This window comes from Pituophis catenifer, unplaced genomic scaffold (genome assembly GCF_029215685.1).
Source record: "Pituophis catenifer annectens isolate HBS135680 unplaced genomic scaffold, rPitCat1.0.hap2 SCAF_2, whole genome shotgun sequence".
Classification (NCBI taxonomy): domain Eukaryota; kingdom Metazoa; phylum Chordata; class Lepidosauria; order Squamata; family Colubridae; genus Pituophis; species Pituophis catenifer.
Window position 1 is genome coordinate 198,587,622 of NW_027256882.1, and position 72,089 is coordinate 198,659,710.

The window sequence follows — 72,089 nt, forward strand, 5'->3', positions numbered from 1 at the left end:
CAATAAAATAAAAAGCAGAAAGGAGCCTAGAAATTAACCCAAGAACTATAGAAAAATTAGGAATGTTACAACAAAATACATAATTAAATGAAAATGATTAAGTACAGGTATTTTTTAAAAAATGTTTATTACCAAAAAACAAGAAACATTTTAAACATTAAAATATTTAATGTTAATGTTAAACATTGTAAATATTCAGTCATGCTCACATTTTAAATATTTTACATGGATAGAGGAAACTATTCCTATATGGCTGTTTTGAACCAAGATGCCGAATGTTCAAATATCACAAAGGACAATAGCACTTCAGTAAAAGTGCAGATCTCTGCTAAACAACTCAAGAGAGAAACAAAAATGTATAACTACAAGTACAAATCTCTCCAGTCCTTTCAGGACAATGAAATGGTAGCTCTGTTCAGATTATCCATAAATTTGTCCAGCTTGTTGTAAGTCCTAGAGGAAAAAACATTCTTAATTTAGTTTGCGTTTCCTGCTGCGCTGGGGCATCTTCTGTACAGGTAAAGGCAAGCATAAGGTCCCTAATTTGTGCTCTTCAAATCCAGAGAGGATTTTGCTTTTGCTGATCTTCAGTCTCATCGCCTTGGCAATGTCAAGTATTCTGCATTAAAAGAGAAAATGTCAGTTATAAAGACTGTTCTGCTCAAAGAGTTTCTTTTTTCTTCTAGCAGTTTTCTCTTCGCAGTTTGTGACTTTGGCTTTTCCTATTCCTTTCCCTCCTTTAACTGTCAGATTACAGCCATAACTTATATTCTAAACTCCTTGGGCTAAAGAATTGGGGGTTTTGCTGATGCCAGCAAACTTCTTTTCACAAAGCAAGGCAATATGCTGATTGAATCAAGAGCCTATCATGTTTGAGGAAAAGCCAAGCCTCAAGCCAGCCTTTCTAACCAGAGGCTTCCTAATGAATTGGACTGTAAGCCTCATCTGATGGGAGTTGTAGTTCAATACAGCTGGAGATTGGAAAAGACTGCCAGAAGCAACAACATTCTACCCAAAACATTTCTGAAAAATGGAGAACAGATGTCTTGCATTCTTTTAATGCAGTAAAAAAAATTATCACCAGCATCTTTTTGCTTTTTGTATTTGTACTGGACAGAATTACCATACATCATTTCCCCCACTGACCTCTTGTATGAAATACAGGTAGTCCTCGAGTTATGACCATAAAGGAGCATAACTTGGGTTGGTCATAAAATGGGTTGACTGATCCGATTTTACAATTTATTTATTTTTTGCAGTGGTCACTCAGTGGTTTCCTGTGAGCTGGTAAAACCAGAAGCAAATGCTGTCTTGGGGCAAAACTCAAAATGTGATCATGTGGCCACTGGACACCACAAATGACTGCAAATTGCTAAGCACCTGAAGTGCAGTCATGTGAATACGGGGTGGGCCTAACTTTTGGAACTTCAAATCCAGGTTGTAACTAACCCCAGACATGGGAATTTTGAATGGTCAAGGACTACCTGTATGGATAGGTCAAGCAACATGGCATTTTTTTCATCACTTGAGAGATTGGAGAGGTTGACTAAGCCTGGCTGAACTGAAATGGTAGAGGGTAAATATGTCACAAGTGCAGTCAGTCACTGGCCACACTTTTCAGACCTCAAATCAGGACTTCCAAGTGGACACTTTAGCCTATTCAACTACATCTAGGATTTATATTGTTTACCATCTCACTCACTCTCTCTTGAACATCATTTTCAGTCAGATTTCAGCATACCGTATTTTTCGGAATATAAGACACACTTTTTTCCACTCTAAAAGAGGCTGAAAATTTGGGTGTGTTTTATACTCGGAATGTAGCTTTTTCAAAGCTTTTTTCCAGATCTAACGAGGCGCTAACGAGTGAAGCGATCTATTACCCTGCTTTTCTCATTGCTTCTCTCTCCTAAGATCAGCTGTGCTTTAGAAGCTGATTTTCATCCCCAACACTCAAAACCTGCAAACTAATGTGCTGAAGCTGACCAGACTAAGGACTCTAGCCAGATGAATATCTGGTAGGCAGAATTCCCCCCCCCCATTTTCCTCCCCAAAAACTAAGGTGCGTCTTATACTCCGAAAAATACAGTATTTTATAGAAACACTTAGCCTCAAGAGTACTTTCTCTTTGCACTCTGCCAAGGAGCTTATTGGAATCATTTACTTTATGACAGTCTAATCAATAACCAAGTAGCAGGTCATAAAGGCCATTTCACTAGATTACAAACACTAAAAGGGTTGAGTATAAAATAGGATGCAGTCAAATGTGAGGGGAAATTGTTGGCAAGGGAGTTCTATCTGTCAGATGTGAAGGGGGAAGGTATAGGTAGACTTTGTTTAATGACCATAATTGGAACCAGCAATTCAGTCATTAGGCAAAGTGGTTGCCAAGGGAAACAGCAACTAATGATGTTGCATCAGCTTTCTTTTGCTTAACAACCATTCAAAGATTGTAAATGCTAGGATTGGCTGTATTGTAACTGCGAATGGTTCTTAAACAAGGCAGTCGCTAAACGAGATCTACCTGCATGGCAATATGGTGATAGGAATGTAATCTGCATGCATACAGCACTTGTATGGGGGGATGGAGTCAAGAGAATGATCAGCCTGGAGTCATTACACTCCCATAAAGGTCTTAAGTCCAGCCTCTTTCGATTTCCCTTGACTCTTAATTTAGCGCTAATTTAGCGTTGATTGTTAATTGACTAGATTCTTGTGTATACTGTAGGCATGAGCAATAAGTCATCTTAACTGGAACTTAATGTGTGATACCAATAGCAGCTCTTTTTAATTATCTCTGTAGGCACATATTACCAATTAGCATTCTTGATTATCTTTCCTAGCAATTTATGTGCTTTCTTGGTGTTAAAGACATGATCTGGGATTTGACTGGCATGGCTTCAAAGGGAAGTTTCAATGGATACTTCATTGCTGAGACTTTGGGTGCTGATGCTGGATAACCAGCTGAGACAGGTTGGTTATCCAGCATCAGAACTAAGGGGCCCCTTTTCCTACCATGCAATATTGGCTCATAGGAAAAACGTACCACACTGATCTTGCTAAAGTTAAATGTGTTTCAGTGAGAACTTCCAAAGACTAATTTCTAAGAGTTATATGACCTAAAGATGGGATATCCACAACATCAGAGTACTATTTTATTTTTCTTCTAGGAATGAATGTTACCTCCTTATGTAGGAGAAAACAAAATTTGTACTAAAGGACAACTTACAGTTAGGGTTCATATTTGCCATCTGTCCTGTATAGCCCATGTTTGGCTCCTCTAGTTCAAGTTATAATCATACTTAATCTGCCCCATAGAAGATACTGAAATGAACCAGCTGTTTTTGCCTCTCCTATTCTTTGCCTTGTTATCTGTCTACTCTGGTGTTCCAGAAACAATATATACAAGACTAAGGAACTATTTTAGATGTTCATTTGTTGAATTTAATCATAAGGGTGTTCTTGAAAAAAAGTCCATTAATTTTCTCACTGTTCCTAAGGATTAGGGAAAAAATGTTTTCCCTTTTAAGGGAGAAATGTCAGCCTGATTCCTAGGAATGTTAATTACAACCCCTATAATTCCCAGCCATATGACTGCAGAACCTATTGAATAGAAGATATGGGCGTTGTAGTCTAAAACATTTGGAAGGCCCAGGAAGGCTAGTCCCAAAATAATCGGGGAGCATATGGTTTTTTAAGCACACCTCAAAAGCCAATGAGTGGAGCCCCTGAAGTTCTTAGCCCATTAGTAAGAGAATAATTAAAAAAATACAATTGCGCTGTTAAACCTACTTGTTCTCACGTAGTTTCAGATCTCGCTGCAAGACTGTCAGATTTGTTTGAAAATGGTTAATATGCAAAGCCAGGGCTATAGCATATGCTGTTATCTTAACTTTCATTGAAGCTGAAATTAGATTTTGTATCCTGAAATACAAAATGAGAGAAAAAAAAGGATAAGAAACAAAATGATACAAAAACTATGCAGCCTTGCTGCTACATATTCTTTCTACAACCTCCTAGAAAACAGCAAAATAAAAAAGGTTGACAAGTTTCCTATATTCCGCACAGTATTTTGTGCCAGCAGTATACAAATTCAACAGTCTATATAATGTAAGCATCTCTGTTTTAGATGCTTCATTTCGTATTCTTCTTTAATTGCAACCTATGAGTGGATTGCCTATAGATGTAGAATTTGCACAGACAAGTAAAATGAAATATGGGACTCATGCAAAATACAGCATGTTCCTTCAAATCACTGCTGACTCTTAGAAAATGGCTGGACCAGTCAGTCCCTGCAGTTTCCTTGGCTACATCTGGGAAGTGGTTTGCTATTGCTTCCTTCTTAGGGCTGAAAGAGTGACTGGCCCAAAGTCACTCAGCTACTTTTATGTCCAAGGCAGGACCAGAACCACATGATCTCCTCGTTTCTAGCCTGGTGCTTTTAACCACTTCACCAAACTGGGCCCCAGGAAGCTCTTAAGATTTTCAATAGTTACAGAACAGAGCTTTAAAGTTCTGCCCAAAATCTTCATGCCTAACAATCATTTTTTGCCTAACAATTATCATTTACACAGTCCACAGCTTTTTAACAATACACTCAGAAAAGCCCAATTTAAAACAGCACAAAACTATTTTTATCAACAAAAATAAGGCAGTTTAAAATGGAATAAGATATTTATTGCTTACCATTTTATACAATCTTTTTTTTCTTCTTAAAATGGGAGAGGAAGTTGCTTAGTAAAAACAGACATAATCTTAATCCTGAACCTTGACAGGGCACAGAGCTGGGAGATGGTACTCCTGAACAATGTTCCCTAATATAGTGCTTTAATGTTAAAAGGTCTGCCTTCCACAGGATTATTAAAAGCATATTAGACACAAAAAGAAAAATAGCAAAAAAGTATATCAATTGTGTTTTATTCCCATTGTTTCCTTATATTCTCTTTTTTAAGAACAAACATCTGTATGTTTCAGTTAACTGCAACTACAAAGGATTTCTGAGCAGTTTCTTGGCATGATCCTCCTGTATGAAATATATTTAAAATAAAGAAACACATCTGTTTTCTATTGATTTCAAAAAAAAATTGCATGCTACTTCTGATCCCTTTTTAGGCAATGTTGTATGATTTAGTAAGTCTCCAAAGAACAATAAACCAATTTATTCCTATTTATAAATTTTACTAGACTAGAAATCAAAGGGCTGGGTTTTTTTTACCTGCCATTGCCATAAGACAGTGCTGTGAAAGTTTTCACAAGCTTTTTGCTGATGATGTCTGGACAAGTGGGGCCCATGGCATCTACAATTGAAAATAAAAAAGTTAAGCATTCTAAAATCCTCCAAATCTCCAATCTAAATACGAATCAGAATGACCAGAGGAGTCTGCATTCTACAAAGTGGAGACATTGTAAACAAAGTGAATACTGGACACAGAAAACTTACAGAATATAAAAACTTAATATCAATTTTCATTTTAAAAACAACAAATTGCCAAACATAGCTGAAAGTACAGCATGTTAGTATGGCTGCAGAAGAGCAGAATGGAGTTCAGTGGAATCAAGAGGGGGAAGAGAACAGAATCCATTGCCCTCTTCAGAATTAACGGATGCAGTCCCTATACATTTTATAGAAATCTAGAACAGGGCTCTCCAACCTTCGCAACTTTAAGCCTGAAGGACTTCAACTCCCAGAATTCAAAGCTGGCTGGGGAATTCTGGGAGTTGAAGTCCGCCAAGCTTAAAGTTGCCAAGGTTGGAGACTCCTCATCTAGAAGATGTATTAAACTGCCTGAAAATTATACAAATCAAATTACATTAGCCTTTCTCCATTTGGAGTGCCTAAGGTGATCTGGTCTCCATTTCCAGCTAACTGAAATTTCTAGGAATCAGACTTCAGTACATATGAAAGGGAAAAATAACCACCTGAGCACTTACCTTTTCTGGTTTAATTTAAGGATTAGGCACTCTTCTGTAATGAGAGCCAATGTGGTGCAGTAGTTAAGGTTTTGGACTAGGACTGGGAAATCCTGGTTCAAATCCTCTTCAGCTAGGGAAGACTAATGGCTGATTTTGGGCAATTCCTCTTTCTCTATCCACTCTACCTGACAAATTTGTTGTGGAGAGAAACAGGAGGAGGAACATTATGTACAACTCAGCTCCTGGAGGACATGCAGTATATAACCCAAATAAATAATCAAAAATATACTTGGTATCAGAGAAAGAAAAGATCCTTACGTTTCTTTTTAACGATCTTTTGTGAGTTCAGCTTGACAAGACAGTCAAAAAACCAGAGGCAACGTGCTTTGTGATCATAACTCTTCTCATCCGAAGGCATGGATTTAAGTCCATCCAAGACAAAGGAACAATAGCTAAGCAAGACATAAAAGATTTATCTTACACTTTGAAAAGCAGTTAGGAAGTAGCTAGCAAGAGCTGCAATTTCAGCTGCTGTAAGTTGACAAAATTCTGTGTGGATTCAAAGCAATAAAGTTTATAACAGAAACCATCTCCCTTTAAATGGAAAGCAGCACAATCTACTATATATTATCTGCTTCAGTGTATATTTTGCTCAGATTTAAACAAGTGAACCCTCAACCTGTATTTCTGGGCTAGAAGTATTGTAACAGTAGATGTATGTTCTTCCTCTTTTTCATTTTCTTCTCTTTACAGCTCAAGACATAACCAGTGCTAATAATTCCTTCTTTTATACACTTACAAGTGTACATCCTACCCACATACCCACCTAAAGGCATGTTCTCCACCCCCAAAAAATTAAAAGATGGGGAGCAATAGCTGAGAAGTGGTTGATTTGTTTTGTATACAATAGGACCCGTGTCTAGTCTCTGGCACCTACAGGTAGTCCTTGATTTACAACCAAAATTAAGCCCAAAATTTATGTTGCTAAGTGAGAAATTTGTTAAGTGAGTTCCGCCCCATTTTATGACTTTTCTTGTCACATTTATTAACTGATTCACTGCAGTTGTTAAATTAATAACCTGGTTGTTAAGTGAATCTGGTTCCCCCTGTTGATTTTGCTTGTCAGGTTGCAAAAAGTGATCACATGACCCCAGGACACCACAACCATCATAAAGATGAGTCAGTTGTCTGAACATAAATCATGTGACCATGGGGATGCTGCAATGGCCCTAAGCATGAAAAATGGTCATAAGTCACTTTTTTCAGCGTCATTGTAACTTCAAACAGTCACTAAGAAAGCTGTTCTAAGTCGAGGACTATCTGTACAGGAAAGACTGGCTAGAAAGAGGTCCATCTGAAATTGTTGAGAATTCTTTCCATTCAGAGAGTGGATAATACTGAGCTTAAGTGAACAAATGCTCTTATTTTGGATACAGGCAACCTCTTACTTTCTTAAAAATAACCCTCCTAGAAAGGATGACTGCGCATATATTGAATTTCAGATGATACACAATACCACAATAATAAAATCATAAAAACCTTGTTTTCCTGTACATTTTCTTTTAACTTGGGCATACCCATTGTCAAAGTGGAAGACCTTAGAAACATTTCTTACGTTAATTCCACAAAATAATATCATTAATGATAAACCATATATGCCATTTGACAGCCTTCATTAGAATGTGCAAAGCACCTCAAGGCAAAAAGCAACAGAGGATTTGCATTAAATTTGAATGGCTTTTCACACACGAAGATTCACCCATCACTTGATATTTCAGTCTTCAGTTCCTTCTTTACAAAATTAACTGCTAATTACATTTCTATTTTAAATAATATACTTAAATAATAATACTTTGCCCTGAATTGTATTTGAAAGATCTTTACCTTTTCTCTTCAGTCATCTTGAGAATGTCAGCTGCAGTTATGTTCATGAAAACTGCAGCTGGAGCCTGAAGTGCCTCATATTCAGCAGGTGAAATGACTGGAGATAAGTTTAGGATGTTTTAGAGTAAATGATGTGAACTGCATAAATGTTTTCCTAACCGTCTCCAGCTGGAATCCTCCAAATTTGTTGGGCATACAACTTCCAAAGTTCCCCTCAAGTTGTAATAACAAACATATCACAGTGCCATCACTCTGCTGAACACTTAATTCCCACGGCACTGTCTCATTTCTTATCTTCTCCTCTTCCCTACTGTCTTCTCCTATTGGTTTCTTATGATTTATCAATTGTTGCTTGTTTGTAACTTATGATTAATGATTGTAACTATGACCTATTACTTGCTGTTTATATATACATTGTGAGCTTATCAGAGACAAATTCCTTGTGTGTCCAATCACGCTTGGCCAATAAAGAATTCTATTCTATTCTATTCTATTCTATTCTATTCTATTCTATTCTATTCTATTCTATTCTATTCTATTCTATTCTATTCTATTCTATTCTCTCCTCTCCTCTCTCCCCTCCCCTCTCTCCTATCTCTTTTCTATATCAGAAGTTATAGGGTTAAGGAAGACTGCTCAACTTGTTTTAGTATCTCAGCAAGATTTAAGATGATAACATATATTTAGGAGAGTAGGGTTTAGAATGAATGTATCAGTGATGCAGCAAATAAAGGAGAATACTATCAGGTCAGATTTTTTTGGAAATGAAGAAAAACATCACCTTTGTTGTCCAACTCTACTCTGTGACTATGATAAAGTTCTCTCCCCCTTTCTTGTGTAGGATAAGATTTTCCAAAGGCATTTATGAGTAAGGTAACAATTCTTGGCAACTGTTTCCTTTCCCTAACTCCCTGCACCAATGGTTTTTAGATACTCTGGTTGTATGTACAACATATTCACAACAGAACTCATGGTCTCTCTCCTCCATGTGCTCTTCAATAATGAGGGGCATACTTTTTCTTTAATATTCTCCATTCTCTCATACTTCATTCTGCTTATAAAGGATACTGTCTTCAAACTTGTAGACATCCTCTGGATTTTTAGCATCTTCATGGCAGGGAGGAAGAACCAAGGAGACATCAGTTTTCTCATCTTCTGCTGCATCATGAACCAATGCTTTGAAAACAAATAAAAAGGGAGATACTTTATTTATTTAACATGATGTTTATTTGAAAAAAGTTAATGCCACAATCATTAAAGAGACTTTCTCAACTTTCTCTGTATGTGTTGGAATATATATATAGTTCCCATCATTTTTAGACATTCAGAAAACAGCTTAGACTGAACTATTCCAATTAAAACACTGAAACAAAAATAAAGTAAAATAATATGAAATAATATGAATGTACAAGATGCTTATTAAACAACACCTAAGAATATTGTCAACATATTAGTTGGAAGAAAGGATTTAAATAAAAATTATGAATAAATAAAACTGTGCAAATGCTTTTCAGAAAGGGGAGAGGAAATAATTTAGGGTTCTCCTAAAGAGTGAAAGAGAGAAAGCCAGACATTTTTCTTGGGATGAATATTTGAAAATTCCAAAATGACAGTAAGGGATACAAAATCTGTATATTATCAATTTCTATGCTTTGTAGCTAATCACAATGCTGGTTGGAGGACTCTAAAATGAGAGCTACAATCTAACTGATGGAGAAACACCCCAGTTTGGAAAGGCACAGAAGAAAGTTAAATAAATAAAGATATGCAATTCAGCCACTTACAGTAGTGGCAAAATTGTGGAAACCTTTTGGGAAAAATGTATTTTCTAAAACTAGCTAATAACACCACTTTTTTTAAGTAGTATCATAAAATTATATATCACTAGAAAGATAATTTAATCAAGAATGTAATGCAATAACTTTTATGAAGGATTTGCTATTAGAATAGCAGTTACAGTATAAAGAAAAAAGTGAAATGTAGAAAAAACGAGATATACAAAAATTATCATGTCAGTTAATACTTAGTAGGTAACCTTTAGCATGAATTACGGCCTTAGAATGTTTTCCCATGGAGTGAATCAAGTCTTTTAGTTCTGCAGCTGTTATGATGTGAAAACAAGATCTAATGATTGCTTCTATTAACTGGGTTTTATTGCTGGATCAGTTCTTTAGTCGGCTCTATAGATTTTCAATTGGGTTAAGGTTTGGGCTATTCCCAGGCAGCACTGGAATATGATTATCTTGAAACTCCAAAAAAAAAAAAAAAAAAAAGTGGTGTTATTATCCATCAAACCTCAAAAATACACTTTTCCCAAAAGGTTTCTACAATTTTGGCCACTACTGTCTAAACTGAAGATACAAATGATTTTATTGTAAGTATTTATCTTTGAAAAGATGTGGTAGTTGCAGGGGTGTTATAGGATACCAGAATTTGAGGCATAAGGAGGGAAAATCTAACCTGTAATTTTAAAAGAACCAACAAGAAAATAGGAAATTGAAAAATATTAAAATATTTTACATTGAATTACATTGGAATATATATGTATGTATGTATGTATGTATGTATGTATGTATGTATGTGTGTATGTATGTAAGCAGCAATACTGAGCCATTTAACAAAAAATTAAAACAATAGTAGCAAATATCTGAAATGGTCAAGCAATATAAAGAATCTTTTAAACATTTAGAAAGGAGTCACATTGGTTCAAATAATGGAAATAAAATTATTAGTAGGCTGCACAGATGAGAATCATATGAAGGTAAATGGCAGGACAGAGACAATTTCAGCATTTAATAATTATTTTTAGATAGATGAGACTCATTAGCATGCTATGTTGTCCCTTTATGATTATGCTTAAAATAAATTACATAACCAGCAATACACTTCTCCATTACATTAAAAAGAGAGTTCTTAGATTGGCTTACAGCTCCAATTCTTTATTTCATGGCTCTTATACCTACCAGCAACACCTTTTGTCTCTATGACATCTTCCGCAGCTTTAATCACTGCTTTATTTAATACTTCCTTTCTGACCTCATTCATTCTCCGAGAATTCAAGGCTTTTCTCTGCTTGTTGGTTCCAAAGGCTTCAATACAGAGATCTACCTGTAAAATTATCAAGAGACTGCTATATAAGCCACAAAGTGCTACTCCTACTGGGCACTCTTGCAGAGGAAATTCAGTTTTGAAGCAGCTAGGAAGAACACAAAGTACTAAAAATGTCAAGCCCCTTTCTGCCCAGACAACCTAGAACAGGGGGGTCAAACTGGCAGCCCACGGGCCGAATGCATCATGCGTAGGCCATGCCTGCTCCAGCTCTGCGAATGGGAAAAACGTCGCAAAACGTCACGTGATGGCAACATGACGCCACAAGTTTGACACCCATGACTTAGAAGAATATTACTCCAAACCCACCTCCAAACTTCATTTTGCGGGAAAGAAAATAGAACACATCAGTTGTCTTCTAAGTAATCGATTATCTTTTTAGATTCAATAGCTTTTTTAAAAGCTCTTTTTAATAGTCATTTTTAGAAAGGTAGCTGAAATAGCAAACTCAATCAGGTTTGCTAGAAAGCTGCTCATTCTAATCAACCTGGATTTTAAATGGGAGCCAACTTTATACTGCACACGTATCTGCTGCTATAAGCAGAACCAGGATAAAGTTGTGGATGAAGCAATGATAAAAATTGTATTTACATTATCTTTAAATGCAATAAAAGTTACGTTAAGAGATAGTAAATGACACAGAAGTATTTAATATTTCTTCCCTTTGTAAAGTTAATATTTTCATGTGATGAATCACATCAATATGTCCATAAAATTCAGTGGCAGCTTTGTGATACACTTCACTGAAATTATAGAATATATTATTATTTAATACAGCCCAATATCCTAGAAAGGTTTCATTTGGGGGAAAAGATCCTATTTTTCAGTGGGGTGATCTCGTTTTTTTTTCCTTTTACCATTACCATTTTATCATTTGCATTGCTATTATTAACAATTTGGTTACCAAAAAACAAGAGAAAAATACAGTGTTGATAATTCACAAAGTGCCAACATGAAAACAATATATACTGTATAGGGAGTTGCATGAATTAATTTTTAAACTCCTATTCCAGAGGTTTGGGGTCACAATGTTTTCAAGTAGACACCTGAAGCTATCAAGGATTAATGAGATGAACCCTAAAGTTAATTCTGAATAAGAAGTTCCTCCGATGGGATTCTTTCTTATCAATAGCTGACATTGCTGCTGCAACAGATATTTTCCAAGCCACTTTCATCAGTGTTATCCAAAAACACATCTCATCTGGAGAAGCTGGAAAGTGACCAAGTACACTACAGGTAGTTCTCACTTAACAATGCTAATTGGAGTCAGAAGCGCCATTGTTAAGAGAGAAGGTTGTAAGCTGAAAAATCATGCGACTGCACTGCTTAGTGGCAACAGTTCCAGCTGTTCCAACGGCTATTGTTAAATGAGGCCTTCATGTGACCATCACTTCTGACTTCCTGCTGGCTTCCCATTGACTTTGTCGTGGTAATCTGGCAGGAAAGGTCACAAATCCTAATCACATGAGAATGCTGTGCCAGCTACAAGTATGATGACCAGTTGCAGCTACCACTATTGTCATAAGTTTGAACGGTCACTGAACAAGTGGCGGTTAAATGAGTAGCACCTGTATAAAAAGGATATGCTCCAAGATTGAGCAATGGTCTCCCATCAAACTAGATTCCTTATTTAAGGGAATGAATCATATGGAATGACCTCAGCATGGATTTAGACATTCAAACTAGAAATGACTGATGAGAGGAAATGAAATATCAATAGAATTTAAAGACTGTGTTCAAGTTTCCATTTTTGAATTACGCTGGACTGAAACCTGACACACTGAAACACTGACACACTGAAATTACTGGTATTTAAGAATGGCAAATGTGCCAAAATTGTAGCAAAGAGAAATGACAAAGAGAAATAGTCCAGAATAAGGACATTTTTAAAAATAGGGCTGAAATGTACCCCAACACTATTACAATTTACATGGCAAATCTAAATAAATAAACAAACAAACCAAAAAGCCTTTTAATACAGCAAGGTATCAAAATACCTTTTCCAATCATAGCAACCTAGTTGTTTGACATACCTTCTCTCTATAGGATTTAGCCAAATATTCTGACAGGTCATTATCTACTACATCATCTGTTAAGAAAAACAACAGAAGAAAATAAAGTAAAATCAAAATCAACAAGACTCCTGATTAAGCACTCTTGGAAAGAAGAAATATTAGCTATCTATTATCAACATATTCTTTTAAATTCTTCTGATCAAGGATTATTATATATGCTGGGTAGTAGGAGCTGTGATAGTGCATTGCAGATAAATCTAATAGCATCTTTTCAGTCACAAATGTTATTAAAAGCACGACTTTTCTTTCATCAAGCAAGATAATTCTCAAATCCTGACCAAGAGATGGGAACAAATTCAGAAAAAAAAACCCACATGCAGTACATCCTTCCAGGAATTTACTACCCTGTTTCCCCCCAAATAAGATATCCCCTGATAAGCCCAATTGGGCTTTTGAGCGCATGGCAATAAGGCCAAGTGCTTATTTTAGGGTTCAAAAAAATATAAGGCAGGGTCTTATTTTCAGGGAAACACGGTATTTCTGAACACAATTTGGGGATTAAAGTTTTAAAATGTTAAATATTCCTTTCAATAAAAAACTAGCACATTAGGAAAACTTGAACTGAACCTACTCTGTGGGTTACTTTCTACAGTCTGGGAGTATTTGGTACAGTAGACCACTTAATTCCATTTGTATTCTGAAAATCTACAACAGAATGAGCACTGTGTCTAATGTTCTTGTTAAACGTTCAGTGAGTTCTGTGTGAATCAATAAAGGAAAATATCTCCCAGGTCCTGCATAGGAAAAAACCAATATGAAGCAGTAAATAACTTTTATTGATTGATTGATGGCTGTGAATAAAAAAAGGGTGCCCTCAAGAAGTGCACTGGCTTCTGAACTGTCTTAAGTTATTTACACAAAAATTAAAGAGGGAAAAATAAGTAAATAAAGGAAAAAAAAATGTTTTCTGACTCCCCAGTAACCATGTCAACAATTAAAATTAGAAGAAAAAAAAAACACCACGTGCTTTACCTACCTGAAATTAATGGCTGCAAGTTGAACAATTCTGCATTGTAGACCTCCATTTCCCCAGAGGGTTCATCTAAAACACCGACAAAATATCTAATGGAAAAGATGGTGTTGAGTAGTTTTTCTTTCATTTTAGAAGCATTTAGAATGGCTAGTCTGTGGCTTCAGAAGTGTCAGAAATAGCATTTTCCAATAGAATGGTTTTTTAAAACCCCTTTACAACTCTCTTTATACCTCTTAAAAGTGTAATAGAGGATTTCCCAAGTAGATGTGGGGGGTAGACGAAGAAGTAGAAGGGACAAAGACAGAAAATTACAAATTAGGCTCAGTTTGCAAAATATTGGATGTAGCACATCAGATTTTGCCACTTTCGCAATAAGAAGTAAATTCATTTGCATTTAGTGTCTTCCTTCCGTCCTTCCTTCCCTCCCTTCTCTTTCCTTTATGTTACTTTAAAAAAAATGTAAAATAGTACTTTAAAATTGTTATGAAGTCTCTAAGATTACTTGAAGACTGAACTGGATAGCAATTTAGCTCTCCTTTCCCCCAGTTTACTAAATCAATTCCACTACTGTAGCTCCATTAGAATCAAATATTATTCAACTCTTCCTAGATTTATCATTTGCACTACAAACTCTACGTGAATTCAAGAGGGTGGGAGAGATGCCTTTGAGTCAGTTTTGACCCCTGGCAACTGCCTGGACAAGTCCATTCAATTTTCTTGGCAAGATTTTGGAAGTAGTTTTCTTCACTGCTTTCTTCTTAGGGCTGAGAGAGTGTGATCCAGCCTGGTCATTTGGTCCAGGGGTGAAATCCAGCAGATTCTAACAGGTTCTGGAGAACCGGTAGCAGAAATTTTGAGTAATTCGGAGAACCAGCAAATACCACCTCTGGCTGGCCTCAGAGTGGAGTGGGAATGGACATTTTGCAATATCCTTCCGCTGGAGTGGATGGGAATGGACATTTTACAATATCCTTCCCCTGCCACACCCACCAAGCCACGCCCACAGAACCGGTAGGGGAAAATTTTGGATTTCACCCCTGATTTGGACCTAAGGTGGGGTTAAGAGTTCAAGGTCTCTAGCCAGATGCCTTAACCACTAAGGAACGTCAAAGTAGCTCTTTATGTGACTTATACTTATTTTTTCCCTTCTTTTATGTCCCCAACTTTCAGATTGTGTCAACCATAGTACAAACTACTACAGGTAGCCCTCGGCTTATGACCACAATTGAGCCCAAAATTTATGTTGCTAAACGGAACATTTGTTAATGCTTTGCCCCATTTTACAACCTTTCTTGTCACAGTTGCTTAGTGAACCACTGCAGTTGTTAAATTAGTAACATGGTTATTAAGTGAATCTGGCTTCCCCATTGACTTTGCTTCTCAAAGGTGACCACATGACCCCAAGACACTGCAACCGTCATAAATATGAACTAGTGGCCAAGCATTTGAATTTTGATCACGTGACCATGGAAATGCTGCAGTGGTCATAAGTGTGAAAACGGTCATAAGCCACTTTTTTCTGTTGCAACTTTGAATGATTGCTAAATGAATGGTTGTAAGTTGAGGACTACCTGTACTTTAAACTGTTAACTTGACATTATTGATTGAGACAGCATATACTGTACATCTTACAAATAAAATTTCAAAACTTAAAAAAATGGAGTAGACAATTACCATAAAAGAAAACAAAAATATTTGTTCTATTCTGAACAAACAGAAGCCTCACTGTAATATATTTTCAGACATGCATTATGATTTGCTTTCAAGTCCCATCAATCTTCAAAAGAGACTGTGTTATTTATCATTTTGAATCACAAATATCATAACACTGAGAGGAACTCAATACTGTTATTCTGCAGCTATTAATGCTTGGCTAATTCTGACTTGTTAATGAAAGCAAATATATTTGTATATATTTATATATAAATAAAATAAATATTATTTGATAAATTTGTGGGTTTAAGAGATATAGACATATTCATTATACCTGCAAAGAGTATTGCATTTCAGGGCTCCTGCACCAAAGTTACTTCCTACATAAGACAAGCGATCTGTTTCTGCATTCTGAATGGGGGGAAAAAAAAGCAATAAGCTATGGATGATGGTTTTCTAGGTGAAGGCATTTTCCAGAAGGTTTTTCCACTTTATCGTAAGACATCCCAGGTATGAATTTATTACAACAATGTATAAATAAATGCCAAGTAAGCAGATCTATAGTCTCCTCTAATATTTCCCACTTTTCCCAGTTAAATGTTTACTAAGCCCAGCTATATAAATTGAGTTTACTGATTATACTCATTAGAAACTGTCCATTATTTTTAATTAAAATGATATCCTGAAAGCAATGCAATATAAACATAAGTTCAAGCAGATAAACAAGGAACAGAGAACTCTTTTCCTTGCCTATGATATTTTATTAATTGCTTTTGACCCTAGGCAACTATACATCTCTAAGCTTTTTATTTTTAAATATAGCAAATTTTTTGGAATTGTATATTATATACTAAAATTTTATATATCAACTGACTTTTGACTGTATGTTTTAAGCAGACATTATTGTATTTTAATTCTGTAAATTACATTGCATGTATTAATGATATATTATTTTAAAACAAATGCAACTCCACAAAAAGCTACCAGAGATATTCAATTCAAAAGTGAATTGAAAGTGAAGTGAATTTGAAACAGCAATTATATTCATTTCTGCATGATGGTAAAATGGGGTTAATGGTTAAATGGTTTCTTCTATTATTTAATATGCACGGACATACTAAGAACAACTTTCAGACTTACTACTCACATATGCAACTAACATATGCCCAATAAATTATACCAAAACTATTAGGCAGTGAAAATACATGATCATGAGCAATTTTTATTTAATATATCTCAAACATGTATGCACTTTTCATGGTTCCAGTTGTATAGTTTCTTAAAGTTATGTGCTGAAGCAGCTAAAATTCTCAGACCCTAGACTTGGCTTTATACAGTAGTAGAATGAGAAGAAGCAATTTGAAAAGATCTTCCATTCCTTGGAGTTATAAAAAATAAACCTTCATCTTTGTGACATCAATTCCCCACAAAGCAGACATCTTAAAGGGAAATTGGATTTATGGAAATTGGAAATATGAACTTCAATAGACATGAATCATTGCACTGCCTGATGATGAAGCCTTAAGTTTCATAAAGGGGGCACACTTCTATTCAGCATGCATGCCATACATGTAATCAACATATTTAATATTTAAATATATTACATATTTAACATAAATATATTACATATTAAACATACTTAAATGAACACAAAAGCATGGAACAAGTTTGTAATTACCACAATTGCATAATTCTTCTTTCTGGGATTATTGATGTCTTTGCTTCTGTACAAAGTGAAATTCATATTTTCAGGATTCTTCAGTTTCCCATTTGTAAACTGAACTGAAATTGAACAGCAAGAAAATGAAAAAGTCGAGGACTACCTGTACATCCATGGCACTTGATCAAGGGCACACCCGCCTCCCGTTCCTCCTTACTGCCTCTGGCCACCCAGTTCGAGGAATCGGAACCTTTTTTCCTATCCTCGCGTACCATCAACCCCCATCACGCTGCCCACGCCGGCTCTCCTGCAGGACTCCCGGCTTGCAAAGCCAAAATACAGTAAAGCTGAACGGAACAAGAGCCCTGAAGGAGTCACAACCACAACGCGACAGATTCCTCTTCTCCACCGGGAGTCTCACCTAGCGGAGCGCTCTGCCCCTCCTGGGGATCTCCCCGGTAGATCCACCGAACTTCCCCAGCCATGGCAGAAACACGCCACCGCTGCCGCCGCCGCCGCCGCCAGATCCCCGGAAGAGGCGGGGTCAGCTCCAAGTCCTGCCCACACCTCCCTTCCTGGCCACACCTCCTTTCCTAGGCATTCGCTCCCTTCAATTAAGCCTCGCTCGCCACCTACAGGCGAGGAAGAGGATCTGAGCAGGCGGGGGAGGCGTGTTCCAGTTGCTCCTGGGAAGGAGAAAAACCAAATTGAGTTTGCCTGCTAGTGATTTCAGCAGCACGTCCGTGGAGTTTTCCTGGCCATCACATGACTTGTCCCATTGCCCACTTTTAGCATGTTTATTTCTCTATTACGATTATTATTAATCTTCTCATCGTTCCTATCATCTCCTTCCACTTACGACTGTACGACTATAACTTGTTGCTATATCCCTACGATTTATATTGATTGTTTCCTAGTATGATTCGATTGCTTATTTGTACTCCATGACTATCCTTAAGGGTTGTACCTTATGATTCTTAACGAATGTATCTTTTCTTATTATGTACACTGAGAGCATATGCACCAAAGACAAATTCCTTGTGTGTCAAATCACACTTGGCCAATAAAGAATTGTATTGTTTTGCATTGTATTGTATTGCATTTCTCTAATTAGAATCTCATTTCTAGAAACGCGGCTTGATTTTTTTTTTTCATACACAATCCAAGGAAGAATTCTAGGAAACTCCTGCGAATTCAATTTCCACTCTTTCTAGTTTTGCAGAGTAAGCTGTAACAGTCATTCTTTCTTCGGCTATTTCCTTAACTCAAAGGATATGATATTTTATTTCCTGGGACTGTTCGATTTTTTTTTTTCATGACCAGTGTTTTGGATTCAAGGACTTGCTTAAAACTGTATGGGCAGTGCTCAAATATTGAGAAGTCAGTTACCTACCTGAAAGAAGTTTTATTCCTCACTTAAGGTCTCATTTTACACAATCCAAGCGTGCCTCTTGTTTTTATCCCTTGCTTTTAATAAGGTGAAGAACAAATTATGCAACATAAATAATGTAATAGGTGTAATTTCCTCTAAGTATAGAAAAAGACTTCGATCATTTTTTAATTCCCAAAAAAATCCCAGTGGACTCAACTGGAGCGATATGAAAAGTTATTTTTAGCAGACTGATGGGAAGAGAAAACCATTTGATTTTCAGGAATGGTTTATTATTTTCCATCGCATGGAAAACGTACGATAAATAGAATTTACAATAAGTATTTCTTGCCTTAAGGCACGCTTAAGCTATCTGCGTGAATCCTATTGCAGTTTCCAGAAATGAGGGCTATTAGCAGGGCGATGGCAAGGATCATAAACAAGCACAAACTAAAGAGATAATCAAAAATTGATTATAATGATTGAAGTGAATTGCATGGTGTGATTTTTTTTTTGGCAAATTTATTGGGATGTCCAGAAAGATCCGATGCATGCCTATTAGAATTATGAATCATATATACAGGCAACAATTATCTTTAATATCTTTGCTTTAATGCCTAATATGTACTGGGTTTTATAAAATATATATGCGAAAGCACTTGGGAGAATTCGTTATTCTTCCTTTTTCTCCTTCCAGTATATTTCCAAATTTAGAAAAACACACGGAATGGTGCAGGTCTCTGAAATTTCTGGTTTAGTGCTAAGTCAATTATAGACTTTCCATCTGCAACTATCAAGAAGCTTTTGTTAGCAGCAATCCCGGCTTCTGCATTGGCCAAGGACCGAGCGCGCGCCGAACGTCCCACTCCGATTGTTGAAATTCCAGCGTCTCCAGATCGGATTTTGCGAGCCGCGAGTGGGCGATCACTTGAGTGACGTCACTTCCGTCTGGAGTACCGCCACAGTTTGGGGAAAGGCGGAGACTGGCAGCGAGTGAGTCCGCCCCCTAAGGAACGGAAGGAAGGACAAACGGACGCCACCGGAGTAGAGAACAACGGGTGCCCCTCCCTCCCGGAGATACGGAGTTCGGGACGGGAGGGGACGATCGTTGCCTTATTTTTTTCCAGCGCAGGTGAGGCCGTGAGCACGACAGTTAAAGGGACGACCAAATATTGGGCGCGCGCTGAACTGTGATTGGGCAATGACATGCGAGTCTATGTAGGGCGCGCGCGAGGAAGGGGCGTGGCAGACGGCAGCGGGCGCGCTGCGCTGCGATTGGCTGTGAGGGGCGCGTTAGGGGCAGTGGAAGGCGAGACGATGCTTGTGGCGGTTGGAGGGGTGGGGGTCGGAGTGGGGATGGGAGGGAGGTGGGCTTCGCTGAGCTCTCGAGAGCGCGCGCTTCTCCGCCTTGGGCTTGAGCGAAGGAGCCGGTCGTGATCCGCGCGCGGAGGCATTCCTCCGGGTGATTGGTGAAGGCGGAGGGTGGGGGGGTCGGCCGCCTGATTCTTCCCAGTGCGGCCGGGTCTCCCTACTTGTCCGGGGGGGGCTTCAAGAGTGAGGTACGCATGCTCCTTGGTGGTCCGAGGGGGCGGCGTGAATCTCTCGTAGACGTTGACGAGGCTGTCAACGAAAAGAGAGCGCGAGGTTGCTGCTGCCGCCGCCGCCACGCCCCCTTCCCCCCTTCCTGGGTTCCCGGCGAGGGCGGGGCATGGACTGGTGAGTGGCCTGAGGAGGAACATCGCCGGGCTTGGAGAGGTGGCGGCAGTGGGGGGGGGGGGGGGAGGCGTGTTCACTTGCCGTCCAAAGACTTTATTATGGGCCTGTTGCTTTGGGGAAGCCAGAGAGGGGCCTCCCCTGTTGACTCTGGTGCTCTGAAAGGGGTCATTCAGCTCTCGCGCCCCCCTGAAGAAGCGGGTTTCCAACGGGCGCTGCTTTGCTCGGCCGGTTGGAAACTTCTGTTGGGGCCTGAAGAGCCCCGCTTTGGTGTTTTTGTGTATGTGTGAATTTTTGCTCTTGACTCCTCCCTTCCAAATACCTATTTCGGTTGCTAAGTTTAATTTGGTTTGGGCCTTTTCTCTTTTCTGAGGTAGGAAAAAGTCCAGATACTTGAGTATCTTTTTTTTTTAATCTCGTCTGTCCCTAAAACTTTAAAGCTGTTCTTCCTATAGGAACCTATCCAACAGTAGAGATTAATTTCCTTGGTATCCTGGATTGAAAGACAGATATATTTGACAGGATTTTTTTTTTAATTGGAACTTCCACACTTCCAGAATAAATATATAGGTTAACATTTTTAGTTATTTTAAATGTTGCGGGTTATTTTCTGAGGAGGTTTGGCTCTTTACCTTCCCGCCCCCCCAGCTTCCTTGCCTTCAAATCTGCTCTGAATCGCCCCTTAGCCTTCCGAGGCAAATGGCATTCTTTAGATAGTATTTATTAAATGTTTATTTTGAGATTTGATTTGGTTCTATGTAAAAATACCAACAAGTCAGTCTAGTTCAGGTTAATTATCAGTTACAGTTTTGGATATTCAAATTAATTTTCTTGTTTAGATAACTTCTCACTCAGATCTTATATTTGGGAAAGATGGGAAACAACTGGGTGTAAATGATGCTACTGTTCCAATGGCCACAGTTTTTGTCTAATAAAATTCTAAAACATAGTTTAGAAGTTTCCATGTCTGCCTCTTTTCAGTGGGTAACCTGCATGGCGCTAAACTTGTGATATTCCCAGTACCAGAGATAACTGAAAGGAATGTTAAATCTGCTAGTTAATACTTGTGTTTTAATTTTTTGGGAAAAAAACACCAACTGCTATTAAGGTTGGTCATACAAAAATCCCTCTGAATTATTCTTATGTAGTGCATTTTTTCTCTGCTATATTCATATTATAATTAGATAGAAATAACAGTAGAAAGTAAAGTGACAGGGAGATAAAGAACCTTCTGTTAGATTAGCCTATTGGTCTGTATAATTGTATTAGACCAATGTTGTCTATACCAATGGACAACAATTGTTTAGAGTTTCAGACAAATCATCTTTCTATCTGCATGTGCTTGGATTATACCTGGGATTTTTCTACATACTGCAGAGTGTTTTACCATAACATTTCTGCTCTTCCTTAATTATGTATCTTTTTTTATTTAAAGCGCTAGAAGTCCACAAAACACCCATGCTTTTATAGAAGCTCAAGATACAACTTTATCTTGAATTCTATTCCCTCAGAATAATCACATATACTAAAAAGCAATAGTTTACATTAATTTTGAAAAATATGCTTCAGGAGGATTGCTATGTGCTAATAAATTGTATATTTTTGTGGGATAAAAGTATGTTTTGGGAGGTAGATTTCACTATATTTAGACAAATGCAATTAAATATTTTCCACTGTTAGTACATACTTGTTAGTACTTACTTTTCTGAGATCAAAATAGAGTAATAATTATTTATTTGTTGTTGTTAGTTGCGAAGTTGTGTCCGACTTATAGTGACCCGATGGACAACGTTCCTCCAGGCCTTCCTGTCCTCTACCATCTTCTGGAGTCCATTTAAGCTCACGCCTACTGCTTCAGTGACTCCATCCAGCCACCTCATTCTCTGTCCCCTTCTTCTTTTGCCCTCAATCTTTCCCAGCATTAGGCTCTTCTCCAGTGAGACCTTCCTTCTCATTAGGTGGCCAAAGTAATAATTATATATAGCACATTATAAGAACCACTTGTCCATGAAGAGATAGTTTTGTAAACCTTTGAAACTGTTGAATTGTTAATGAAATAAATTAAAACATACGCTTGGAAGGAATATTAAAAAGCATCCCTTTCTGAAAGTTAGAGGTGACTAAATAGGACCATGAAACAATAATTACTTGCTCTTTATCCTGCTTTGTGTTAGAGCTGTAACGTCAAACTCAGATTGAAAACAATATTAACCTATTCAAGAATAGTGTGGGCACCACAGTCATATAACCATCCTAAATTATTCTATCTCAAATAGACATTAAGACAGTATATAAGAAAAAGGAATGGTGCTATATTTGTGGCAGGTCGCTTATTAAATATTTAAAGCATTTAGATAACGTATTAGATAAATACGCAGTGGAAGCCAAAGGTGAGAAAATGCAACCAGCTTCCTAGTCCTGAATATTGAATCTTTTTGCACAACCTCCCCCCAAAATAAAGCATCACAACAGCACAAGAACTTATGGATGGATCAATTTTGCATCTTTTGCCATCACTGCCAATAGCACATGAGAAATAAGGAATGACACACCGTAGCAGAGTATTTTGAAGTGCCTCTTGAAGATATCTGGCTGGCTATTGTTGGAAATAGGATTTTCACATCTGCAAAAGAATTCTATAATTAATTAAATATGGATTTAGCATGTTTATGATGGAAATCTATTTTATTTAAAATAATTTCATCAATGATATAATGCATTTAAAACTAATACCTTTTTAAGAAGCCCATCCTGATATGTGCAAGCCTACACATATAAGAGTAGGTTTCTTACCTAGGCTACCTTTATGCATCTTATTAATTTGCCATAGATCAAACTACTGATTTAAAAAATCCTCTTCTCTTCTCTTCTCTTCTCGGAAGTAATAATTCTATTTTTTTCCAAATGCAGTACAAAACCTTATAGCAAGCTACTTAGAATGGGACGCCTCTTCAAGTTTTTGATCTATCTGCTCTATCCCTTTGTATTTAACATTTTTTTGCGAATATAGCCTACCATAGGCAAGAAACATATTGCCATACTCACCAAAATTCCCCATTCAAGTTAACAATTAAACAAGTGAGTTTGGTTCTCCATTATATTTGTCATATTCCAGAAATGATGGAGCTTCTTATATTAGCCAGCTCAAACATAGCTTATTAAGTATTTCATGCAGTTCCAACTGCCCTGTAAAGTAGAAGAATTAACCCTGTGATCCTCAGTGTGTTGGAAAGTTGGAAATGAGTCATTCCAATCTCTTGGTATTCATTTATTTAAAAGTATGGAGCAGAAAATTATTCAATAATTTTTTAGTAGTAGTATTTGATTTGTAAGTGAGTCAATCAAATATTGTAAATAAAAATCCCTTACATTTTATATATGTATATAAAATAAGAGACTAAAATTTTCTTTTCTGGTCTTTTTTAATGAGCTTTTGAGATGTAGAATTACTAATTTTATTTATTGCATTTTTGAAAGTCATGAACAAATCTGTTATCTGTCTTAGCTATTTAACTGTATTCACAGAATATGTTTAATCACTTGGATTTCTAGCTTATTACACCAGGAGCCATCTATGGCCCTTTGTCTGATTTTATACAGGGGTATATAGTCCAATAACACGGAAAAGGAGGGAGAAGAGAAAAACAAATGAAAAAGCTCAAACTAAGAGAGCAATGGGAATAATCCTCTGCAAATAATCAGTTCAAAGCTGCTAAAACGGATAAAAGAGGGAGAAGCCAAAATGAATATAGCAATGGAAATTGCACAAAACTTCTGTACAGATTATAAAATACTTGCTGGGCCAGGAAGAACATTGAAATGAATAGGATATATCCAGTTCTTTAATATACTAAAAGGAATATTTTTTTAAAAAAACAAAACAAAACAACCACTAGATTTCTGTTCCTGGTTTCAACCATCCAACACACAATAGTTTGTGGCAACTGCAGAAGCCTTATGGACTTGCTCTATTTTTATACCTTGGCATAAAATGACTTTAGGGAAGAACAACAATATTTTAAGAACTTGACTTTAATGCTCATTAATCAAGAGATACGCCTGTGTATCATCACGAACACGGAAGTAGATGCTGATTATATATACCAGAACTTGATTGTGAAGTGTAAATAACTACAAAAACAACTGCCTTAAAAGGGGCCAGAACTTTAGTCTAGCTTGCTGAATACAGTATTTGAAAAAGCAGGGATTCTCCAAAGCTTCAAGCTAAAATTGTTTTAGTCTGGTTGATGGTTTTAAATGGACATGTTTGAGACTAAACCAGAGCTTTATTTATAAAAACTGTGCTGCATAATTAAATTATTTTTTCATATTGTTCTATTTAGGGCATTTTTATAGAAAGTCTCAGAAAACATGTATAGACTCTTATCATAGTTTACTTGACCCTAATTCCAAAATGTGACTATTGCATTTAGATTCAAACAAGACTATAGATCGAATTCTAGCTCTGCCATTTTTCTTGCTGTAGGACTTTTCTAAGATAACAAATTATGTGCCATATTTCTAGATAAGAAAGTTCTATGGTCAGATCGCTGGCCGGGAAAAATGGCAAAATTGCACTAAATTATTGTTTCTCTCTTTCCATAAAAGAATCTCATATTTGTCTTGGAAGTTTTTTTTTTTTATTAATAATAAGTAATGAGAGTCTAGACCAAGAACTAGATTGTATTTTCACTAACCAGGGTTTTGATGGACTTGTGCTACTAGGGATATTTTTCAGGAATAGGCAAGTTTTCCTATTTAAAATAGATTAATTTGCATGAAAGAAGTTTCAGCTGGCATTAAAAGATGTTCTGATAACTTTCTTTAGGTAAAGATGTTTTCTTGTAAACCAAGTTTTAAAAATGGCTCTATTCATTTTTAGCCCAAAATACCAAAGTCCCAAATACCAAAGTATCTGAATTACTGTGTTTCCCTGTTTCCTTATTTTGGGGTCCAAAATAAGCACTAGGACTTATTTTGGGGGGCTGACATATTTTTTTACCTGTCTTGTCAAAGAGACTTTCATAATTGAAAGTGCAATATATTAAATAAATGAGAAGATACTGTCCTGTAAGATAACAATATCATCCATAATTTGTATTTCCAAAAATGGTTGTAGGTTTCATATAGAACTTGAGATCTTAAAATCAAAAACAATTGATGACTGTAATATAGAGCTTTCTTCGAGTCCATATACTAAAAAACAATTTATGTTAGGAGAGGATAGACAACATTTGTAGATGCTGATAGTGCTGATGAATAAACTTGCCAGCTTGTCTTCTGGTAAGTGAGTGCCTTTTATTCAGCACACCATTGTAGCAAGTATTTTGTGAGAGCAATTCCAAAGGTATTCCCAGTTAAAGGTTTTGGAAACTACTATAATAGGACCCCTTTTGTTTTTAAAACTTTATTTCTTTAGTGGGGCGGATAAAATACCAAGATGTTTATATTCTTACCTTTTTAAAGCATGTTTTATTTTCTTTTGTAGGATCATGGATTTTCCAGGGCACTTCGAGCAAATCTTCCAGCAGTTGAACTATCAACGGCTTCATGGTCAACTTTGTGATTGTGTCATTGTGGTTGGAAATAGGCACTTCAAAGCACATCGTTCTGTTTTGGCAGCATGCAGCACACACTTCCGAGCTCTCTTCACTGTAGCAGAAGGAGATCAGACTATGAATATGATCCAGTTAGACAGTGAAGTAGTGACAGCTGAAGCTTTTGCTGCTCTCATTGATATGATGTACACTTCTACGCTCATGCTTGGAGAGAGCAATGTTATGGATGTGTTGCTAGCAGCTTCTCACCTCCATTTGAACTCTGTGGTAAAAGCATGCAAACACTATCTCACTACAAGGACATTACCCATGTCTCCACCAAGTGATAGAGTTCAAGAGCAGAATGCACGCATGCAGCGGTCTTTCATGCTTCAGCAGCTTGGGTTAAGTATAGTGAGCTCTGCATTAAATTCTACCCAAAGCACAGAAGAGCAGGCAAATTCTATGAGCTCGTCAGTCAGAAGTAACATTGAACAACGAAGTGCTTTTCCGATACGGCGTCTCCACAAACGTAAACAGTCTTCTGAAGAAAGGGCTAGACAACGCATTAGGCCTTCCATGGATGATTCTATCATGTCAGATGTTACTCCTGAAAGCGCACAGACTGTGGTTCATTCACGAGATGAATTTTTTTCCCCAGACTCCTTAAAAATTGTGGACAATTCTAAGACTGATGGTGTGAGTGATCACCAGGAAGATAATACCGTTATGTTTGATCAATCCTTTGGTGCCCAGGAAGATGCTCAAGTGCCCAGCCAGTCTGACAACAGTGGGGGAACTATTTCTCAAATGTCTATGGCATCACAGGCGACTCAAGTTGAAACTAGTTTTGATCAAGACACCACTTCCCAAAAAAACAATTTTCAATGTGAGAATCCTGAGGTTGGACTAAGTGAAAAAGAACACATGAGAGTAGTGGTGAAATCTGAACCTTTGAGTTCTCCAGAACCCCAGGATGAAGTGAGTGATGTCACTTCTCAAGCAGAGGGAAGTGAATCAGTTGAAGTAGAGGGTGGAGGAGTAAATGCTGAAAAAATAGAACTGAGCCCTGAAAGCAGCGATCGTAGTTTTTCTGACCCACAGTCTAGTACTGATAGAGTGGGGGACATTCATATTATGGAGGTAGGAAATAACATAGAACACAAGTCCACTTTTAGTATTTCAAACTTTCTGAATAAGAGTCGAGCCAGTAGTTTTGGTGCCAGCCAGAATCATGAGGACAACATTCCAAATACAACTAGTGACTGCAGAATGGATGGTGATGCCTCTTATTTAATTAGCCCAGAATCTGGGCCTGCTAATAATCATTCTTCAGCTTCTGTTTCTCATGTGGAGAATCCTTTTAATGACAGCACAGACTCGCATTTTGTCAGGCCTATGCAGGATGTCATGGGCCTTCCTTGTGTACAAACCTCTGGCTACCGCACAGCAGAGCAATTTGGGATGGACTTTCCAAGATCTGGCCTTGGATTGCATTCTTTGTCAAGGGCGGTAATGAGCTCAAGGGGTGGTGCCAACAGCTTTCCTGGGTATCGTCGCATAGCTCCCAAAATGCCTGTTGTGACTTCTGTTCGGAGCTCTCAAATGTCAGACAATGCTCCAAATTCTCAGTTGCTAATGAACGGGGCTACTTCCTCTTTTGAAAACGGGCACTCTTCCCAACCTGGCCCACCACAGCTGACCAGGGCCTCTGCTGATGTTCTTTCAAAGTGTAAAAAGGCCTTATCTGAACACAATGTCCTGGTAGTAGAAGGCGCTCGCAAATATGCCTGCAAAATTTGCTGCAAGACTTTTCTGACCCTAACAGACTGCAAAAAGCACATTCGCGTGCATACTGGGGAGAAACCATATGCTTGTTTAAAGTGTGGCAAGAGGTTCAGTCAGTCGAGCCATCTGTATAAACATTCCAAAACTACTTGTCTTCGTTGGCAGAGCAGCAATTTACCCAGCACTTTGCTTTAATTCTTTTCCTCTGTCCCATGTTGCCAATAATTTTAGGAACGCATGGAGTATAAGAGGCAAACACTTACAGTGTGATTCTGCCACACACCTTAAAAAAAAGGCTTGATTATTTTTAATACTTGTACCATACCTACCTCACAGGGGTGTTGTGAGGCTTAAACAACTTTTAAAAAGCGCTTTGAAATTATCCAGCTCTGTCACAAAATAAAAAGATTGCAATCTTGGGAGAAAGCCCCATTGAATATTCTGGGGTTTATTTCCAAGTAAGCATGTTTAGGATTGGGCTATACATATTACATAAGGATACAATACTTGGTATTGTACTTTGATTGGATGGTCTGAAAGCTTACTTGTATAGCTAATGTATAATTAGCTAGTATTGTTATGAAGGGCAAACTTTTTAACGGCTTTTTTAATGATGTGAAAGCATTTATCTGTATAATAGGTCGCTTAGAGTGTGTGAACAACATATCAAAGAGCTCTTTATTGTGAAAGGTTACATATCTTGAAGATGAAACCATCTTTGCACCTCAAAGTGCTTTTAAAGTGTGTGATAGTTTAACATAGTTTTAGGGGTCTGAATGTATTTTTGGTTGTTTTGCAGTAACACACTGTGTAACGAAGGTGCTTACCTTGAATACAATGCAAGTACGTTTTAGACTGTCTGATATATGTGTGTGTGTGTGTGTGTATATATACACTTTTGAATACTGCAAAATCTAGGTGTTTCATAGTTTTCCTTTTGTAAAATCTTGTACTAGAAAGTGAAGTGTTTATGTATTATCCTTGATAGTGTTTCTAATCAATTTGTATTCAATGTGTTAAAATTCAACATAAGTCTTTTAAGTCTACTGTTGTTATTTCAAATTATTTTCATTTCTTGGAAGTTAAAAATAATCTGTTAAATCACATTCTTTGTGATTATGGACTCCTTTAAACATTCCTCAATGCTTCTAAAATATTCTTTATTACTCTATACAGTATTTAAAGCTGAGTGGGTCTCTAAGAATATTGTACTTGTATCTGTGATAATGGGACTTACTTTGCATTGGCAGCTGTTCAAGAAAAAACTACCTTAGCGAACTAAGGTTGGCATTTTATCGTGGCTGTTAGATTAAGCCCCCATTTAAGCAGCAGTTTCTGTGTGTATCAAGGTTATGGACATTTTAGAATATTCCAGAGTCCAGCATATTTTCATTTTTTAAATCTCATTTCTATAAATAACTCGAAGTGGTAAACATACCTGTTACTTCTTCCTATTTTCCCCACAGCAACTACCCTATAAAGTGGGCTGGGCCGAGGAAGAGTGGCTGGACTAAAAGATACCCAGCCTGCTTTCACGCCTAAGGTAAGACTAGAACTCAGGCTCTCTGTTTCTAGCCTGGTGTTTTCAATCACAAGACCAAGGTATTGGGTTTTTTACTTTTATTATTCTACCATCAAATTGTAATAATCTCTGTTCACCAAGTTCTGTTACTAAATGTAGTGTTACTGGTAGCTGTAACTATACAGTCTCTGGGTTTTAGGCTAGCTCTGCAATCCATAATGTACCTCATAAATTTTAATGTGGCTGAGATGGTGGATATAGCTGTGAGGAAAAACAAGTGACTATAGAATGTTCAAGTTAATTATAATCTTTACCCAGATCACATGAAAAAGAAATTGAAACACTTTTTTTTTTTTTTTTTGCAAAATTCTAAATTAGTGTTTTCTTTATAGGATTTTACAGTGACATCTGACAGCAATTTGCTAAACTCATACGTCAGTATTAGAAACAAAAATAGTGCAGGATAGTGGAACTACATAATTTTACCACAGTTTGATATTTGTTTATGTATTTACTATATTGAAGAGTTAGTTGCTGAGGGGAAGAATAAGGCTGATGCCATCTAACCTTTTATGCAGAATGTATTGTCTGCTAAAGTTATGGATATGTTGAGTTTATTAAAAAAATGTCTCTGCTTAAATGCACTTGTAATTGACAAAAGGAATCTCGTAATTCGTAAGCTTGCAAAATTTCTTACCTGTGCCCTGTTAATTGGACCACTGTAGAGGCATATGCAAACCATAGTACATATCTATTCATCTGTTCTTGCAAGTTTTAGCATATTGCTTTTAAAAAATTACGACACAAAAACATGATTATGTGTTCTATTTTATTTGAAAGGCAACAAGTTCAATCAGAATTGACGGGACAAAAAGTTAAATCCACCATGTTTAAAAACAATTTATATTAGCTTGAATAGGTTAGCTTTTCATAGTCTAAGTTCACTTGGCATATTTTCTCCTTTCAAGCCAGCCAAAAGATTGTTAGCAGCCAACACTGACATTGTATTCCTTGTTGAGTAAGTGGCACTTCCAATATGAGGCAAAATTACTGTTTAAGGCATGAAAGAGAAAAAAGTATCAATACATGCTACATGTAAAGTGTAAAAACAACCCTTTGTTAAATTAGTGTATGAAAGTGCCTTTTAATTGCAATGTCAGTTTAGCCATAGCCTAAGTGTGCCAAACTATCTGAATGGAATTACAGTGATTCATTGTGAGAAAAGCAGAGTGAGTGGAATGTCTGTTTTTATTTCCTCTAGCAGCTCTGATATCTTGGGAAATGCTAGGCTTATGCTGTAACTGTACAGAAGCATAGAAAATAGCACAGATTATGGATGTGGAATTATTTAACAGATCTTTTATGAGGGTGAAGGTTCATTCTCCAAGCTTCTGGGTTGGTTTCCGAACATTTCGTTACCAGGCTAAAAACATCTTCAGCAGAGATGTAACGTTTCATTACAGGCTAGGCAGTGGTGGGTTGCCCCCAGTTTGGACCAGTTCGCAAGAACCAGTAGTAAAACCGGCGGGAGGCTCTGCCCACTGACCCGGACACCATCAGAAGTGATCTGTGCATGCACAGAAGCTTCTTGCGCACACGGGCACAATGTGAACCGGTAGTAAAGGTAAGTAGAACCCACCCGAGGCTAGGTAACATCTTCAGTGGAGTTTAGGGGGTAGGGTTTACCTAGCCTGGTAATGAAACATTTGGAGAATGAACCTTCACTCTCATTGTACACCCAAGCCACACATATTCACCACTATTGAAGATCTATGTTTAATTCAAAACATTTCTAGCCCTTAAAATTGCAAAAATCTGCTCAACTATGTATCTTCTCAAAACACAGGTCTCTTATCTGCAAACTGATCAAAGTGAATGATCCATTATTGGTTGATGCCTACCAGCCACCATCTCCATGTCAAAAAACAGTGCCAAAATAGCAATGCAAATTAAATCATCTTACCACAATTTTTGAGAGAAAGAAGTGGATTGTCTGTTGGCAGAGGTTCTGGGGTTGTGACATCTAAGCCAGCTGCGGCAATTTGCCCATTCACTAAAGCTTCATAAAGATCATCCTGATTGACTACTGCCCCTCTGGATAAAACAAAATAAGAGAGATGGGATTTATGTATAGTTCTTTTTTATTCAATTGTCCGATTCCTGGAGACCTGACAAATTCCTGTGTTTTTTTTGGCAAGCTTTTTCAGTAGTTTGACATTGCCTCTGTCATAGGATTGCGAGAAAGTGACTGGCCCAAAGGCATCCAACTGACTTTGTGTCCAAAATGGAACTAGAACTGTCTTCTAGTTTCTAGTCCGATGCCTTAACCACTACATCAAACTGGCTATCATGTTTTTATGTCCCATGGAAATATAAGAAAATACCAATGTTCACACCGAGAACAGCAAGTGACAGAAATGATGCTAAGGATCAAACAGAAGGTGTAATCCAAGGCATAATCATTTCCTTTAAGGTGTTTTAACCTTAAATACACAGAGTCGAGGAAAGTAGATTGATTTCTCTGAAGTAGCTGAGGGGTTGAACCAAATTATCATCATTTGATTATTTTCAACATGGTGCTGAAATATAATGGCTGCATGAAGAAAACTTTAGATCTGAATTATTTAAGCGACACAGCATTCTAATAACACAGGAAGAAGTAAAACTATGTGAAAATATATCACAGCGGTGGTATAACCTCCACAAAGATGGAACTCTAACCCAGGAAACAGTTACATTTCCCTCCCCTCTTCTATACAATGTCATGTCCCTGAAACAGAGAAGCAGCAGCAGCAGCAGCTAATACAAGGATGAAGAAATACTGAATGTTTGAACATTGGTTGAAATATAATCAATCTTCATCGATGGAAATTTTAACTATGAAGTTGTTTAAGCATTAGTTAGAGATAGTTTGAGATGTAATACATACAAGTTACTACTAAACAAATATATAGATACCAGGGGATATTGCTAGTGATCTCTTTGGGCAGTTTCTGCATTCTCCCTTTATTTGTGATGATTATATTTGTTACATATAATTATAAAAAAAATTTTTTTGATAATGTACCTAGTTTGGTTTGATCGCCAACATACAAAGTTTCCTATCTTTCTTGATAGGAAATCTTTTCTTTTAAAAGTAATCTTATGATAACTATACACAAAATAATTTAATAATCAGCAAGACCTGATGCAGAATATCCCATGTAGCAATCATAGCACTAGATTTGCTCTTTTAGGAATAACATTATAGTTTAAATAGTGGCATTAATAGATAGTGATGGATATTCAAGAGCTACAGTATTTATCTAACTAGCTGCAGAATATCCTGTTGGGATGTTTACATACACAGGTATTTTTCTTTCATTTGCCCATTTAATGACTCGTCCACCAGTCACATTTGATTTCAACCAATTGAGGAAGGCTGATCTGTTTCCATATAGTTCAACTTTCCTCAACTAGTTGAAAGAGGATTATTGGCTAGAGGCAATTTTCTCATGGCAGATGCAAAATTGAGGAACAATGGGGAGCTGTGTGCTATGAAGAATACAGGTGAATCTGGGTGAATTCAGCAATATAGAATAGGAAAGAATAAATAATGGGACAATATTTTTCTTCACCTGCTTGTATTGATGAATACTGATGTTTTCTTCATCTTACGAAAGAAGTCCTGATTGCACAACCCTTGGGTTTCAGACACCAAAGAACAAGTTACAATGACAAAGTCCGACTCCTCTGCTAGCTTGTCAAGGGGTACTTGTAAAAAAAGAAAGAGAGATTGCTATAAATTATTAAGAGACTAGCTTTCTTTTGCTGGCTTTCAGTCACCCATTTTTCCAATTGGTCAGTTAGCAAGGAAACTTCCCAATGAGTCATTTGTGTGGGTGTGGGGTGATATCATATTTAAGCCTAAAAATTTTAGTACTTTTTTTCTTTTTTTTACACTTCAGTGGTAAAACCAAAATAGACAATGTTTCTTCTACTAGTTTTTAGTCAGTGATGTGAAGAAATAATTGCAGCTCTATCTTTTACATTTGCCAACAATCATAGGAATAAAAAAGGAAAAATAATGACCCTGATATTTAAAAGGAATCTAATTAATGTTTACTTTTGAATGATTTAGCAGATCAGTTTTAAGTTGCTGTAAATCAAAAATCTAAGCGACATCCAATTTATGCTACATTTTGATAATTTATCAATCCCCTAATCTGCTATCATCCAATGTAATACTTTTTCAACAATGATCCTGGTTTATTCTGCCAACCTAGGGCCACGTATGATGTTCTTTAGAGAAGCCTGACAAAGATCAAAGTAAATTAATGAATTCTTATTTTCCTCCCATTTATATATCAAATTATTTAAGGGTGGCATCTATATTCCTCTTTAAGGAAAGGCAAGTATACCTCTTACTATTAACATTTTACAATTCCCATCATAAATACAAAGATTAAAACTTAGTTATACCTCTCCACAAGCATAATCAAGTATCCCAATAATTACTTCATGTAAATCTTGTTTAATCTCATGTTTCATTAAAGTTGTTTTCTATTTAAATTGTTTAGAACAATCAATGGATGAAAAACAAATATAAAGAAATTCATACAAATAAAACACAACTCTCACCAAACTCCGCTTTTAATTCCACAGCAGCTTCAGGTTTGGGATGACGACCTGTATACAAAAACCTTTTGACTCCAAAAGGTTTCAGACGATATGCTACGGACTGCCCTAGAAGCAGAAGGAAAATACAAAAACACTTCACTCTTGACGTGGTAGTTGTAAGAAATATATAGTCATTTCTGAAAAATTCATATATATCAAAGGTTTTTTTTCTTCCCCAATTTGGTGTTGTTTCCAGAATGCCTTCCAACTAAGCAAAGGATTGCACTATTAGCCAAACAATTAAGGAAAACAATTCCAGAATTATAGATATGAACCACAGCCATGTCTGATGGATGCAACCCCTACACCACCCCAACTTGATCAAGTAGAAAAGAAAGAAAGACTCCTGGCCCATGATTAGCCAAAAGTATACTTTATTAAAGCCAAAGTGGTTACAGAAGAGGCAAAGCTGGATCTCAGAATTTCGTGTACAAAAGATAGAGTTAACTTTCCCTTGATTGGCAGGGGGCCAGCCAATCTCTGGTCCATCAAATGGAAAAGTACTTTTCTATGGATATCCTGCTAAATGATAAAGCAAACCACAACTAGCCATGTTCAACACTTGTCTTAAGTTGGTCAGTGCCTTTGTGAGAGCTAGCTGGCCAATTTTATATACTTAATTGTTAGTCTCAATTCATTATAATCAGCTCTACTCTGACAAAGGTACTATCGGTTGTATCAAGTATACTTATTTGAAAGTATATTTCAAATTATTTGGGTGGCACTGCCCCAAACAGATCCTGTGCGTAATCTGGGGGTTCTCGACTCGCGACTCCTGCTTGAAGAGCAGGTGGAGGTCGTGGCCAAACGGGTCTTTGCCCAACTACAGGTTGTGGACCAGTTAGACCCTTTCCTGGACCAACAATCCCTACTCACGGACAGTCATGCCCTAGTCACTTCCCGTCTTGACTATTGCAACATGCTCTACATGGGGCTGCTCCTGAGGAGCATCAGGAAGCTCCAGTGCAAAATGCAGCAGCCTGCATGGTTTTGTGCAGACCATGGTGTGCACATATATCACGTCTCCTGCGGGAACTGCATTGGTTGCTGATTTGCTTCCAGGTGCAATTCAAGGTGCTGGTTGTCATCTCTAAAGCCCTTCCTAGCTTGGGACCAGGTTATCTGAGGGACCGTCTCTTGCCAGTTACATTTACCCGACCCACTATAGCGGAGAGGCAAGGAATGTTGCGGGTCCCATCCCCTAGGGAGATTCATCTGGGGGGACCCAGAAGAAGTGCCTTCTCCGTGGTGGCTCCCTCTCTGGAACATCATTCACCAACATTAGACTGGCCCCCCATTCTAACACTCTTTGGGAAGGCGCTGAAGACTTTCTGTCAGCAGGCCTGGGGAACCCAGAGTGGGATGGAGCCCATTAAATACAGAATGTGTGTTGTTGCCGGGGGGTGGGGGATGGGGGTATTTTACTAATTTATTATTTTATTATTCCTCATTTTATTATTTGTATTTCTTTTATATGGCTTTTATATTTATATATTAGGAGCTGTAGTGGTACAGTGATTAGAATGCAGTACTGCAGGCTACTTCTGCTGTCTGCCAGTTGTCAGCAGTTCGGCAGTTCGATTCTCACCAGGCTCAAGATTGACTCAGCCTTCCATCTTTCCGAGGTCGGTAAAATGAGGACCCAGATTGTTGGGGGTGGCAATATGCTGACTCTGTAAAACCACTTGGAGAGGGCTGGAAAGCACTGTGAAGCTGTATATATGTCTAAGTGCTATTGCTAAGTGCTATAATCGTGTAAGCCACCTCGAGTCACCATGTGCGAGTAGGCGGCAATATAAATTTTCTAAAATAAATAAAAGTGTCTACTCTTATTCTTATACGGAGCAGCATTTGAAAGTCTGAGATCTGAGTGACAGCAATGACAAAATCAAAAAACAAAGGCAAATAGGTGTCTTCTGGGGTAACAGTTATTCGTTTAAAGAGTAATCCACAGGAGAAAGTCCACTTTGCACTAGACTTGCTGATAACCTGAATCAGCCAGTTTTGAAGTTCAAGTCTCCAGTTTTTAAAAAAATGGCACAACTGCACCTCTCCATTGTATTGTTAACAATAACAATTAACAATAATTGGCAGTGATTTGAAGTTTGAATTGAACTGCCATTTACTTCTCCCAACCTACCTAATGGAAATCATTTTATATATATTTTTTAAAAATTGAATTTCCAGATAGATATTTAATAAAACAAGGATTACCTATTCTTCCCAGTCCTATAATCCCAACTGTGCTGCCTGAAAGTCCGTAGCCACACATCCAAAGAGGCTTCCATGTCGTCCAGCCTCCACTGCAAGGAAAAAAAATCAAAATGCAAAAAGGCATTAATGAAGTACTTGCAAGAGGCCTGTACTATGGTTATAGAATTCTCCCTGTGCAGTCCAGCAAGAGACTTACAACTGATTAATGTTGCAACCTCAACCTTTGTCCTAAAGGCTGTTGCTCTACCAACACTGCCCCCTGAAATTTGCTAACATGCAACATTGTATGAACAACATCTCGGAATGACTACTGCCACCTCCAAATATTCAAGCCAGTACAATATGCTCCCCGCATTTTATCCCAAGCAAAACTGCAGTACTCACTTCTTTACTTCCACCACTGATTCAGGCAGCCTGCGAGATGTTGCTAAGAGCAAAGCTACTGTCAGCTCAGCAGTGGCATCGGTCAGGATGTCCGGCGTGTACCCCACACGGATACCACTAGAATTTAAGAAGAGGCTTGTTCTTCTCATTTTCATCACCATTTCTTTGAGGCAGGCACTTATAAGCAGGGTAATTAAGCACCTTAACCATATAATACGTAGGTCAAGGCAGCAAGACTCTTCCCCCATAAAAGAATGGAAGTAATCCCTGGAATAAATCCTTTGTATATAAGGTAATCCACAAAGCACAAACTACATGTTTTATCTTGTAAAATTTATATAATCGGAGAAGAGGTGCGTGAGTGAACTGGCCATGGATGGGTCAATGTAGCACAAAGAGAATAATAAATGGAAGAAAGTGTTCTGCTTCCCCTTTGGCATAATTGGCTTCTAAAAATGAATTTATGTAACATAATAAAATGCAAATGCTTTGTATTTTACAATATATTCTGAAATAATCATACTTAAAATGCAAATAGTCTAAGTTTGTTGAGGCAAGTAACTGCAGTTCTTAAAAAAGGACACAATCCTTCGAACCTTAAAACCCAAGCTCCTTGAACCATCCAAGGACCTAATTATACAATTAGTGATTTTTACAAAAGAACAGCCTTTCCTTTAAAGAGGTTGGGCCTGCATTATATAAACCTCAGTTGCTGCTTTTCCAGGAAAAAGAACTCCAGTTTTTAGTGGTGAAAAGAAATTGGGCAGACTATATCACTTAAACCTCCCACTATAATTCTCTCTTAATCTCCTCTGCTCTGATGTAGAATAGCTGAATTTTAAATTATACAAGACTTACCGTTTTTTAATTTCATCAATAGCTAGATGGTCATATCCCACTGACAATGTACTAATTACTTTGAGGCTTGGCCCTGGAAAAAAATGAAGACCGCATGCTCAGAATGAAAGTCATTAAGATGAAAACAAAATATTATTTATGAAATTGCAAATGATAGTTTATATCACCTTACCACCCAATCAACTACAATAATATTGTCAAAGGTTGACAAGCAGCAAAAATGTTTTTCAAGCTATCTACCTTGTTCATTAATAAAACACAGAAAAATTGGGTAAGATTTAATATGAACATTTTTTTAAAAATCAAAAGAATCAACGAATGGAAGCCCACTTTTATCTAACTGGGTTTACAAACTTCATTTGCATCATCAGTCAACAAAAATTTAGTTCAATCATTAAAGTCCACTAATCCTAATCAATGAATGGAATGGCAGCTGCTAACTAGTTAATGCACAAATACCATCCTTATCTCAATCAAACATTTTTTAAAGGATTGTTTTCTTTTTAGTGTGCATTCAAAGCAAACCACAAACTTTAATAAGATTCTGGAATATATAAAGCTAAAGGTTTCCCATTTGGTCGTGTCCGATTCTAGGGGGTGGTGCTCATCTCTGTTTCTTAGCCAAGGGAGCCCAGTATTGTCAGAAGACATTTCGGTGGCTATGTGGCCAATATGACTATATGCCAAGGCACACAGAATGCTTCGAAGTGGTATCTATTAATCTATTATCTATTAATCTATTTGCATGCTTTCGAATTGCTAGATGGGCAGGAGCTGGGGCAAGAACAGGAGCTCACTCTGTTGCGCAGCGCTCGGGTCTCAAACCCAGGTTGTCCACTTTCCAGTTGACAAGCTCAGCATCTTTAACCACTGAGCTATTGGGGTCCCTTCTGGAATATATAACTATCTAAATTGAGTTAAACACTTATTTTGGGTGAACAGTCCAAATCATATATTGTTAGCGAACAGAAAACTGTACAGTTCTATTTTCAGGCTTAAAAAGGTCTTATTGACCTTCTTATAAGGTCAATGTGTGATGAGTGAAAACTCATCACAAAAAGATTGTGCATTTGCACAACAGGGGTGGGTTTCACTTATCTTTGCTACCAGTTTGCTCACGCGCCACGTCTGCGCATGCGCAGAAGCTTCTGGGCATGCGCAGCCCGTATTTGATGACATCCAGGCAGGTGGGCGGAGCCTCCTGCCACCGCTACTGGTTCGCCTGAACCGGAGTGAACTGGTAGCAATCCATCACTATTGCACAACCAATAACTGTGCAAGAGGCATCTTCTGTACAATGCTGGAAGCAGCAGCAAAATCCCTTTGCCCAAAAAAGACCATACAGCACCTGGAGGGGGCGAGGGGATTAACAGAGCCTTCCATGCATTCTTACCGAGGTTTTGTAATGAAGTAAATTGGGCATATCTGATAAGTGAGTCAAATCCACACATGAAGCGCAATCCTAATTTAGACTAATATGTAAATATTCAGTTCCAGAACAGGCTGTTCTGAGGTACTCTAAGGACCTACTCACATATTCAAATGAAGTCCGAATGACAGGATATTTTATATGCAAACAAACCATCATTTAAAGGAAGGGATTAATTATTTTTATGTTCAGCATTTAATAGAATCATGGCTTAAAATTCTTCGGCATTATGGTTTATTGTATTTAAAGATCAAGGCCAGAATTTTTTCAGCAGATAGCACAGAAGCACAGAGATATAAATGCAACAAAAAATCAGGGGATTGAACAGCACGTCTGGCTCAAGGGATGTTTTTCAAATCCAGACGGTCTGGCCAGATATCCTGAGGCAAGCTTTCACAGAAGGAAGGCAATAGGAAGGAAAACAAAGCTAGAGTTGGATCCAATCCCAAGCATCTGAGGCTTTTCCTCTGAAAGGAATTACAAAACTAATTTTGCTCTCCTAGAGTAAAATACTGCATGATTCTCAAAAGTCACCAAAGCATCTAATAAAATTTTCCCTGCTGTGTAATAGTTGGGCAATACTGAGCAAGCTAATGTCCACATAGGTAGCCCTCAACTTATGACAACGGGGGTTGGAAAATTCATGACTAATATCATTAAGCGAGACATCACATGATTGTGACTTGGGAGCTTCCCTGCTGGCTTCCCCATTCACTTTGCTTGTTGGAAGATGGCTGGGAAGATCACCAATGGCAAGCAATCATGTAGCTCTGGGATACTGCAACTACTACAAATGCAAGCAGTGTCCCAGTGCCACTGTGAGGATGCTGCCGTGTACAAGGACCAACTGTAAGTCACTTTTATCAGCGCCATCATAACTTTGAATGGTTGCTAAATGAATGTCCGTAAGTTGAAGACTACCTGCAAGTACCTCCATACACACAACCTTTTTGAGCCACATTGCATGTCACTGTCTTCTCCACGCTCACCTGCTGCATCTAAGACTTCCTTGTCTATCCGGTCAGACAGGAGACACAGGAGCCCATCTTTGCCAGCTACCCCCGCTAGCAATTCTGCCTGTGGGATTGGTTCCTCTGAATCCCACTGCTGAATGCTGCAACTGAAGGGGAAGGAAGAGGCAAGCCAAAATTAGATCAAGCAGCGAACCCATGTTCCGAAGGTTGCAACCTCTTTATTGCTTAATCAAAGGACAACTAATTGCGAAAATTGATGTTTGGGACTTTAGGGCAAAGTTACTTAACTTTGGAGTTATTCATGTTTTCCTATCTCAGAGGATGAAAAGAAGAACAGCTACTCCTCCTCACAATGAACAACAAATTTGGTAAAGCAAAGATCGCCCTCTTTAATGTTTAAGGAAAAGTAAGATATTGCTAATATGTACATGGACTTGCATTTTAGACACTGAGTCCCAATCACAGAGTAATTCCCAATAATTTCCACTCCCAGGGATCAACTAGAGAAGACCCCGAGTGCTATGACCTTCTTTGGTTTGGATTGGCCAACAACTGTGAAGGATGATAACAGTTTTGGCAGAAGTGGGAATTTTTAATAGAGCGAGTTACTGTACACATGGCTTTAATGTTTGCTCTATCCAACTGAGGCCAAAACTAGTTTAAGGAATTTAGATGGGCGAAGTCAAGAGCAAGGGTGGATCTCTCCACATTGCCTAAATCAGGAGTGTCCAACCTTGGCAACTTTTGAGATTTGTGGACTTGAATTCCCAGAATCCACCAGTCAGCCAGCCATGCTGGAAGTTGAGGTCCACAAGTCTTAAAAGTTGCCAAGGTTGGGACACCCCTGTTCTAAATTAACACGGAAGAAGGCCTCCTGCATAAAACCAGAGGTCCAATCCATGTCTTCGTAGCAGAATAATCCCCAAACGCGGGCAAAAGAAGGAAGGCTAAAGGGAGAAGAAACGTCTTAGAAACAAACAAGCCGTCAAATCCAACTCGGGAAGACGCTCTTCTCAGCCGGATCTGCCCATAGCCTAACACGGAGCAGGACTGAACCCGCGGTTATTATACCTGCCCTTCACCCTCCCGCCTCCGGGAAGAAGGAAGCAGCGAAGCGGGAACCTGGGACTGCAGCAACCCGCGCCCTCCCCCACCGCGCTTGTAGCCCCGCCAGAAGGCGCTGCAGCTGCGGGCCCTTTAAGCGGCCCTGCTCCGCACCAGATAGACTGAACCCTCGGCTCTAAATGGGAAGCAAGACGTTTTTACGATGCCCCCCCCACCCAACCCCGTTCTGTTTACACGCGCGCACTCGCTTCCCACGAGCGCGTTAAAGAAAACTTTGGACACGCATCCGGGCTGCAAAAATCCCCAGATGTCAGCCACCGGCTGAGAAGCCTCGGTTTTGGCCGTGCTGGCCGTCCAGATGTTTGCCACCTTCGTCGCCTTCCTCAAAGGCGAACACCCAAACGTGTGTGTGTCCGTGTATGGCCGCAGCCTTTCCGAAGATTTGAGGAACAACACGAGCAGGGCGCGCACACCCCCTTCGGGGGAAAAAAAGCAAAAAAAAGCAACCGATTCCCCCCCCCCTTTTTTTTCTCTATTTGCATTAGGAAGCCAGGCGAGCCCACTTACACGCCGGCCTGAGCCAAGACTGCCTGCCCCGCCGGGGGGATCCTCCGAGTCACAAACACCTTCATGAGCTGCTGCACCGCCGAAGTCATCCGAGCGCGTCTCGCCTGCAGTCAGGCTGGTGAGGTCCGGTCTTCGCCGCCTCTTCACCCTTGGCCCGGCGGGAGCAATTGGCTCGGCAGCGCCCCCTGGTGCTCATCGGCCGCCAGGTCAAAAATGCTACCTTCCGTTGCAGGCGCTTTGCGGGGAGGGAAAGAGGGCCCGCCTGCAACCCCCCCCCCCTCGGGGCAACCTTGGGGCTGGAGGGAGCCGGGACGCCCCTGAGCTTTTTGAGAGCCTTATTTTCGGGCGAAAAAAGGAAGGAAGGAAGGAAGGAAGGAAGGAAGGAAGGAAGGAAGAAAGAAAGAAAGAAAGAAAGAAAGAAAGAAAGAAAGAAAGAAAGAAAGAAAGAAAGAAAGAAAGAAAGAAAGAAAGAAAGAAAGAAAGAAAGAAAGAAAGAAAGATCAGATTGGGCGCATGGAGCCTTGATCTGTGCGTGTGTAAGATAGTTTGGCAGGTGGAACAGTACCGATTGTGCAGATGTGTGTGTAGAGATGGGGACCGGGGAAGGACTGTATGCTCAGGATCCTAACATTAGAATACTTTGCGTTACCACTAAGCAGCAAGAGGGCCGATCAATCTGATATTTGGGACAAGAAAGGTGAGCAACTCGGAGCTGGCACAAATGAGAAAATGCTACTTGGGTACTTGTACTAGTACTTGGGGGGCAGTTACAGAGCGGAGGGGCTTATTCTCCTATGCACCTGAGAGTAGGACAAGAAGCAAAAGGTGGAAGTTCATTAAAGAGAGATCCTACCTGGAACTAAGGAGAAATGTTCTGACAGTGAAAGAAATTAACCGATGGAACAGTTTGCCTTCTGGAGTTGTGGCTGTCTAGATTTGCCATAGCTTTTCTCCCCATTCAGCTAAGAGTGGACAATCCAAACAATGACTCATCTTTATTAACGACAGTTTTATTTTTCAAAAAGTGGGATTCTAATTCTGATTAAAGAGAGGACTTCATTAATGAACTGAACATTATAAGTACTTTGTAAAAAAAAAAAAACATGGGGTTCAACATAACTAGCATGATTGAAGTAGAAAAAAAAAAGTCAGAAATAAATTTTGGACTTCCGGAAGACTTATTTTAATGAATTCAGAGGAAAAGTGAGCAGCAAACTATAGCTCAAATTTTTAATGTGTAAACAAGCCAAGAAGGATGAGCCTGCCTGGAAAACAAAATACTGAACACAAAAACATAAAAAACAGATAAAATAAATAAATCAAGAAACCTTTATGAATGAATAACAAGCTCATTAACAAGCTGAGAAGCAAAAAGGAAGTTCATGGGGGAAAAGGGCTAATAATTAAGAAGGAGTTCAAAATTTGGACATACAGTCAGAAAGGCTAAAATCCAGCAGAATGCTGTACACTTGCATACCTGTTCTAGAGGGCTTAGTGACAAGGATACTGTTTTAAATATGAAGGCAACACCAAATTATTATTAGCAGGGGGAAATCACAGTTGAAAAGTACCCCAACAGATTGACCCCATTTTGGGGTTTCTATCACACATTTAACGCATATATTACCCCTTGATTTAGATATTGTGGGAGGACACTAAAATATATGTCCTTGAGTTTTAATAGTAGGATTATGAATAGGCATAATAAAAATGACCTTCTAGCTAAATTAGACCCCTTTATAAGCAGAGAGAGGGACAGCAACATGTAGGGTTTGGGAAGACATATTGTGGTCTTCTTGTCTTCAAAACACACACACACACACACAATCTGACTAAGCAGCTGGCCATATCTGCATTGTGAGTCCATGAGTTTTAGGCCTCCCATATATTTCTACAGATCAAATGAGAGTAATGAAAATCATATTGTGGAAAGTGGGAGTGAAGGAAGAAAAAAAAAGGGCCGTTTAGATGAGAATATTATCGGCCCCAATATGGAACATTGGACTGCAAGGTCATTCAGCCAGTTTGGAATGATAAAGGGAATTACTTTATTTAACAGAGAGACAGAGAACATTTTTATCAGTCTCTGTCAAGCCATCATTGGAACAACTGATTTAAGCAAGTTTAAGCAAGAAGAAAGAATTAGATAAGGGCCCTGCCAGAATAACGCAGAGGGCAAAAAGGACATAGGCAGCCTTCTTTGAAAAGCAGCTAAAAAGATCTGCTTTCTTTGTTTTACAAAAGGCATAAAAAGAAAAAAGAAAGGACACCTAATGACATTGTCAAATATAATAAAGGTAAAGATAAAATGCAATATAGAGCCTTGCTCAGAAGGAACATTGGGAGCTAAGTATAAGTTGTTTTCCATCCCCAATTTAAAATAAAAAATAAAAAAGCACAATGGAAAAAATGTGAAACTTGTTTGCCTATCTCAAGGTACAATCCCAGGATCTCTGGGAGATTTTTGAAGGTTGTAGGCATTGCAAACTTTCCTTCCCCCTTCCCATCCTATATACTCATGATGGTGAACCTATGGCACACATGCCAGAGATGGCCCACAGCACCCTCTCTGATGGCATTCAAGCCATCACCCCAGTTAAGGTTTGCTGTGCATGCATGTGCGCCTCCCACCGGCCAGCTGGTCTTTGGGTCTCTGCCGCACATGCATGGGGGGCATGGGGCATGCAGGGGGGTGGTATTTAATATTCCCAAATGGCCTTCGTCCCGCTTATCTCCAAGCTATATTTCTCTATTTTAACCCTGCATTTTTTCATTTTCCCCATCTTTCATTTCATTTATGCTTTCTACTATCTAGGCTTTCCATTTTCTGTCATATTAAATACAAGCCATATAAACACTTCACACTTTGCCTTTTTTTCTAGTCCTTGATCTGTTTGTGCTCTGGTTTCTTTCTTTCAATTCCACCACTTCATTTCTTTTCAGAAAGAAAATATCTGTTAAATCTTGGTTACATTGCACTAATGTAACCTTGTGCCTTGCGATTCTTGATGAGTGTATCTTGTCTTTTTATGTACACTGAGAGCATATGCACCAAAAACAAATTCCTTGTATGTCCAATCACACTTGGCCAATAAAGAATTCTATTCTATTCTATTCTATTCCATTCTATTCTATTCGATTTGATTCGATTCGATTCGATTCGATTGCCACCTAATATACTTACATAATACATATCTATTTTAGTTTTAAACAGTTTCAAAGATTTGAAAAAATGCTGTTTTTTCACACTTCTCTATTATTTTCGTATTTTCTTTCTTCTTTCTTCTTACCTACTGTTTAGATTGAAACCCACAGAAAAAGGAACCTACTTTTATTCAGTTACTGTACAGTTGCTTTTCTGTTTCCTGAAAGTGCTTTAGCCTGTCAATATTTGTGTGTGTGTGTGCACATATGTGTGTCCGTGTGTGTCTTTCCATCTTTAATTGCTGGACCAGAACATAAAACCAATACAAAGAAATTAACCCGGTGAAGCTTTTCTCATCATTTTACCACAATAGCAAGGAGGAAAAAAACCTTTACCAATAATTTCAGCCATCTATTCAAGGCAAGGTAAAAGAATCAGAGCAGGGAAGAAAAAGAGTAACTTCTCCAGGGTTTCTTCTTGGGCCACCTCACATAAATTCGTATTAGGGTTCATTAGGATTTCCAAATGACTAACTGCTGGTATGGAAATCACTTGTTAAATTCTGTTCCAAAGAAATTACCTGTGTGTTTCTGGTTTATAGAGTGAGTAGATATGCAGACGGTGAATCTCAGTTTATTCCTGGAAACTACACAGTGGTGTGAGGGTCTTTTCCCAGAGTTGAAGTGCTACCTTCCCATCTCTGAATCGGCAAAAAAAAAAACCTCCTCCATGCGAAATATCCCCCCCTCTGTTATCTCTGTTCAAACATTATAACAACACTGGTGCAGTGCAGAAGACTGAAATGGGTCTCATTCATGAGCTGATGAAATGAAAACAATTTCTTAGAGACAAAAATAAGAGTAAGTGCAGTTGGAGAAGACCTTCAGAGTAGATGGTCCAACCAGAATATTTACTGCAGTATATTCAGTGATTTCTAACTGTTGTCTTCCTTATATTTGCAGAAATAAATTTATAGTATCAGACTGAGCAGCATTGAGGGTATCTCCAGGGTGTGATAGAAAATAAAATGGTGGTTGTCATGGTACAATCAAAGCTCCACCCATTTTTTTCCTGTCCCTGAAAAAAAACCATGGCTGCCATCTTGATTTTTATTTTACCAAACTCTGGGGATATCCTTGAATCGTATTTGGAAAATTGAAACTAGGACTTGGTTATTTGCAAAATCAATAAAGGCAGGATACAAATAAATAAATATAAATTTAGCTTGTTTATACAATCCCTGCAGTCAAGTGCTACAATATATTTAAACAACTGATATTCAATATCCATCCCTGAAGCAAAGAAATTTAATCAGTTTCACTTTTTGTAACCTTAGGTTCACTTTTGTAACCAAATATAGTTATGAGCCTCATATAAAAGGTAGTTAACATGCTGAAAAGAAATATGAGGAGAAACAATAATACATAAAATACATATATTAGCAGTCCACCAGGAGAAAATTGTTTTGCCATAGTTTCAAAAATTGCACTCTCCTCTCCCAAGATATTAACGTATTTAGCAACACTCAACTTCTCATTCAGGAAAAAAAAGCAAGAATATACCGGATATCTAAGATATCTACATTTTTAACCACTAGGTGTCTCCATGACATCCACCCCATTCCTGTGACCATTTAGCACCTGCATTGTACCAACAGCCTCTGCTATTTCATGAATTAGACCCTGTAGGTTAAAATTCAATTATTAGGTCAATCGACTGTAAGAGCAAAGTGACAGCCAAACAGAACATTCTATGTTTACATTTTAAAGAAGACGAAAACAATCTCAACATTAAAAGCAACTTTTGAAATGTATTCAGATATATTATGTGTATTTTATTGATGAGTATTACGCTGAATGCACCAAAACATGGCATGGTGGAAAAGAAACAATATGAAAAAGAAGGGATGGTATAAATATTTGGCCAAAAAACACAACAGTTTGCTTTCGTTTTTGTCAAGGTTGCCCTTCGCATATTTGGCCAAGCTAGGTGGATGTGTCAAACCATAGCTGCAACCAACAACATGAAATGAATTAACAGCACTCTGCCTTGAAAAAAACAGATCCCTAAGAAGAACAAGGAGGAGGAGGAGGAGGAGGAGGAGGAGGAGGAGGAGGAGGAGGAGGAGGAGGAGGAGGAGGAGGAGGAGGAGGAGGAACTGTTTCCTCCAGCATCTTCTCTGGTCTTTGTGGAGCATCTTTCTGATTCTCTAGGAAATCCAGCAGAACAATTTCTTTTGCTAGGGCTAGATGTCTTTCCTTGAATGAAAAGGACATTTCAGGGGCTAGAATCTGGACATGGTGACCATATTCACCAGCCCTTCAGAATGCAGAAGCGAAGAGCCCCTGAAGGAACTACGCTATCAACTTAGGGAATCCTAAAAATCCTTTTCTAGAGAATCCATAGTTGCCCCAAATGCTCATGTCTCTCTGTGACACATTAACCTCAGAAATCTCAGTGAAGCAACCTGCATATTCCAAGGTTCCACATAGCTTGTTTGACAAGAGGCTTTTCCTTCCCTCCATCAGTCTTTCATTTTTTAGTTGCAGGAATTGGGTATGTCTAGTTTAATGAAAAGAAAGACTAGGGGTGACATGATAGCTGTGTTCCAATATCTCAGGGGTTGCCACAAAGAGGAGGGGGTCAAGCTATTCTCCAAAGCACCTGAAGGAAGGGCAAGAAACAATGGGTGGAAACTAATCAAGGAGAGAAGCAACCTGGAATTAAGGAGAAATTTCCTGACAGAACAATTAATCAGTGGAACAACTTGCCTCCAGAAGTTGTGAATGTTCCAACACTGGAAATTTTAAAGAAGATGTTGGACAACCATTTGTCTGAAATGGTATACGGTTTCCTGCCTAGGCAGGGGGTTGGACTAGAAGACCTCCAAGGTTCCTTCCCCATTCCCACCCCACTCCAGGGAAAGGATATTGCAAAAACTCCATTCCCACCCCACTCTGGGGCCAGCCAGAAGTGGTATTTGCCGGTTGTTTGAACTACTCAAAATTTCCACTACCGGTTCTCCAGAACCTGTCAGAACCTGCTGGATTTTACCTCTGGTACACTTTGAAGATAAAACAAGGTTGGTCATTCTAGTCACACTATTGGCTGAATTTCAATCAAAGGCTCTATGTTCAAGGGCAAGATTTCTGAACAACAATGCCCTGCTTTTAAACTCTCCAGGAATATCTGTTTGGCTACTTCGAGGAATAGAAAGTTTGGCTAGAGGGGCAACTAATTTGTCTAATCTGTGTTGGGCAACTTGGAACTCTCTAAACGCCTCTGGCTGTTCTTTTCCACCACCCCTGACTCCGATAGAAGTCAAAGTCAAATACCATCTTGAGTGGCAGAGGTTCCTTATTCAAAGTCCAATGTTAAAAAAGCTCTTCTTATTTATAGCATTTAGGATTCAGATTAGTTATTATGAGAATCTCAGGGAGATTCTGGGATTCTGGTTGGGGCAAAAGGCACACTGTGTCTCCTTTGGAACAACGAAGCCCAATGTACCTAAACACAGATATACAGTAATAGTGGGACAGCTAAGTAATCACAATACAATTATTTTACAATTGTAAATAATTGTTTTACAATACAAAATAATTGTTTTATTTAACTACTAGGGGGGAAGCTAGTTCAAGGTTTGCAAGCAGCTGCTTTAATGGCGTTGAAAACCCTGAGACTTTTGTGTTTCAGTGAGCGTTGTCTCTTTGAAAGTTCCTCTGCAAGAAAACATTAGCCGAAGCCACTTTCTGTGCACAAGGAAAGTGGAAACTAAAAAGTGCCAAGGTTGATAAGGTGTGGATCATTATTATTTTTATTGTTATTATTTCTAGGAATGTGTCCATTCTCCAAATGCAAATATATTGGAGATCGTCCCTGCAGATTGCCCAACGCTCAGTAAGAAATACAGATAATTTTAATGAAACGGCTTTCCTTTAGCAGATGCCAAGTTAGCTAAAAAAAAAAAAAAAGAAAGGTCACATTCAAAAAAAGATTGCTTATCTCTCAGTGACATTCATGTTCCACAATGAGCCGAACAGCAGCACTAACATCACAGCTAATGTCAGACTGGTGTCTACAGGCCTGGCGGCATGGCTAAAAGCTTTGGAGAGACACAGAGCAATATGTAATTAATTAGAAAAAGCTATGTTTAACACAGGTTCCAGTTGATAGGATTCATCGTGTGCCAAGAGGCAAGGAAAGAGCTGCTCCAGCCTTCTTGACCGACGCTCAGTGATTTTCCACATTCATTATCTCCCCTAGACACTGCTGCTGCCGGAACCTCTAGAAGGCAAATCCATTGCTCTTCTCACTCCTCTAATGCTACTGGAGGAAGACTTATTTTACAACAGCTAATGCCTGTCTTTTGTGGGCCAGAAACTGAAGAGGTGGGAAGCAGCAGTGAGGCTGAAAACAGGTGAAATTTCTCTCCCTCAAAAAGCATGCAAAAGAGCAAAAATAACCTTTCCTCTAGATGTGTTGGACCAGGAGTGTCAAACTCGATTTCATTGAGGGCCGCATCAGGGTTGTGTTTGACCTCGAGGAGGGGGCATGGCCAGGGAGGCCATGGCCAGCATGACATCACTCATGTTCGGGGCACCTCTGGCGGCCCGAGGGCTCTGCCAGTGAGCATGGGCTCCTGGGCCCCATTTTTGGCTGCAATGGCCTCCTGCAGCCCTCTGCGAAAACAGAGTCTGGGACAGCTGCACATGGCCTTCATGAGCTTTGTTTTTGCTGGCAGAGGCACCATGGGGCGGTCCTTCACAGTTCACAGGGAGGGCCCACGGGCCAGATCTAACCACCCTGTGGGCCAGATCTGGCCCGTGGGCCTTGAGTTTGGCATCCCTGTGTTAGACAATTGACATCATAACTGAGGTTCGTGCTGGTTGAGTGGCAGCCTAACAATCTGGAAGACACCAAACTGGGTAAGGCTGGACTAAAGGGCAAGATGTCCATGTGCAAAAAGCCATTTTTCCCCTGCAAAGAAAAGATTTCCCTGATGCTGAAGACCACATATGGATGTGGTATATTTAGGGAAACCCTCATCCTTCACAGTGTCTCTATAAGAGACCTCGCTGCTGGGGACAAATGGCCGACGTCATTCCTTAAGAGGAAGCCATAGTAGCGGGCACGCAAACGTTGCCCTAGTTCAGCTCCAATGTGCATGTGTGCGCCGACCAGCTGGTTTTTGGGCCTTCCGGTCCCACCAGAAGTCAGCAAACGGGCCATTTCCAGCCTCTGGAAGGCCTCTGGGGGGTTGGGGAAGACCGTTTTTGCCTTCCCCAGGCTCCAAGAAAGCCTCTGGAGCCTGGGGAGGGCGAAAAATGGGCCTACCGGGCCCACTGTGCCATCGCGTGCCAAAAGCAGGGGGAGTGTGGGGGGATCATGTGTGGATGCATGGGGGGGCAAGGCACATTGAATTATGGGTGTGGGCATGCGTGTGTGCAACCCCCCCCCCATGCTCCCCCTGCTTTTGGCACACGACAGCAAAAAGGTTAGCCATCACTGGCTTATAGCCTCTTGGAGTCCCATTCATGGTTGTAGTAGATGGCATCTAATTTTTCAAAACTTACTATATTCCCTCCATCCAACCCCAGAAAATCCATTTCCTCCTTTTTCCCTTGGAGCTATTCAGCTTGGCACGTTGCCATTATTCTTTCCTACCAATCACATTGTTTTCTTCTTCTGGAGAATCAACTACACAATAAAATTAACCCAGGCTAAGGGAGGAGTCACACTAAATCACAAGGGGTGGGTGGGTTAGGCATGCAGGAGATCTGAGGGCCATAAAGCATCCTCTATTCTTGTGAGAATCCCCCTATTCTTTCTCTAGATTAAGAGAACAATGGGGCTCCCACTCAGCAGCTGGTCAGACAGCTTGTCATTAAAGCAAAATGTAAATGAACAAAACCATATACATGTCAGGACTCTTAGGCTACCAGAATATCATGAGACCTTTGCAGCTCAAAAGCTTCCTAACAACAACAACAACAACAGTGGGAGATCAACTAATTCAGACAGGATGCTTATCTGGATTGTGTCCACCAGAAAAAGTATTATTCTGCCAGCCCTTGTATTTGCTTCAAAGAGTGGTATGATCAATAGCCATCCCCAGTTTTTACGGGCTGGTTGCATTTGATGTATTCTATAGATAGCTATTAAATGGAGAAGATCACCAACAACAATAAAATCAAAGCAACAACAATACAACTTCATACAGTCCTGTATTTTCAGAAGTATGTATATGATGTAGGGTGTGCTTCTAAGAAAGGAAATACATTGTTAGGCAGAAATATGTAATGTACAATTGTCCATACTTTAATTTGAATTCCTGTATAAAATGGAATTTTTGCTATAGATCTTCAAGTGCCAGGGATATTATGACAATGATAATTTTTACAGTAATTTTATACTGTTTTTCTGTTATGTACATTACTGTATGCCACCATACATGTGGCTGTTGCTTTTGGACACTGCTGAGCGTAACCTAATTGAGGTTTACAATTTATAAATTCATAAATTGATTGATTGATTGATTGAATGAATGAATAGCAGTCTTCCCCAACCTGTTGTTCTCCAGATGTGTTAGGGACAAACTTAACTAAGGTTTGGGAGTTGGCATCCTAACATAGCTAGAAAGGGCCTGGCTAATTAAGGATATTATCTAGAATAGTTCAGTTGTCTCAGGCGAGATGGGCAACATACAAGTTTAATAAATAAACTACCATGAATGGTCTGTTTTCCAGCTTCGTTGCCAATAAAACATTCATATTTATTTATTTATTAGTCATATTTCTATGCCGCCCACTCTCCGAGGACTCTGTGCAGCTTACACCAAAGACAATATACTAAATAGCATATTGCCCCCTAACAATCTGGGTCCTCATTTTACCCACCTCGGAAGGATGGAAGGCTGAGTGAACCTTGAGCCGGTGAGATTTGATCTGCTGATCTGCTGAACTAGCAGTCAGCTGAAGTAGCTGCAGTACTGCACCCTAACCACTGCGCCACCTCGGCTCCATATGAATGGTAACTGCACTCATTTCCATATTCCTGGGAAGGGAACTAGGGGCTCTCGAGATGATAAGTGGCAGAGGGGCACCCACTCTCTTGGGATGAGCCGTGGAGAATGGGCCCAAGCTTTGAACCTCAGGTCTATCAAGAGTCTGACATGTCCTGCAGCTTTATTACATTCAGACACTTGGGTATTACACCTCCTGCTCCCTCCACAAATCACACATTAGATTATGTGTGGGATCGGCTTATCTAATGAGACTGAAGCTTCTTGAAAGGATTTTCATTTTATCACTTATCCATCACTTATTCCACCGTTCTGCACATTGTCAGATTATGCAGACTTAAGCCTTTTAGTTTTAATAATTGCTTTAAAAAGTTGATTATCTTTCTCTCGATCAAGAAAAGGATTTATGTCAGGAGTGCATATCCTCCATTGTGACATCTTTGTGCTTATCTCATGGAGTGGCTGCTGCATGGAGAAATGCCAGCCTCTGCCTTCCTTCTGATATCTCATCCACTACTAGAACAGCCAACTGCTTCCCGAGTCACAGATGCCACGAAACAAAGCACAGGACAGGACAGGGATCCTTACATTCTTAAAACCTCCTTTTATGGAAGAGTTGAGAGAAGTAGAAGTAGTCTGAGGTGGTATTCAGCCAGTTCAGGCGAACCGGTAGTGAAAATTGTGGATGGGCCCAGCCTGCCCACCTGCCCCGGCTTTATGCCATCCTATTTAGGCACGTTTTTGAGGCTGGGTGCACGCGTGGAAGGTGCGCACGCAAGCAAAGAGCATGCACGGAAGGTGTGCGCGTGAAGCAAGGGTGTGTGCGCGGGGCGAACTGGTGGTAACAAAATGTGAAACCCACCGCTGGAGGTAGTCCTTGACTTAAGACTATATTTGAGCCCAGAATTACATTTATAAATCAGGCCAGTCATTAAGCAGGTTACCACATGATGACTATGCCCGGTTTTATGATGTTTCTATGATTTTTTTTTTGCTGCAATCATTAAGTCAATTGCCGTGGTTGTTAAGCAAATCCAATGGTTGTTAAGTGAATTCTTTGCAGTTGGTGGTGGTGGGGGTTTTGCCAGAAATCGGAAGTAAAGGCTGATTTTGGGCTAAAAACTGTCATAAATCACGGTCATATGTCCATGCAAATGGTTGCAAACACTGGACAGTTGCCAAATGTCCAAAATGTGATGACATGACCATGGGGGCCATCAAAACTTCAAATCCAGATCCTAAATAACTCTGGAGAAGGCCATAATAACTTTGAATGGTCACTAAGTACTGGTCATAAGTCGAGAATTATCTATATCACTGCTGAATTGCACTAAGTAGATACCAAACCTAGCATTCTGTTGTTCAGCAAAGACTGCATCAGATGTTAGAATTCCTGAGCATTTGTTGACAAGTGAGCAATGGGGCTCAGGAGTTCTAGCTGGGCAACCAGGGCCTAGTTCTGCAGAAGTACTGGAAGTACAATAACCGCAGACCAGACAAAAGTATACTGTATAGCAATAGCACTTAGACTTACATACTGCTCCATAATGCTTTACAGCCTTCTCTAAGCAGTTTACAGAGTTAGCGTATTGCCCCCAACAATCTGGGTCCTCATTTTACCCACCTCGGAAGGATGGAAGGCTGAGTCAACTTTGAGCTTGGTGAGATTCGAACTGCCAAACTGCTGGCAGCCAGTACTGCACTCTAGTATACTTGTATAAAAGTATACTTTAAAATTGCACCATTATGGCCTGCTATAGGTAGTCCTCAACTTACGACCATAATTCAGCCCAAATTTTCTGTTGCTAAGTGAGACATTTGTTACATGAGTTTTGCTCCACTTTACAACCTTTCTCGCCACCGTTGTTAAGTGAATCACTGCAATTCTTCAGTTAGTAACACAGTGGCTAAGTGAATCTGGCTTCCCCATAGACCTTGCTTATCAGAAGGTTGCAACAGGAGATCATAAGACCCCGGGACTCTGCAACTGTCATAAATATGAATCAATTGCCCAGTGTCTGAATTTTGATCACCTGACCAGAGGATGCTGCAAAGGTCGTAAGTGTGAAAAATGGTCATCAGTCCCTTTTTTCAGTGGTGTTGTAACTTCAAAGGTGAACTGTTGTAAGTTGACAAATTGCCTGTATTATAGATCGGAACCAACAAAGGGAGGATACAGAAAGCGAATGTTTAAACATTGGAAAATAATTGATCCAGACTCAAATATTAGCAGACCAAAGGTGATTATTTACCAAAAACAATATATTCAGGGATGCAGAACTGGAAGAGATTGAGAAAAATTGTGAAAAAGGAAGAGCCCAAAACCATAGAACCGTAGAAGTGTAGAAGAAACTCAGATAACAACACTTGCAAATATAAAGGAAACCTCTGATGCGACCTACACAAATGATAATTTAGGAGAAATAATAACTAAAGAGTTGGTACAGGCCACTACTGAAACCATCTATTAATTGACCCCCTTGACAATAATAATTAAAAAAGAATATTATACCATATGCACAGTGATGAAATGCACTTATCTTCATTACTGTATTGCAGATGTGAGTGCGCATGCCTCCTCCACGCATGCACAGAGACTTCTGCGCATGTGCAGAGGGTCAAAAATGGGATGTGATGACATCCGGGTGAGTGGGTGGAGCCTCCCGTCTCTGGCTCTACCGGATTGAGTGAGCCGGATAGATCCAGATGGATTTCACTGCTGCAGATTTATTAACAGAAAGACAAAGACTGCAGCACTAAAAGTAGTGCCCCCCAAAGATTTGGCACCTATAATGAAGGACGTAGATAAAACGTTTACAAGGATTTAAAAAAAAAAAAATCAAATAAACCAATCAGTTTGCCTTCGGTACAGCAGCAATAGTTACAGAAAAAACTCATGTATCAAAATTAGAAAACCAAAAGCAACATTACATTCAATCCCAAAGTGGAAGATCACACTGCAGGCCAAGATAAAGAAATTAAGATCAGATGCAAGTAATTTCAAGAACTTGAAAGGAGAAAAAAAAAATTGAAGAATGGAATAATCAAGACAAGCCTAATAAAAAAAACATTGACTTATCACCAGAAAAATTGAAGCAGTTTTGGAAATCATAAAGCTACAAATAATAGCTTTTGTTGAGTGCTATGAGGGAAATTTAATATTATGAAACCCAAATCATCCAGATTAAACAAAATCAGCTATTTCAGTCAGACCGGAAGTGATTCTACCTGAGTATAAATGGCAAAGGAAATTCTGAAAACACCAAACCAAACCAAAAGAAAACAATCCAGTTCTGGAAAGATCTATGACAAATTCAAAAAGACTAATAAAAATGCTGGTTGGGTAAAAGAATTTGAAGATATATTTAGTAAAAATCAACTGGAAGAACTAATAACAGCAGAAATGGTTAAAATTGAGTGAAAAGGATTAAAAACTCGACATCTCCTTAAAATCATCAATTGCATGGCTTTTAGCTCAAATAAATGTTTAGTTTACATCCAATTATAGCTAAACAGCTTAATGAAGTATTGCATAAAGGAGAGATCCGTGACTGGCTAATAACTGGCAAAACTTATCTTATTCAAAAAGAACTAACGAAAGGGACAACAACGGAAAAATATAGGACTGACCTCCTCAACGTGTTGAGATATTTTAACTGGGCTCATGTCGGCATCATCTCTTCCAAGGGAGACCTTTGGGTCAGTGGTGGGATTCAAATTTTTTTTACTAGTGATTCTGTGGGTGCGGCTTGTTGGGCATGGCATGGCTTGTTGGGCATGGCTTGTTGGGCGTGGCAGGGGAAGGATACCGTAAAATCTCCATTCCCTCCCCACTCCAGGGAAAGGTTACTGCAAAATCCTCATTTCCTCCTGATCAGCTGGGACTCGGGAGGCAGAGAATAGATGGGGGCGGGGCTAGTCAGAGGTGGTATTTACCGGTTCTCTGAACTACTCAAAATTTCTGCTACCGGTTCTCCAGAACTGGTCAGAACCTGCTGAATACCACTTCTGCTTTGGGTGTTGTTGGAAGCATCTGTTGTACTTCCAGGCAGCAGAAAGAAAGTGCTGTGCCATTGGATGCTGGTGGGTGAGAAGGTTGTGTAAGGGTTCAGGGTAGGGCTTAAGGTGAGGGAGCTGGACTCTTTCACTGCAGCACATTCCGGGAGTTCCATCCTGTCACTTCAGGGCACGGCACCAGGCATAGGGTAACAGAGGTCTGAGATCAACAACCTTTCCCTGGGGTAATGAATCTGAGGTTCATATTTAAAAAGAGACAAATACTTATTAGTCCAAGGCATTGATCTGATCTGTGATATCTTTTCATTGTATTTAGCTGTAGCTGCCTGATTAACGGGGTTATTAGATACATACTTTTTTACAGCCCCTTTATTGACTTGGGGATGATCTTGACAATACTTTTTTGCAGCTTCCCTTACTTGTATTTTCCTAATTGCATCTGTAAATCTTTTCCTGCATTTCCCCCCTCTTTTCCCTTTAACTGGTGTTACAGTACAAGGAACAGATTCATCTGAACTGAGGAGGTCAGTGTAAGAAGTGATTTGGGGCTGGGACACTATGCAGGAGAAATTCGGTTCACAATCCATTGGCTCAGTGGTGAAACTCAAAAGGGAATATCTCTCCTACCGCCTTGAGTTCAGAAGCAGTTCCACAGGTGGAAGACGTAGACATTTTGGTGAGGTAGTGATGTTTAGTACTGTAAGGAGCCCCAGACCGCTCCTGAGTGAAGGAGTGGAGCATCTGCCAGTTTGAACTGAGGTAACAGAATGTGAGGCAACTGGCAGTTGGAACAGAGTTCTTTTCAGGTGGGGAGGGGGAGTAGAATGTCTTAATTCGTTAGTATCAGAGTGTGTTAATATAAGGCAACTGGCAGTTGGGACAGAGTTCCTTCCCCTCCCCTCCAATCCCCAGAGCTTGCCTGGCTTTCTTTGCCATTTGCTTCGGCTGATTGGGAAACATGCCATTCCTTGGCTCTGGCCTCATCCTGGAGCCTCCACCTGCTCACCGTTCACCTCGGCCAGGTCAAGGAACACACAATTTCCTCACTCCGGCCTTGCCCTGGGCCTCCACCCGCATGCCACCCCCCCAGCTTCAAACTATATCCCCCCTGGGCCAAAGCAATTTATTTGGCCTGCTGCCTGCTGCACTAGGCCGAAGGGCTGCGGGATGTGTGTGTTGTGGGCGCAGGAGGGCCGAAGCAGTTTGGGAATGGACCAGATGGTTCTTATTACCTGTAAGAAACCCTATTTGGAAAGCGCTGCAGCGGAGATCTTGCAGCCACTTCTTCCATCCCTTGCTGAGCCTTGGTCGCTTGCAGAGACACTCCATGTGCTCTCCAGGTCAGCAGCTGTTTCTCTCCACTGCTGTTCTTGCTGGGAGACTCTCTTGTGCAATTTAGCAGCTGTGAGCTGCCACTTTCCCATCTGGAAAGTGCTGCGGCACAGAGAAGCAGCAGCCATGTTGAGTGCTGCTTCTCTTAACCGCAGCACTTTCTGGATGGGACTTAGAGGAAAGCGATGGCTCACAGCTGCTAAATTGCACAAGACACTCTCCCAGCAGTGCAGAGAGAAGCAGCCGCTGCCCCAGAGGGCAGAGATGGAGAGGAGCAGGCCCCGAAAGGCTGCTCGGTCGAGCCTTGCTGCTTGGCGGAAGCTGTCCGCACACACATGCGTGCGGGCTCATATTTTCAGCGAACTGTTGGTGAAATTATTTGAAACCCACCACTGGTGACATTGCACAATCTCACATAAGGCACAATAAATACCAATAAGAAGAAGGTTGGAAGGGAGCATCTCAAGTGGAAGAGAAGAAACATACTTCTGGTACCATTGTTTATTGTTAGAAATGAAATGGTTGCTGCTTTATAGTTTATTGAAGTAATAAGATCAAACTGTTGCATATGATCTTGTGCGTCTCTTTTGCAATAAGCAACAATTTACTCTAACCAAGGAGTTGTAGCTTTAGACTTGAGAAATTAGTTTAATGTTACAGCTGTCTGATCCAGGCCTAGAAGACCAGAACTTTGTTCTTCAGAGGGAAAAACTGATCTTTGGAATCAAAAAAGTAAGGAAATATCTTTGTGAGAAACTTCACTTAAAAATTGTTTGTCATGTAACAGTGTCATTTGAACACACCCTTGGCACATTGAATAAACTGGCAATAATGTGGAATATCTGCCTGCTATAGAATGACAAAGGTTGAGAGATCAAATACACAGACGAAAACAACCTGGAATTAACAATGTGTATTTTGAGAAAAAAGAGACACCCCCCTCCAGGCAGATGGCATGAATATTAGTGTATGAAAATGACTAGCACATTGAGAATTTCCCAGTGTATTTCTCCCTTGTTTTTGGCTTGCTTCTATAATTAATTTATGGAAAGTACCTAAATTGGGAATAAACACCATCTCACAAATCCCCTCTAATCTCTGCCTGTATTTCTGAAACGATACCCTTAAGGTATAGTCTTCTAAAATGATTAAACTCTTTTCTTTTAGCTATTTTTTGACTAAAGCTTTTTTTAATTCTTAGAAACAATTGTAGCAGATATTTATGGTCTGGACTGCACTCAGAACTATTTGAGATGCAATTTATGGCTGCCAGTTGTCTGCCTTCTCACTACTTCAGTGCTTTTTAACCAGAGCTAAAGAGCAGCTCCTCTGAAAAGAGAACAACGTCTTTCACAGCTCTGATTGCTTGTGGTCCCATTTAGGGCGTGGCTTGATCATTTCTCCCTTGGAGTTGGTGTTGGAAGTACCTTCCTTTCTTCTGGACTAATTTTTCAACCATCACAACCAACTTTCCTCCTTGACTCCTCTGCCTTCTATATTTTGGAGAGGACATCAATTTCTATCAACTGCTGTCCCTGGCTTTGTAGAAAGTTCCAATTTTCTGCCCACAATGTTGGAGACAAAATAATTATAAAGTGACGTAAGGGTTAATTCCTGCAGGGGATCTGACATTGTTACCCTCCATCACTACTGTTGGTTGCTAAGTATCTCTAGACAAGGTGTGTCTAAACAGTGCAGAATACTCTGACCACAGTCAAAACAGGATTGTACAAGGAAAAATGAATGAAATTGATCATCGGACAATGATAACCATTAATTGCAAGTGACTCTTCTACAAAAGAGGCATGGATTGGATACATGTCATATCATCACTGCTACCGGCTTGGCGGAACCGGGCGGAACCGGCAGGAACCTACCACTGGTCCTCAGTAATGTGTCTTCAGGATGGATATATATTACATTCAATATCAAGGGCAGTGTACTTCTGAAGAGCAGTTTCTGAGAAGCAAAAGCAGGATCCATTGCTCATATGACCTGTTTATGGACTTCCCGGGATCGCCCAACAGGCCACTATGGAAACAGACAGCAGGCAAGATGGCTTTTTGGCTGGTCCTGCATGACCAGAATACAACAGAATACGAACTGCCTGCTGTTTATATTTGAGTCTCTGGTCTGTAAAACTTCATGAATTGTGTATAAGGAACTGTGTATAAGGAAACTTCCAATTTCTGGGAAAATGTGGGCAGGCACTTTTTGAAATTTTGGAAAAATAGGTCATTTTTCCTGCCATTAGCTCTTCAGTTTTCTACAGTGAGTAGCTTTTTGTATTAGTGTAGCTATCAAGAATGCTATCCATTTAAATACATAGTAAGCTGATACATACACTAAGACTGTGGTGACGAACTTATGGCACCTGTGCCAGAGGTGGCACATAGTGCCCTCTCTGTGGGCACGCGAGCCATCATCCCAGCTCAGCTCTGCTGTGCATGCGTGTGTGCCTCCCACCGGCCAGATGGTCTTCGGGCCTCTGCCACAAATGCATAGGGGTGCATGCGGAAGGACGCATGCATGCACAGGGTGCATGTATGGGGTCGCACATTCATGCATGGGGGTGGGGGATGCGGGGGCACATGTGTATGCATGGGGTGGGGTGCATGTGGGGAGCGCTTCCACGGGAGGGTGCATGCATTGCATTTTGGGAGTTCACAGGCTTTGGGCACTTGGTCCGGAAAAGGTTAGCCATCACTGCACTAAGATAAATGTATATAGCACTCTGCAATATGTTTAGTTTACATATTTCTATTCATCTTTCTAAGATTCATTTGAATGACTTTTTAGCTAGATCAACTCTTGATTTTGTGGTTAACTTAACCCAGCATGAAAATCATTTCTGAGTCTTTGTTGTCCAGATGCATCAAAACTGTTCTCATCTCCTGGGTTCCAGATCCCAAAGGTGCACCATTCTTCTCTGCCACCCCTGCATGTATATTGTATGATGATAATCTCATGCACTTGGTCTGCCTAAATCAGCATTTACTATTTTTCTTTCAGTCTCCAGCCCCAGAACAACTTATCATAATAATAATGTCCAGAGATCAAGTGACACAGTAGATGGCCCTATAAGAGAATAAAAACTGGTTTTTATTTTGGTTTTAAAACTGATCAAAGCAAAAAAGTTTCTTCTGGTATCTTCTCTGCTATTCTCATATTATTGATTCTGTTTTGGGAAATAGATATACTCTTGGACATTTTGGAGTTTATAAATCCACCTGGACATTTTTAATTGATTGGTTTCTTGGCAACAAGTTGATGACGCTTAATGACCAGAAACATTTTTCTGCATGATAAACCTTTCCTAACCTGATCCTTCAGCAATTCCACAGGTGCACTCTTTGCTACTATGATTCAATCCATCCACCTTGCTTCTGGTTATCCTCTTCGTCTCTTTCCTCGCATCTTTCCCAACATTAGAACCTTCTCTAGTATCTTTGCATATTGTGTCCAAAGTAGGATTGTACATTATTTGTACATTATCCAGTCAAACAAACCAATATTGGCAAGCCAAGTGCCATATATAGCATTCCACCAGTAGTTGTGGGAAACTGACCTGGTACCAAGAACAAACTCCTCCTTTTGGAAGGCCAAAGTCTGGTCATTTGGAACAAATACTATGGAATTAGATGCATTGCCTAGATTGATTTGGGCTTACTAAAATATGACATTAAAATGATGGGGGGAGGAATAGTAAGGATTTCCAAACAGTATCAAAAGATTTCAAGTATAAATATATCAATTCTCATCATTTATAATTGAAATATTTTATATTGTTTGAAAAAGCCTTATTACTCCTCTTTCTCTCTTTCTAACCCCCATAATTAAAACACTTTTGAGGATGAATCACTCCCCTAAGTAATAAATAGTTTTACCCAATTAATTATACTATTAGTTAAATATGTATTTTTTAAACATGCATATTCACCTAAGTATTTGCTTGAGCTACCAAATACATATTTAAATATGTATCATTCATTTTAATGCATAATAATTATTTGTGAGAAAGCAGTAATCCTTTTGAGACAGAACTTCCTAGGGAACAGAAACATACACTGGCAATAGAGGTTTTGCTTCATCAGGAATATGGCTGCCACGTTGCATGCAGGAACCTGGAAACTTGCCATAATGGGAGATAGAGTAGATGTCCTTGTGCCACAAAAATCCATAATACAGTAAACATATGCAGCATCTTGCAAAAATTCTCCATGCATATATACTGCCAAGTCAGTTAAAATAACCTCCATATTATAGTTCATAATATGTGAAACACCAGATGTTCAAGCTCTTCACTTTCTCAATTAGTAGGATACTCCAGGACTTCTTTCCTTAACAGTAGGCTGGCTTAGACTCTTATAGTATAGGTATAGGGCCGTGATGGCGAACCTATGACATGCATGCCACAGGTGACACACGGAGCCACATCTTCGGGCACGCGAGCCGTTGCCCTAGCTCAGCTCCAGCGCGCATGCGTGTGCCGGCCACCTGATTTTCTGGCCGTCCGGGCCCACCGGATGTCGGGAAATGGGCTGTTTCTGGCCTCTGGGTGGGTGGGGAAGGCCATTTTCGCCCTCCCCAGGCTCCTAGACAGCTTCTGGAGTCTGGGGAGTGAAAAACGGGCCTTCCGGTCCCACTGGAACTTGGGAAATGGGCCATTTCCAGCCTTCAGAGAGTCTCCGGGGGGGCTGGGGAGCCCTCCCCAGGCTCCTAGAAAGGCTCTGGAGCCTGTGGAGGGCGAAAAAACGGCCCTTCTGGTCCCACCGCGCCATCGTGTGCCAATAGTGGGGGAAGCATGGGGGGGTTGCACACACATGCACGGGGGGCGGGGCACATTGAATTATGGGTGTGGGCACGCACGCGCACCACCCCCCTATGCTCCCCCCACTTTTGGCACGCGATGGCAAACAGGTTAGCCATCACTGGTATAGGGTTTCTAAAATTATTTCTCTTCCTTTAGTGCCAACCACTCCAAATTTGCCTGAGATTTGGAGATGACAAAAAAACCCAAGTCAATAAACTCAGGTGATCCTAAAGAAGCTACCATTTTTATTAGCAAACTAAAAGGATGTTTCACATTGTTTGTTATTGGATGAGTGACTGTTCATGGTTAAGTCTAGATTGCAAACATCCTTCTATTTTCTGATTGCTCTTCTGTTACTTTAAGGAATTTGCTTTTCTTCTGTGCTGTTGCTATTGTCATTGTTGTCATTTACACATGCTTCTGTCACTTTACCTGTGCAAATGTTACATCAGTAAATTACATCTCACCATAGCTGGGAAGACTGCTTGACCAACTAGGTTATCAGCTGATGGGCAAAGTTAAAGCTTCCATTCTCTTCATCTCTGGTCTAGATGAGCAGCCAGATGGGGAACTTTTTTCTGTTAAAGAGTGACACTAAACTACCCTGTTTTTAGTTTCTCACTTGGCAAGGAGAAGCTCTTAACCATAGTGATTGATAGGTGACTTGTACTCCGATGTACAGTAACCAGGGGCATTAGGTTGGAAAAGGCTGTATCAATGGTTTGACCCAAAAGGGAACCAATCTCTTCAACAGGGAAAAAAATACCTTTTATGTGCCATTATTTGAATTTACTTATACACCCTTTGTCATTGGATGAAAACAGGCGATGTAGTGGCTTAAGCTCCTGCTGGTTCCCACAGGGAGTCTCCAAACCAGAGGTGGGTTTCAGCAGGTTCTGATCAGTTCTGGTGAACCGGTAGCAGAAATTTTGAGTAGTTCGGAGAACTGGTAGTAAAAATTCTGACTGGCCCCGCCCCCATCTATTCTCTGCATCCCAAGTCCCAGTTGATTGGAGGAAATGGGGATTTTGCAATATCCTTCCCCTGGATTGAGGAGGGAATGGAGATTTTACATTATCATTCCCCTGGAGTAGGGTGGGAATGGAGATTTTACAGTATCCTTCCCCTGCCACGCCCACCAAGCCACGCCACCATGCCATGCCATGCCCACCAAGCCACACCCACAGAACCGGTAGTAAAAATTTTTGAAACCTACCACTGCTCCAAACCCTCTTCTAACAACCTTGTTATATTCTCCAGGCAACTCCTGAAGCAGCCATGCAGATCTGCTGCCACCAGCCATCTTCCTCCTTAGAAATTCTATCAGCCAATAATTTACCAAAGAAAAGGCAAATGGAATTTCCTTTTCGTTAGCAGTCTGATCTTTTGGTGGGTGACCACTGGTGGTCTGGGAAGAATTTCCTACCCATAACTTACTACTAGATAAAGTAGAAAATGTGGGTTAGACAGCATCACCACCAGATGGATTCGTAACTGGCTGACCAACTGCACTCAATGTGTAGTCCTCAATGGAACTGAATCTACATGGAGGGAAGTATGCAGTGGAATACCCCAGGGCTCTGTTTTAGGCCCAGTGCTCTTCAACATCATCAATGACTTGGACGAGGGGATAGATGGGGAACTCATCAAATTTGCAAATGACACCAAGCTGGCAGGAATAGCCAACACTCCAGAAGATAGGCTCAAGGTACAGAAGGATCTTGACAGACTTGAATATTGGGTGCTATCCAACAAAATGAAATTCAATGGTGGAAAAAGTTAGGTTCTACATTTAGGCAAGAAAAACAAAAAGCACAGGTACAGTATATGTGGTACCTTGCTCAATAGTAGTAACTGTGAGAGGGATCTTGGAGTCCTAGTGGACAACCATTTAGATATCAGCCAGCAGTGGTGCAGCAGCTGCCAAAAAAGCCAACACAGTTCTGGGCTGCATAAACAGAGGGATAGAATCAAGATCACCTGAAGTGTTAGTACCACTTTATAATGCCTTGGTAAGGCCACACTTGGAATATTGCATTCAATTTTGGTCGCCATGATGTAAAAAAGATGTTGAGACTCTAGAAAGAGTGCAGAGAAGAGCAACAAAGATGATTAAGGGACTGGAGGCTAAAACATATGAAGAAAGGTTGCAGGAACTGGGTATGTCTAGTTTAATGGAGGGAAGGACTAGGGGAGACATGATAGCAGTGTTCCAATATCTCAGGGGTTGCCACAAAGAAGAGGGAGTCAAGCTATTCTCCAAAGCACCTGAGGGTAGGACAGGAAGCAATGGGTGGAAACTAATCAAGGAGAGAAGCAACTTAGAACTAAGGAGAAATTTCCTGACAGTTAAACAATTAATCAATGGAACAACTTGCCTCCAGAGGTTGTGAATGCTGCAACATTGGAAATTTTAAAGAAGATGTTGGATAATCATTTGTCTGAAGTGGTGTAGGGTTTCCTGCCTGGGCAGGGGGTTGGACTAGAAGACCTCCAAGGTCCCTTCCAACTCTGCTATTCTATTCTATTCTATTCTATTCTATTCTATTCTATTCTATTCTATTCTATTCTATTCTATTCTATTCTATTCTATTCCTAAATCTTTGTTATAAATAGCAAGATAAAGAGACCTAGAAAACAGTTGAAAAGAAAAAGGGAAGGAAGAAGAAGCGAACAACTGCTTTTTGAGTAAGCTGATCTTGGTCGCTCTCATCTCAAGAACTATCCCTACCCACTTAGCACAGGATCTCACTGAGACATATACCAGAAAAAGTTTACGCAGCCCAGATCTCAGACTTCCTTTCCAAATTTAAATTTAAAGTTAAATAACTTTAACCTTAGACTGTCTGTTGACCTCACTCCATTCCTAAGAGGTCCGTAAAGGGGGCGTGCATAAGCGCACCAACACGCCTACCATCCCTGTCTTTTTTTTTTTCTTTTATTTGATTTATATGCCGCCCTTCTCCGGAGACTCAGGGCGGCTTACAGTGCGTTAAGCAATAGCCTTCATATTTTTGAAGGCTATTCTTCATTATTTATACAAAGTCAGCTTATTGCCCCCACAAACTGGGTCCTCAATTTACCTACCTTAGAAAGGATGGAAGGCTGAGTCAACCTTGAGCCTGGTGAGAATTGAACTCGCAGTAATTGCAGGCAGCTGGATGTTAAATGCTGCCTTAGGAGGCATTAGCCTCCTACGCCACTCAGGCTCCTCCGTCTTACTGTCTCCATTTATACGTATCCATTTCCTGTATTCATAATCATGTTTATACTTATATCTGTTATCTTATACATGTTTGACTAACTAAATAACTAAATAAATAGAATGAATGAATGAATGAATGAATGAATGAATGAATGAATACATTCACTGTTACCTGGGCTGTGTCTTTAACTGTTTTTTAGCCAGCATCGGGGGAAAAAACTATAATCCTCCAAAAATGACAAAATGGAGACTGCCCACTGAGAAGAGAATGTCATCTTCCAGACTGGTTTCTTAGCTTTTGTTCTTCCCAGTTTGGCAAGATTATGATTATCTCCTGAATGGTCAAGGTCAGATAATTTTCCTTTAAAGTCTTTTAAACTCTAACCCCAGTGTTGGGTTGCTACCGGTTCGCCCCGAATCGGGCGAACCGGTAGTGGTGATGGTGGGAGTCTCCGCCCACCCACCTGGACGTCTCTGCGCATGTGCAGAAGCTTCTGTGCATGCGCAGAAGCATCGTGCACATGCGTGAGCGCCTGCACGCCCATGAGCGAACTGGTAGCGACTGAAATTGAAACCTACTACTGTCTAACCCTCTTGAAAAGGAATATCCCCACGTGCACAATGTCCTTCTCTATCCTTTGTCCACCCATTTTTTTGTGTGATTTGCCTTACAAGGGGACTCAGGCCTTCAGATCTGTTTGTGGCCCAGAGGGTTGGATGCAAGGCCAGGTGGTAGGTCTCAGGGCAGCCTACATGAACACGCAGAGCCTTCTCGCCCTGATGCTGAAAAGTGGGCATTTGATGATTTAAATCCTCACAAGTGGGATTTGATGCTAATGAATGCATTTCCAACACAAAAGCTGCTGAATGAAATAATGAACTAGTGGAACCATTAACATTACTTATTTCTCTTGCGTACGGCAGATAATTTCTTTTGCATGTGACAGTTCTTTTAAAATTATGGAAAAATTAGCCTTTCCAGTGGTTGAGCATAATGTTTTTAAAGGGACACAAGAGACTCTGATTATAAACTAAAAATCTAAGTAACCAATGCAAGGGACTCACGTGACCTTACCGAGATGTTTCATTCTACCACGATTTCTATCTTGCCTTTCCATCAAAGTCAGGATACAATACATGTTCTCACTTCCAATTAATTGCCAAAGATGGAAGAGAATGAGAGAGCTTCATAAACCAACCTGGATCCCTCTGATTAACATTTAGATGCTTAAAACCAAACTGCAGATGGAGACCTGTTGGATTATGATGGCACTGTCCTCAGTGCTGGCCCCTTCTCAACAATTTCCTCTTGCCTCCAATATTTCTCGAAGAGCAAATGACAACACAAATGTCTCATTGTTTCACACATATGAATACTTGTTTCCTATTCTGGATAAACTATTTGGCCTCTGGACAAGATTATTTCCATATGGAACAGGATTGTTATCACTTAATAGAAAATAATTATCCGATGCAAATTGCCCCTTTGTGAAGTCTAGAAAGCAGCAAGCTTCAGAAAGGATTTTAGCTTACTGCTTAGCTGACTGTTGAATTACATGTAACTTTCAGAGATAATGTCCAACTTTTATTTATATTTTTTTTCTTGAGATGGAGGGGCACTAGGCATTGGAACATAAATGCAGAGAATAGAATAGAATAGAATAGAATAGAATAGAATAGAATAGAATAGAATAGAATAGAATAGAATAGAATAGAATAGAATAGAATAGAATAGAATTCTTTATTGGCCAGGTGTGATTAGACACACAAGGAATTTGTCTTGGTGCATACGCTCTTGGAGTACATAAAAGAAAAGATACATTCATCAAGAATCATAAGGTACAACACTTAATGATAGTCATAGGGAAACAGTCAATATAAATCTTAAGGATATCAGCAACAAGGTTACAGTCATACAGTCATAAGTGGGAGGAGATGGATGAGAAGATTAATAGTAATGCAGACTTAGTAAATAGTTTGACAATGTTGAGGGATTTATTTGTTTAGCAGAGTGATGGCATTCGGGAAAAAACTGTTCTTGTATCTAGTTGTTCTGGTGTACAGTGCTCTATAGCATCGTTTTGAGGGTAGGAGTTGAAAGAGTTTATGTCCAGGATTCAAGGGGTCTGTAAATATTTTCACAGCCCACTTTTTGACTCGTGCAATATACAGGTCCTCAATGGAAGGCAGGTTGGTAATAATTGTTTGTTCTGCAGTTCTAATTATCCTCTGAAGTCTGTGTCTGTCTTGTTGGGTTGCAGAGCCAAACCAGACAGTTATAGAGGTGCAGATGACAGACTCAATAATTCCTCTGTAGAACTGAATCAGCAGCTCCTTGGGCAGTTTGAGCTTTCTGAGTTGGTGCAGAAAGAACATTCTTTGTTGTGCTTTTTTGATGACGTTTTTGATATTGGGTGTCCATTTTAGGTCGTGAGTTATGGTAGAACCTAGAATCGTAGTCTTTTAAAAAGTTGTGCGTTTTTAAGAGGACATGATCTGATGCATTTCAGTTGAGATTCAACAACATCAGGACATCATCCCTATCCAAAGGTTGTAGTTCTTAATAAGCTCCTGGATTTCAAGAAAACACATTGGTTCTTACAAAGAGAGCTAACTGAATAGAGGATTTAATTCACCATTGTTGAGAATGGAAGAGATACATAAAAAAGGAGAGCTTCTTGTTGCTGGTTGCCTGTAATATGAAAGTGAGTTTAATAGTTTGGCTGAACTGAATGTGGCATTTTTGGCAACTCCTGCACTAATGCACTGCAAACAACATGCATTAGTAAAATGCAACATTAACCTGCAATAGTAATTCCTGCATTTTTGCCATTTAAATATATTTCATTCTCTCAGAAATCCACAACAGGTTCCCTGCAGGTAGCCCTCAAATTACAACCACAGTTGGGACTGGAATTTTGATCCCTAAGCAATGTGGTCATTAAGTAAGACATCATGTGACCAAACCCAATTTTAATTTTTACCACAGCCATTAAGTCAATCGCCACTGTTGTTAAGCGAAGCATATGATTGTGAAGAGAATCTGTTTTTCCCCAGTTGACTTTGCTTATCAGAAGCCAGTTGAGAACTTACAAATCATGATCATATGGCCCTGCAACCGTTGTAAATATAAGCCATTTGCCAAGCACCCAAATTGTGATCACATGACTAAAGGGTGGTGCAACAGTCATAACTTTAAGGACAGTTTTTAAGTTACTTTTTCTGAGACCATTGTAACTTTGACCCATTGTTAAATAAATGGTCAAAGTTGAGGACTATCAGAAATAAAAATGGTGTCCACCCATGGAAGAATTTAATACTTCATGTTGGATTACGGCATCACCCACTTATTTCATTGAAAAGGAACAGCTGATCACAGTTGCATGAACAAAGAAATGTGTCAAGACTGATTTGTCTTTTACTAATTACCAGATTCCAAATGTTTTTATGTTCCTTCATCAGAAAATAATTTGTCATTATTGTCACTCATGTATGTTTACACAGCTGGGCCTGATGTTCAAAACAAAACTTCAAATTTGAGGGTTTTTTTCTCAATTTCTCCTTTTTCGTTTTCTTTTGCACTTCGTAATTTTTTCTATTCTTTTTTCTTTATGATTTCAGTTTGTATTGTCTCTTAGCTTTATAAAACTTTTTAATGAGAGAGAGAGAGAGGAGAAAAGCCAGTGCCCAGTTACCTCTCTGGAATATCTTTCTCCACAATCTACAATCAGATCTGGCTTATTTTTGAATGCAGTTTTTCTTCTTTGCCTTCTCCATACATGGCAAACTTATTTCCATTAAATTCAACCTTTAGAGTTATCCCACAGATGGGCAGAGTCCTCATTCTTTACCTAATTTCTTTACAACATTCCGTTAGATTGGAACTAACGGAACTGAATATAGGAAAATTAATGTAAAATTGAGGAGAGTAAGATATTATGTAATATATACATAGAACAAAGTTAATTTATTAAAGGAAGGAATTTCTTCAGGAAAGAGGTTTATATTTCACATTTACAATATTAATATTTGTTAAGCATATATTTAGCTGTTAAAATGTCTTACCCAAATGTTCCAGGTTAAGTCAAATATTTGCAGGGAATTGAAGACTTCCCCCTCCCCCAATCCAAATGTTTAATATCCTCACTAGATTCTCTGAAGCAAAGAAATGGTCTGAATTTGATGAAAGCATGATTTTGATTACTATTTATGAAGTAGTAATCAAAGCTGGAAATGTTCTCTTTTGTTTAATATTCAAACCTATTCTATTAATAGGAAACAGAAATAGAAAAGTATCTTTAGTACCTCAATTCTTGAAATTATGAATCTGACATTCATGGTATATATCTATTGATTGGAATTACAAATTGTTGTTGGAAAAAGAGAGCATATGAATACTAAGTAAGTTACAGATTACTAGATTTATTTTTATTACTTGTAAATATACTATGGTTCTGAAAGATCAAAGTACTAGATAAAGCACTTTTCAGTTTTAAAGGTTGACATTGAAACTGTTAATAGATGCTAACTGTATTTTATCAAAACCTCAGATCCATTGACGTTTATTTAATGTATAGAAATAAACGAGAACATGTGTAAACATACACCCAAATCATAGACCCCCCCCCCACATACTATTTTCAAAGGCAATTCCTGAAGCTTTTAATGAAAGAAGTTTCCTAAAGCAAACTTAATTCCTTTTAAGGTCCAACATTTATATTATTATGTTAAAAGCTTGGGGTTACGTTGATCTATTGTTAAAAGTTTAGTAATTAAAGTAAAAATTAAAAGACGGAATGAAAATCCACAGTGCATAGAAAATCCAACTGGTATTCAATAGAACCTTTTTAAAGACAGATTTAGGCTTGCGGTAACTCAGCCATGGTGGTAAGTTTGCTTCCTTAAGCTTAGAATCAGTGTAAGCATTAAAGAACAGGATAAAAACTGTATTTTTAGGTAACCGTCAAGCCATTTATAGAATAATTAGGAAGTTGAATTATTGGGGATGGTGTTTGAGGTGGTGAAAGACCTAATTAACATTGCTTAAAAAAAAATCAGCACTTGTCCCCTTGAGCTTCAAAATCAAAACCACGTACATATACAGTATATCCATGTAGCTTGTTTGTTGAGAATTGACTTACTATAGAGCTTTAAACAAATAATTTAAACTAGCCTGAATTAATGGCCATCAGATCTTTTTCTTTTTAATATTTTTACTGCTATATGTGATTACAGTGATGTTATGGACATACTTTGGGAGCATATAATATTTGAATGATTTTAACCAGACTTGCAAAGATTGGATGTGTGTCATCTAGTGTCATCCATGATTGGAGTAGATTGTAATGAACTTGCTTTCAGCCACGGCATCTCAATGACTCCTCTAATATATCTCTGCATCCATTATAAACACTCTATTAACTATTAACTCTTTTTAAATTTAGAAATAAGAGTTACAAACATAGGATAGTTTAGAATTTAGATTCTCATAGGGAAATTGTTCTTGCAGGGGAAGAGAAGATCAACATACAGAGCTGGCAAAAGTGTGTGTAAGTTTTGCGTGAGACTCTTAAAAATCCAGGATAACACATTAACTTCAGAGAAAATTATGACAAGAAGCAGCTTTGTCATGAAAGTTATGGTGGACTACAAGAGCATCTTTCTTTTGTAAATTTCCTATGGTGTACATAAAATTGGAATTTTGTTTATATACCAAGTCCTATTAACTCAGATTGCAGCATGGATAGGTTACTCACTAAATGCTCCAGGCAATAGTACTAAGGATGTAGGAGATGATCAGGTTAAGTCCAAGAGTAGGGTCAAGCATGTAAATAGTTTGGAGTCCCTTTGGGCCCACAAGAGATCTAAATTCAGCCCCATTCTCATCTACTGCCAATTTGCCTTGGTCTTTGGTAGTTCAGATTCTTGTAGTGAGCTAGCATGGATTAAATTTGTACTCATTTGATCAATTTTGGTTCCTGATTTCTTGTGCCTGACAAAGGTGGCATGTTCTGTTATCATATCTTGATGTACTTGTTATTTTAACATGTAAAAAAATAAACCAGACTCAGTATAAAAATAACATTTTAATTTTTAATAATCAATCCCCTATGTAAAATACATCTTTTTACATAGAAATTAACAAGAGTGAAAAAAGCAGCATGTTTGGGAAGCTGAAGTCTCACTGGAGGTCACATGAAATTGACAGAATTAAAGAAAGAAGATAAAACACTTGATTTTGAAAAAGAAAAAAAAGCAGGCATCAAAATGGTTACTTTCCCTTTATGTTATGCAATGTTTTTCAGATGTAAATTTCGAATTGCAATTCAAAGTACAAAAATACCTCATTTTAATAAAATGAGTTATAAAATAATTTATTTCTCAGAAACATGAAAAAGCCGTACGTGATTATATATTTTAAAAATTGGACTTCAGTGCAGCTTATGCTTTCTCACTTGAACAAAGATTGACCTGGCCCGTGTCAAGTCAAATTATAGTGCTAAGTCTATGACAAATTTGAGGGTAATCCTATCTAAGAATGTGGCATAAGATGGCCACATCCTGAAACACTCTATGGGGGAAAATAAATTAGGAAGCAAATAATATTTCTCATACAACATCCTTCCCCATTTCTTAAATTCATTCCAAACACTTTTCAAAACAAATCAGCAGAGGAAACATGATGCCACTAGACCTTCCTAAGGCCTGTAAACGCAAATCATTTGCACTTCTCTTTTTGTCCCTTCTATTAAGCAGGTGAAATGGCTACCTCCATTTGTTTTTGTATCCATACCTGGGTCACCTGTCAATTTGTCTACTTTTCCTTCAAAGTTTGCGTGCAAATAAACTATATGCATTAAGCAGATGTATTTTGAGACACAGATTTACAAAGTGTATATGCAACTGAGGAAATGTATTTTTTTTTAATTGCTTTCATCTTGTCACTCCCCACCCCTTTTCTCTATAGTCTATCCAATGCAGGAATTGTAAAAACATTTATCAAATAATGTACCTCTAATGCATAAATAACTTTGTCATTACAAACCAAGATGCTCTCTCCTCGTGGAATGGTTACCGATACACTCTCTGTGCTGTGATAGCCCAGTGTGCATTTTGTGGAAGGAATGAAGCTCCACCTCAGATCAAGCTGGCTTTCGGTGTCATTTTCTTTTTCTTCTGTTTGATAAGAAATAAACTTTCATCCCTGGTGC

At 39.2% G+C, this 72,089-nt stretch overlaps 4 protein-coding genes across 5 annotated transcripts in view; 1 reads left to right on the forward strand and 3 right to left on the reverse strand.

Moving 5' to 3' along the window:
• Positions 1-204: 204 nt before the first annotated feature.
• Positions 205-17,783, reverse strand: POLR1E (RNA polymerase I subunit E). Its single transcript, XM_070935430.1, has 12 exons — positions 17,688-17,783; positions 17,285-17,388; positions 15,941-16,017; positions 13,957-14,042; positions 12,939-12,994; positions 10,761-10,905; positions 8,866-8,973; positions 7,798-7,894; positions 6,232-6,365; positions 5,216-5,297; positions 3,793-3,924; positions 205-619 (listed from the first exon to the last, which is right to left on the reverse strand). Exons 1-12 carry the CDS (start codon positions 17,749-17,751, stop codon positions 472-474), a joined length of 1,233 nt encoding a protein of 410 aa, XP_070791531.1. The 5' UTR covers positions 17,752-17,783; the 3' UTR covers positions 205-471.
• A 1,877-nt stretch (positions 17,784-19,660) lies between these two features.
• On the forward strand, positions 19,661-28,714 carry ZBTB5 (zinc finger and BTB domain containing 5). 2 transcript variants are annotated; one of them, XM_070935431.1, is made up of 2 exons: positions 19,661-19,767; positions 25,837-28,714. In XM_070935431.1, exon 2 carries the CDS (start codon positions 25,841-25,843, stop codon positions 27,866-27,868), a length of 2,028 nt encoding a protein of 675 aa, XP_070791532.1. In that variant the 5' UTR covers positions 19,661-19,767; positions 25,837-25,840; the 3' UTR covers positions 27,869-28,714. The 2 variants fall into 2 exon arrangements, with proteins under 2 accessions (XP_070791532.1, XP_070791533.1); XM_070935432.1 differs by lacking the exon at positions 19,661-19,767 and adding an exon at positions 20,599-20,628.
• Positions 28,715-30,018: 1,304 nt separating this feature from the next.
• On the reverse strand, positions 30,019-41,502 carry GRHPR (glyoxylate and hydroxypyruvate reductase). The gene is made up of 9 exons (XM_070935433.1): positions 41,346-41,502; positions 39,729-39,859; positions 37,311-37,383; positions 36,453-36,569; positions 36,069-36,157; positions 33,816-33,920; positions 32,813-32,948; positions 31,159-31,289; positions 30,019-30,245 (listed from the first exon to the last, which is right to left on the reverse strand). The coding sequence occupies exons 1-9, from the start codon at positions 41,432-41,434 to the stop codon at positions 30,124-30,126; spliced, it is 993 nt and encodes a 330-aa protein (XP_070791534.1). The 5' UTR covers positions 41,435-41,502; the 3' UTR covers positions 30,019-30,123.
• A 29,455-nt stretch (positions 41,503-70,957) lies between these two features.
• Positions 70,958-72,089, reverse strand: part of ZCCHC7 (zinc finger CCHC-type containing 7) — a 142,593-nt gene continuing 141,461 nt past the window's right edge. The window contains exon 9 of the mRNA XM_070938508.1: positions 70,958-72,089. This exon is cut by the window's right edge and continues 387 nt beyond it. Coding sequence (XP_070794609.1) covers positions 72,016-72,089 — 74 coding nt within the window. The 3' untranslated portion in view covers positions 70,958-72,015.

Bases quoted from the DNA above. Each gene is read 5' to 3' on its own strand.
- GRHPR (XM_070935433.1), bottom strand. From the start codon at position 41,434: ATGACTTCGGCGGTGCAGCAGCTCATGAAGGTGTTTGTGACTCGGAGG. The intron at 39,860-41,345 runs GTAAGTGGGCTC...CTTCCCCTTCAG, and splicing joins GTCTTGGCTCAGGCCGGCGT to TTGCAGCATTCAGCAGTGGG. The intron at 30,246-31,158 runs GTAAGATGATTT...TGCCTTAAACAG, and splicing joins TCTTTCTCTCAAAAATTGTG to TAATTTTGCCTCATATTGGA.
- POLR1E (XM_070935430.1), bottom strand. From the start codon at position 17,751: ATGGCTGGGGAAGTTCGGTGGATCTACCGGGGAGATCCCCAGGAGGGG. The intron at 8,974-10,760 runs GTAGGTATAAGA...TTGTTTTCAAAG, and splicing joins AGAGACAAAAGGTGTTGCTG to CATTGGTTCATGATGCAGCA. The intron at 620-3,792 runs GTAGGTTTAACA...CTTTTAATGCAG, and splicing joins CTGAAACTACGTGAGAACAA to AATACTTGACATTGCCAAGG.
- ZBTB5 (XM_070935431.1), top strand. From the start codon at position 25,841: ATGGATTTTCCAGGGCACTTCGAGCAAATCTTCCAGCAGTTGAACTAT.